The sequence below is a fragment of the Erythranthe guttata genome, chromosome 11 (genome assembly GCF_056151865.1).
Source record: "Erythranthe guttata isolate IM_541 chromosome 11, IM_541, whole genome shotgun sequence".
NCBI lineage: Eukaryota > Viridiplantae > Streptophyta > Magnoliopsida > Lamiales > Phrymaceae > Erythranthe > Erythranthe guttata.
Genome location: NC_142543.1, coordinates 9614472 through 9686560, shown reverse-complemented (window position 1 = coordinate 9686560; position 72089 = coordinate 9614472). Strand labels below are relative to the sequence as shown.

At 37.4% G+C, this 72089-nt stretch overlaps 4 protein-coding genes, 1 long non-coding RNA gene and 1 pseudogene across 7 annotated transcripts in view; 3 read left to right on the top strand and 3 right to left on the bottom strand.

The window, feature by feature from the left end:
* LOC148766970 (diacylglycerol O-acyltransferase 1-2-like) overlaps positions 1-2466 on the top strand; it is a 6714-nt gene extending 4248 nt beyond the window's left edge. The window contains exons 2-5 of the mRNA XM_088825884.1: positions 748-884; positions 1604-1685; positions 1813-1833; positions 2386-2466. Coding sequence (XP_088682010.1) covers positions 748-884; positions 1604-1685; positions 1813-1833; positions 2386-2466 — 321 coding nt within the window. The remainder of the gene's footprint in view (positions 1-747; positions 885-1603; positions 1686-1812; positions 1834-2385) is intronic.
* Positions 2467-16058: 13592 nt separating this feature from the next.
* Positions 16059-20200, top strand: LOC105973461 (uncharacterized). 2 transcript variants are annotated; one of them, XM_012998483.2, is made up of 3 exons: positions 16059-16324; positions 17211-17359; positions 17496-20200. In XM_012998483.2, the coding sequence occupies exon 3, from the start codon at positions 17558-17560 to the stop codon at positions 19910-19912; it is 2355 nt and encodes a 784-aa protein (XP_012853937.1). In that variant the 5' UTR covers positions 16059-16324; positions 17211-17359; positions 17496-17557; the 3' UTR covers positions 19913-20200. The 2 variants fall into 2 exon arrangements, with proteins under 2 accessions (XP_012853937.1, XP_012853939.1); XM_012998485.2 differs by having other exon boundaries at positions 16066-16324; positions 17507-20200.
* Positions 20201-20574: 374 nt separating this feature from the next.
* Positions 20575-21323, bottom strand: LOC105973462 (uncharacterized). Its single transcript, XR_001174243.2, has 3 exons — positions 21237-21323; positions 21029-21141; positions 20575-20851 (listed from the first exon to the last, which is right to left on the bottom strand). It is a non-coding gene; the product is annotated as an uncharacterized LOC105973462 (long non-coding RNA).
* A 23029-nt stretch (positions 21324-44352) lies between these two features.
* LOC148766969 (uncharacterized) lies at positions 44353-46899 on the top strand. Its single transcript, XM_088825152.1, has 2 exons — positions 44353-44497; positions 44801-46899. The coding sequence occupies exon 2, from the start codon at positions 44931-44933 to the stop codon at positions 46320-46322; it is 1392 nt and encodes a 463-aa protein (XP_088681278.1). The 5' UTR covers positions 44353-44497; positions 44801-44930; the 3' UTR covers positions 46323-46899.
* A 2587-nt stretch (positions 46900-49486) lies between these two features.
* On the bottom strand, positions 49487-52039 carry LOC148766968 (uncharacterized). Its single transcript, XM_088825883.1, has 2 exons — positions 51166-52039; positions 49487-49521 (listed from the first exon to the last, which is right to left on the bottom strand). Exons 1-2 carry the CDS (start codon positions 52037-52039, stop codon positions 49487-49489), a joined length of 909 nt encoding a protein of 302 aa, XP_088682009.1.
* A 923-nt stretch (positions 52040-52962) lies between these two features.
* Positions 52963-64226, bottom strand: LOC105973383 (cyclin-L1-1-like; annotated as a pseudogene). Its single transcript, XR_016034566.1, has 6 exons — positions 64019-64226; positions 63761-63844; positions 63502-63640; positions 63159-63321; positions 53505-53778; positions 52963-53382 (listed from the first exon to the last, which is right to left on the bottom strand). The product of XR_016034566.1 is annotated as a cyclin-L1-1-like (transcript).
* Positions 64227-72089: the final 7863 nt, after the last annotated feature.

Here is a 72089-nt window from a genome sequence, read left to right as displayed (position 1 = left end):
GGAAACACACTTGATCGTCGATCCACTACTGGGTATTATATGTTTGTTGGTGGTAATTTAGTCTCTTGGAAAAGCAAAAAACAACATGTAGTAGCTCGTTCGAGTGCGGAAGCTGAATATCGTGCAATGGCAACAGCAGCTTGTGAGCTTGTGTGGCTTAAAAGCCTTCTTACTGATCTTGGTTACTCGTTACCCATTCCTATGACGCTTTTTTGTGACAACCAGGCTGCTATGCATATAGCGGCTAACCCGGTCTTCCATGAAAGAACGAAGCATATTGAAGTGGATTGCCACTACATTCGTAAGCAAGTTCAGTCTAAGGTTATACAGACACATTATGTACGAACGGGTGACCAACTTGCATATATGTTCACCAAAGTTATGCCATCTTCTCAATTTCATCGACTCTTGGCCAAGCCTGGATCCATCAATCTTTTAGATCCCGCTTGAGGGGGAGTATTGAAGAATATTCTGTATATATACACCATAAATAGACTTGTATATCTTTCCTTGTTTAGTTATGATAGATTAGGTTGTTTATACGATCATGCTTGATTCTCTCCTTGATCTCTCCTTGATTAGTTTCTTCTCATCTATATAAACCTTGTATTATGTAATACATCGATATAATAAAACAGTTAAATATTCTTCATATGAAGCTGTCTTAAATTTCTTCATCTTCCTCATTGTCATGGTTTTCCTTGCTCTAATGTGAACTAGGCTTTTATAGTTTGCTCTATTATGCAGTATATTAACCCAATCGTGCAAAATTCGCAACATCCATTGAAAGGAGACTTTCTATATGCAATTGAGAGGGTCTTGAAGCTTTCAGTTCCAAATCTATATGTGTGGCTCTGCATGTTTTACTGTTTTTTCCACCTCTGGTATTTTCTCTATTTCTCAAGTTTATGGAATATTATTGGCATGTCTCTCGTTATTTTTGCTTTGTGTTCACGTCCAGAAGCATTATGGCATGTATATAGCTCTGTATGTCCTCTCCTCTGAAATTTGTTCATTTAGGCATCCGTCGCTTGTTGGTATGCAATAAATGCATATCTGAAGAGTTGCTAGGTAGTTTGGTGATCTAGGAAAGAGTTCTGACATATATTGGATTTATATTTTTACTGCAGCACGCGAAATGCCAAATACATTCGATTGTAAATATGGAAAATACAATTACAAATGATATTTAAAATTCAATTTATCTGCACATTTAGCTGAATCTGCACCACCAGGTAATTTATATGAATTATAGAAGTTTTCCAAGGATAACTGGGTGAATAAATTGATTTTCATCTCAGATTGAGTTTCATGCACACATTTTTTTGGTTATGTCCAACAATATCAAAAGAACTAATGCAGAAGCCTGAAACTCACATTCCTGATTGCCTATGGATTAAAGAAACAATCCTGATTGCCTTAGGGCAGAGCTTATTCTTGCCTTCTTAATATAGGTTTTTCTTGCATGATGCCAGTATAATTGACCAAAAAAAAACTTCAATTTTGGAGCATCTCTATGAAAAGGCAACTAGGTTTTCAACTTAATTTTTTCGTCCTTTTGATTGTCTCGCTGATTATACTTACATGCAGTTCTGTGATATAGGCTAAATATACTTGCTGAACTTCTATGCTTTGGCGATCGTGAGTTCTATAAGGACTGGTGGAATGCAAGAACAGTTGAGGAGGTAGAGTATTATCAACTGAGATTGTGACTGCGCTATTTTTTGTTATTAGAATGCGGTTTGTGGCTGACAAACTTTTTGTCTCCTTCGTATTGTATTTTGATGGGATAACTGTTGTTGCTGTCATCAGTATTGGAGAATGTGGAATATGGTAAGTTAAGCTATTCGGAGATTTATTCATTTGAATTTGTTCTAAAGAATTTGTCAAGGAACTAAATTCATCTCTAGAAGCTTTACACTTGATGTGTTAAAACAGATTCACTGTTGAAATTTGATACTATTGATTATTTTAATTTAGATCCCTACATGGACCTCAATGACTACCTTGAGAGTTGTGACGATAAAACAAGCCACGATATAAATGTTTGTATGTAAATTGGTTAGAGTATAAGGTACTTTAGAATGGAGAAAAGAATTCAATGATGAGGAAAAATTAAGCAGTAGGAGATAGTAGAAGTTGTAATTTATGTGCCAATTGCTGCAACTAGTTCTTAGAATGGCCGTGTACGTGTTTGCCGAGGAGAAAAGGAGTTGATAAAATTGCTTATAGTTCATATGTACAGGTTATGTGACGGTCAAGCTGTTCAAGGTTCCATGTAGAAAATAGATCAAACTTGGGTTTTGTTACCGTTTATAAGTTTTCTGTTTTTTCTGCGGTTGCTTTGTTTCACTATGCATTGATAGAAAACCTCGTTAATTGCAGCCCGTTCATAAATGGATGGTCCGGCATATATACTTTCCATGCTTGCGGAATGGGATATCAAAGGTATTTTTAAGCTGTTAATATACTTTGTGTCTCTGTATGAGTAGTTGCTGTTGGGGTTTTTAATATGCAGAAGTGTGGTGTTAAGAAAGAACACCAAGAATTGGTGTAGAGATTTTTATGATGTGAAGAACAATGGTATTACTTAAGAACAAGAGAGGTTTTTAGTGCTGGAAATTTTTAGTTTTTAGTTGTTGTTATTGCTTTCTTGCTTGCTTACAAATCTCATCTTGGGTACAATTTATAGGCTAGGAATGGATACAAAGAGACACTCCATTCCAAGTCCCAAGTTCTTAGGAAATGTAAAAGACTTAACAAATTACAAGAAACCTTCTTGACTTCTACAAGTCAAGTCTTCATCTTTGAATGATGTTCCAACTTCATTATTGAAAATATGAATTACGATTTTCAACACCCCCTCTTAATTCATAATTTTCAGCTTCTTCTTGAACTTTTCAAACTTCTCGATTGTCACAGCTTTGGTAAGAAAATCAGCAGCTTGATCATTGGTGTTAATGAATCTCATTGAGATTTCTTCTTCTTCAACAAGATCACGTATGAAGTGATGTCGAAGCTCGATATGCTTGGACCTTGCATGAAAGACTGGATTTTTAGTCATTGCAATTGTAGACATGTTATCACAAAAGATAGTCGTAGCATGCACTTGTTTTTCTTGCAAATCCGAAAGAATTCTCCTAAGCCACACGGCTTCACAAGCGGCATCCGCCGCGGCAATATACTCAGCTTCGCTTGAAGATAAAGCAACCGTCTTTTGCTTCTTTGAACTCCATGCAATCACCTTCGAACCAAGAGAGAAAACATAGCCCGAAGTGCTTTTTCGATCATCCAAACAACCTGCCCAATCACTATCCGTGAAACCGATCAAGGCATTATTTTCTTCCTTTTCGTACTTCAACCCTTGCTTCTTTGTTCCTTGAAGGTATCGAAGGATCCTCTTTGCCGCTGCAAAATGAAGCTTGCTTGGCTCACTCATGTACCGCGAAACATAGCTAACGGAGTGCACTATGTCGGGTCTTGTGTTTGTGAGATAGATAAGCGAACCAACAAGACTTCGATATATTTTTGAATCAATTTTTTCAGCGCCATCGTCTTGTCGCAACTTCTCATTCACCGCCAAAGGTGTTGCCACGGGTTTGCAATTTTCCATCTTGAACTTTTTTAACAAATCATCAACGTATTTTTCTTGAGAGATAAAAATCTCTCCCTCGGATTGTTTTACTTGAATTCCAAGAAAATATTTCATGAGTCCCAAATCGGACATCTCAAATTCTTGCATCATATTTTTCTTGAATTCCTTCACCATTTTCACGTTAGTACCAAGATAAATAAGATCATCAACGTAAAGACAAATGATCAAAAAATCTTGAGTACCTTCTTTTTTTACATAGAGAGAGGGCTCATTTGGACTTTTTTGAAATCCATTCTTGCAAAAAAAGCCATCGATTTTGCTATTCCAAGCTCGTGGTGCTTGTTTTAATCCGTAGAGAGCTTTCTTCAAACGATAGACTTTTTCCTCCTTTTCGGCAACTTCAAAGCCTTGAAGTTGATGAACATAGACTTCTTCTTTAAGCTCTCCATTAAGGAATGCGGATTTGACATCCAATTGATAGACATTCAGCACCAATTGAGCTCCGATTGCAAGAACACACCGGATTGTCTCCATTCGTGCTACCGGTGCAAAAGTCTCATTGAAGTCTATCCCGGGCTGCTGCGAATAGCCTTTTGCAACTAATCTCGCCTTGTGTTTTTGGATAGAACCGTCTTCATTGAGTTTGGTTTTGAACACCCACTTTAAGCCGATTACATCTTTGCCTTGTGGCAAATCCACAAGCTCCCAAGTTTTATTTTTTTTAATTGTTTCAATTTCGGCTTCCATGGCTTTTCTCCAAACTTCTTCTTTTGATGCCTCTTCAAAATTCTGAGGTTCACAACCAAAGAAAGCAATATCACATTGCTCATAAATATCTTTTAAAGATCGTACCTTTCTTGGAGGAGATTCGGAATCCGAACTCGAAGAACTTGAGGAACTTCTTTCAGGTGTTCTTTGAGGTGTTCCTTGAGGACTTGTTAATGGAGTTTCATTTCCATTTTGCTGCTGCCCTTCCGGTACAAAAGATGACTCCAAGGAATCATTTGACACCAAGTTTGGTGAAGAATTGTCCTCTTTATTCCATTTGGTCATTTCGTCAAAAATCACATCTCTTGACACGATGAGTTTTTTAGTTTCGGGGTTGTAAAGACGATAACCCTTTGACTCATCGCTGTAGCCAACAAGAATTAATTTTTCACCTTTTTCATCGTATTTGTCTCTATTTGGAGTTGAGATATGAGAGTAGGCAATGCAGCCAAAAACTCTCAAGTGATCCACCGTTGGCTTCTTTTCATGCCAAGCTTCGTACGGTGTTTTATCTAGAACCGCCTTTGTCGGGGACCGGTTGAGTATGTAGATAGCCGTGTGAACAGCTTCAGCCCAAAATTGTTTTTGCAAGTTTTTTTCTTGAAGCATACTCCTCGCCATCTCGACAATGGTTCTATTCTTCCTTTCGGCTACACCGTTTTGTTGTGGACTTCTACGAACGGTGAGTTGTCTTTGAATTCTGTTTTTCTTGCAATACTCCATGAATGGTGTGTAGAGAAACTCACCACCACGATCCGTCCGTAAAGACTTGATTTTTAATCCACTTTGATTTTCAACAAGAGCTTTGAATTGTAGAAAAATGGAAAAAGCTTCCGATTTTTCACTCAAAAAATATATCCACATCATTCTTGAAAAATCATCGACAAAAAGAATGAAGTACCTTTTGTTACCGAGAGATGGAGTCCTTGTAGGACCACAAATGTCCGAATGCACCAGCTCGAGTGGACATTTGGCTCTCCAAGAAGTTTTAGGAAAAGGTAGCCTATGCATTTTGCCAAAAATGCACCCTTCACAGAGCATTTCTTTCAATTGATGGAAGGCCAACAACCATAATCTTTTGCTTCAATAGTTGCAGCCCCTTGTTGTGCAAATGACCATATCTCAAATGCCACAAATGAGATTTATCAACACTTTCAGCTTTGAAGGCCATTTCCCTTTCCAACGACATAACTAAGGGAAATACCTTGTTTGATGTCATTTGGATTGTCATCACATGAGTTTTGGTTTTCTTATCAAATATGTTGCACTCGTTATCGTCAAAAAGTAACCGATAACCTTTTTGCATGAGTTGGCCGACGCTCAATAAATTTTGAGTGACGTTCGGAACGAAAAAAACATCTTTAATGAGCTTTTGGTTGCCTCCATTTTTGTTAACATCAATTGCGCCTTTTCCTCTTGCTTCAAGAATGCTTCCGTCTCCAAGTTTTATTTTTGAATAGTGATTAGTATCTATCTCCACAAAGATACTACGATCACCACACATGTGGTTGCTACATGCGCTATCGACATACCACACGTTCTCGAACTCTTTTTGCCCATTCATGCAAGAAAAGAGTTGGTCTTCTTCATGCTTGGAGAAGTTCGCTTCGTCTTTGTCGTCTTTATTTTTTCTTGGACATTTAGAATACGAGTGGTCCGTATCCTTGCAGCTCTTGCATCTGAAGAAACAATTTTTAGTTTCATGGTTCGATTTTTTACAGATACGACAACCCGAAAAATAATTTTCAGATTGTTGTTCTTTTCCTCCTTTAAAGAATTTTCCTTGTCGTTTTCCTTTGTTGTTGAAGCCGCCTATTCCACCTTGCCATCTTGAACTTTTCTTGTCCGAAATATGAAGTTTCGACTGAAAAGCTTGATCCACGGGCTGATTTGATGACCTATTCAGCCTTTCCTCATGAACTTGAAGAGAACTCATCAATTCATTAAAGGTATAGGTGGAAAGATTTTTAGATTCTTCTATGGCCGCAACAACATGATCGAACTTCGTCGGAAGACTTCTTAGAATTTTTTGAACAATTTTACGTTCTTCAATAACGTCACCAAGGCTTCGAATTTGGTTGACGATTTCAGCAACTTTGGAAAGAAAGGATTGCATTCCATCGCCTTCTTTCATTGCCATGTTATCGAAATCTCTCCAAAGAGATTGGAGTTTTAAAGAAGTGACTTTATCATCTCCTTTAAAACTTTGTTGTAGAATATCCCAAGCTTCTTTTGCCTTTTTTGCTCCAAATATTCTTGGAAAAATGGTTTTACTCACGCCTTGTTGAAGATATCTCAAGGCACTTGCGTCTCTCCGAGTATTCTCCTTGTAAAGTTTTTGTTGTGCTTCACTCCACGATTCACTCGTAGCTTCTTTTGGTGGCTCGGCGTACGTGTTCTCCACGATATCCCAAAGATCCAAAGAGATATACAAAGTTTGCATTTGACTACTCCAATAGTCGTAGTGTTCTCCGTCGAAGATGGGTACTTGGTTGGGGGTAAGTGCAAACATGGTGAAAATATATTTCGGTAATTGAAAGAGGTTTGGATCTTCGAATAAGAGTGGAGAGACCAGCCAAGAATGCTGGCTCTGATACCAAATTTGTTGGGGTTTTTAATATGCGGAAGTGTGGTGTTAAGAAAGAACACCAAGAATTGGTGTAGAGATTTTTATGATGTGAAGAACAATGGTATTACTTAAGAACAAGAGAGGTTTTTAGTGCTGGAAATTTTTAGTTTTTAGTTGTTATTATTGCTTTCTTGCTTGCTTACAAATCTCATCTTGGGTACAATTTATAGGCTAGGAATGGATACAAAGAGACACTCCATTCCAAGTCCCAAGTTCTTAGGAAATGTAAAAGACTTAACAAATTACAAGAAACCTTCTTGACTTCTACAAGTCAAGTCTTCATCTTTGAATGATGTTCCAACTTCATTATTGAAAATATGAATTACGATTTTCAACAGTTGCTTGCTGGATGGATTACTGGTCCTGGGCAGTCAATTTTTTGTATTAAATTAATTTTACACCATCCAAATTTAAAATACAAAACATTCAACAAAAGCAATGCACAAAATGTGATTCCTAGCAATAATTCGCTTCTAAGTCCCGTTGAATCGAAAGCTAAACAAACATCAAATCCTTATTGCATAAAACAAGCAATTTCATCATCAAACATTGATCATCTCTCATCATCATAAATCATAGATGCATTCGACTCAAGCAATTTTTTTTTTTTTTTTTTTTTTTTTTTTTTTTTTTTTTTATATTCCGGAAAAAACGAAAAAAGCAATAAAAACAAATAAAACCTAATGCATGCAAACTAAAACAAATAAGCACAAAAATAACATGTTTTTCACCCCCAAACTTAAAATTTTCGTTGCCCTCAACGAAATTAGCACAAAGTTTAAGGATAGAAAACACCTGATTTAGTCGGAGTCGATGTGATCGGGGTGCTCCTCCCTAGCTCTCTCATGCTCCTCATCATCCGAAAGCTCTCTCGCTCCATCTTCATTCGGAATCGTCGATCGGCACGGGAGCTTGAGGCTTCGGGGTCGTCTCGGGCTTGAGGAGCGGCTTTGGAAGATGAATCGTCGTTTTGGTGGCACTTTTCTTGCCTTTTCCTTTGCCTTTAGAAGATGAAACTTCACTCGTGCGGCTTCTTTTGTTGGGCAAGAAAGTTGGGAGAGAGGTTGGAATAGATTCGGCAAGAATTGGTTGACAATCGAACTCAAAATTTGGTTGGAGCAAATTATCGAACACCTTGTGGGCGTGCCTTGAAAGAGTAGATTTTGGAGAATTTGGTTTGATTCTCTAGCTTCCTTTTGTGTGTGAGACTTTGAGAGAAGGAAAAAGGAGGGTTTAGGAAATAATGGGGAAAAAAATCTAATTTTTTAAAGTTAAAACGCCCTAAAAATAGTCGGACGGCCGTCCCGGTTTTTGTGCTGATTTTCGGACGGCCGTCCGAAATTTTTTTTTTCTTGCTGGTTTTGGGACGGCCGTCCCACATTTTAGGCATATTTTGGGACGGCCGTCCCACAGGCAGTGGTGCAAAAAAAATTTTTTTTTTTTTTTTTTTTTTTTTTCGGACGGCCGACTCGACCCTCGATCACGTTTTCGACCCTGAAAAGTAAAATTCAAATAGTGAATTAGAATGCATGCTTATGAAAATAAAAAAAAACGAAACAAAAAAATTAACGAAAACTACGAAAAACAATAAAGCTCGGGTTGCCTCCCGAGAAGCGCTAAGTTTAAAGTCTTCAGCCAGACTTTGCTTCTTGAAATCGCTATGTCCAATCCAAAGCCTTGTAGATTGCGCACCCATCCATGAGCTTTGTCACTTCAATTGCAACCGATACAGGGATAGGATTGCAATATGTCAGGGTCCACTTTAGCTTGTAAATTTTCTTGGTTGTAATCAATCGGTACGAAGCCAAGATGGGGTCTTCATCACCCGCTCCCTCAAATCGGTACACAAAAACCTCAAGTCCGCGTATAGCCTCCACTTCAAACACATTTGTCTTCTCATCAACCTTTATTGATGCCTTCAAAGCCACGTCAGGAATAACAATAAGATCATCAATTTGAATATTTGCACTAACCACATCCATCTCCTTCTTCTCTTGTTCCGAGATATCTTTGGAGTTGAGCTCGATTGCATTCTCATATTCATCATCCTTAAGCGTCTTCGTAATTTCTTTTTCCCTCTCATCGACACTATTTTCTAGGTCTAAAGGATTTTTCTCACTACAAGTTTCAGACGGATTTTCATTGTTGCAACCATTCTCGATATTGTCTGAAATATTTTCAAGAGACCTTTGGCGCTTGAATTCTTCCAACTGTAACTCCAGTCTCCGGATAGATGCTTGAGTGGATTTCATAAATTCTTCAAGGACGGAATTCAAATAACATTCTTGAACAGTGGGCTCTCGTGGCGTGTTGGTGTATGTGTTCCAATAACCGCCGTTGGTATTATCAATGAAATTATTCGCTTTCGGTGCATACCAACATTGGTTAGTGTAATGATCTCCACCACATATTGAACAAAGTGACGGCATATCATAGGTATTTTGGAGGTATTCGCCAGACGGAAGCCATTCATATCCCGTTTGAGGTGCGCGAAAATTGTAACCTGACATGTAACCAAAGAAACAAAATATATTAAAAAAAATTAAAACGAAAAGATAAAATTAAAAAAAAAAAAAAAAAAAAGTAATTTGGGTGAATCGTGAAAATTGTTCAAATCTAGAGCTAGAATAAAATAAATAATTAAAATATTCCCCGGCAACGGCGCCAAAAACTTGTTGGTCGAAAACCTACACGCAAGTGCACGTATCGTACAAGTAATATAGTGGACTATTAAGTCCGGATATCGAACCCACAGGGAATATTTAATTACTTAATCCTAGACGCTAAATTCTACCAATTATTATCAAGCCCACCCTACACAGTCGAAAGATGATTAATAAGCTAAATTAAACTAAAGCAATTAAAAAGACAAAAACAAGAAAGCAAATTAAACACGAAGATTTATTCAAAGTAAACGAGCCTAGGATTTTATTCTTCCCCCTATGTGATTATTATTCCCCCAATTCCTTCAATTATGCAAGCAATTAACCCGGATTATTAACCTGAGATGCTAAAATAATCATAACCCGCTTCCGCGTGTATTACGATTCTAATACTCTAGATTCAATTACTATATTCCTATGCAATTAATTCTAGAACACAGCATGAAGCACAAATCTCAATAATGGCTACCTAAGAGATTAACTATATTCCTATGTTAATACCACAAAGGCTCTTCTACCACAGTTCTAATTATTAACCCGATCTTCCGATTCATGCGATTAACAATAACATAAAAGCACATAAGTTGATCAAGTTCATGCACTTAATAAAACAAGTAGAAGAAATAATCCGGAATTAAAACTTGCATAAAATCATAGAAAAGGGTTCATAAATCCCACATAGGGTTCCAAATAAAATCCTAGAAATAAGAAAATTAGCTACTCATGATTAAAGCAAAAACGCAAATAAAATAAATCATAGACGATAAATCTTTGCTTGGAGTCTTCGAATTCTTCGTCTTCGTTCTTGCTTTGTTGCTCTTGAAATTGCATAAAAAGGTACCTAATTGTGTGCTTGGCTTGGTCTTATATAGGGTGAAGAACTTGGGGAAGAAGGCAGTTTCCTTGTGCAATTAAAATCCCTTTACTGCGCAATTTCGGAATCTCGGACGGGGGTCCCATAATTTGCACTAAAACTGGGACGGGGTCCGAGCCTTGTTTCTTCAGAATTTTGATTTTTTCACTTTTGACCCATATTTTCACCAAAATTGCAGTTTTGACCCCATACTTTTCCAATTCTTCAATTTGTACCTAAAATACAATAAATTAACTTTTTAAGCACCAATTATCGTTAAAACACACCAAAAACTCAAATAAAAAGATACGATAAAGTGTAAAAATATACACTTAACACATGCAAAGGGTCGATTTGAAGTTCTTAGTTCTTTCTGCCTCCATTTACTTTCTCCCCCGTGCTCTTCTATGTTTAAATGGTTAATTTACTAAACTTAGTTGGAAAGATGATCCATTAGCATTATTAGAAGGTAAAATTAGAAGCGAATTGACCCAGTAGAGTTCTAGTTCCTTTAAACGCATATAAATGTTAAAAAGAGCTATCTGCTGCTCCCGATTTACTTGTTCCGTTTCTCTTAAAATGCTTTCTGAAAGTTCAAATGATCAATTTGTAGTCCCTTTTAAGCAAAAAGAATAACCTGGTGTTTCTTTAATTTTCTGCCAGGTGGGCAATATGATGTTCTGGTGTTTTTTCTGCATCGTCGGTCAACCTATGTGTTTGCTGCTATACTACCATGACTTGATGAATCGAAAAGCTAATGCAAGGTAAGAAGCTCTTCATCCCCGGAGAATAAATCCTCAGAATACCAATACCCCTCCCCACCACCCTCTCCCCCCAAAAAAAAAGGGGGAAAGAAAACAAAAAACCCGGGGGTGCCGAAGAAAATGCACTGCTTATGATTTCATGTAAAGGGGGTTAGGGGCATGCAATTTTGGGTCGAGTTTTATCGCACATTTGACATTTGAATTTGTACATTTACTAGCTGCTATATGACACTTGTAAATCTGCATTTTTTTTCGTAGAAGTCGTAATATCATTCATTCCCTTGGTCGACCGCCGTACTTTGAGTAAACTGGACTTGCCATTTTTTAATGAAAATTGCATGTTTTAAAAAAGAAAAATACTCTAATCACTCTTCAATATAAAACTCGTATAATATTCCTTGAATCTGCTATTAAAAATACTTGAATTATTGAACAGCGATTTGACTTAGTATATCATCTTATATATAAAAGGAAGATATTTTGACCTGTAACCCTAAACCTAAACCTAGGGGTACTTTCGACAATTAATATCATGGCAGTTTTTTCTTTTTTTTCTTTTTTTTTTTCTAAGTCAGTTTATATTTTTTCCTGCTTTTTCGATACACCCTCAGTTTTTTTTCTCTCTCTCCATATATATAATAATAGTAGAAAAACTGTCCAACATAAAAAAACTGCAAACACAAATCTATTTCACACGATATTAAAACTACTGGTAGTTTTTCCTTTTTCCTTTTTTTCAATTTTTATAGGCCGTTTTTTTTTTGTTACAATACTTATCTCCTTCAATTAAACTCCCCACGATCTCATGCTCTCCACTTCTATTTCTCAAATCAGTTTTTCAATTTTTCTTACGGTACCTCAAACATTTTTTAAAATTCACTATTTACTCTCATCTCCAATGAGAACAAAAGAAAATCAAATATAATCCAACAAAGGTGAGAAGAAGTTAAAGGAGAAGTTGTAAAATTAATAATGTGAACGATTATGTCATAACTTCAATCTCTTCTTTAATACTCTTGATTATCTTTTTTCTTTTATTATCTTAAACTTATCATGGTTATTGTATATTATAAGTTATGAGATGTGCATGATTTCTTTAACCCCGAACATTTGTCGCAGTCAACCTAGAAAAGGAACAACATTGCTTCATTTCCTACATCTAATTCTATATCAAACTATGCATCGATGGCTGTCGCTCAAACCCAAGTTCATTTTGCTTCCTCCTTTATTTCGTTCAAAACTCCAAAAGAAGTCGTTCTTCGAGTAGTTTTTTTGCAAGTCATTTAAAAGATGTGTTGATGTGCTAAGTACTTCATAAATTGATGGACCGTCTAACTCCAAATAAGTAAGAACGTTCTTACCAGAGTTAAAAATGTCTACCGTTTTATTATTTGGTTTTTTCCTTTTTTTTTTTATAAATCTTCATTTGCATAATCCGAGTTTTGTTCTTTTACAGAGGGTGTGATAATTCTAAGGCTTATTTTTTTGGGTTTCTTTAGATATATGTAACACATTATATACTGTAAGTTGATCACGTTTCCATGTTTCCATATATGTAACATATTTTTTTCGGGTTTCTTTAGATTATTTCAATAATTTTTATATTCAGTTTCCATGTTGGATAAAATATGTTCACTTCCAAAAAATAAGTCTCTGAATTCTACAAGTACCTGCGCCAAAATTATCAAAATTTTCTGCGATAACAAAAACAAAATTAAACAAAATAAAAAGAGCATCAAAGTGTCATAATCTCTCCGTTCTAAGTTGTACGTTTATTTAAATTTATAAATAACTAGCATTTTTCCCCCCTGCGATGCACGGGATATTATTTAAAAAATAATCAATTTAATACATAATAAGAAAATATCGTACACTAACATAGTAAAATTTAATAATGTAGTATTATTCATATTTTATAGAACATTTGTTTATTTAAAACATACATCTTAAGATTTATAATCCAAATATATATATTAAAAAATCGTATTTCTATCTTTATCCTTTAAGATTTGAGATATATTGATGAAAAATCGGAGATTGATAATTGTTAAAAATTATAGTTAGAAATTAGTAGAGAGAAAAATATTAAAATAAAAAATTACAAAGATATCTTTAGGATCTTTTAGGGTTGCCCCACGTTTCTTTCTTTTATATATAAGATGACATAAGAATAGGCTATTTGATATATAGAGTAGTATACCGAATTATTTACGGATCGAAATTTGGAAATTCCGAAGATTACATATCAAATTCCAATTCTGATATGTTTTTTTTTTTTGAAAACTCGGAAATCGGAATTTTGACTTTGGATTACAAAAAGTTGTTCTGAAATCGAAAATCTTCGGATAGGATTCGGTGGAAATTGGAATTCCGCTCCAATTTCCACCCCTATATGTGATTCATTAAATGAATATATTAACTTTGAGGTCAAATTGTTTTTCAATATCAAAGGTTATTACTTTCCATGAATTTGTTTCGTATTTTCATTTCAACAACGTTTTTGTGCTATTTTAACCTATATCTGATGCTATTGGTAATTGCTAACTTGCATTTATTGTCTTTGGCATCAGCGAAGTGTAGTCATTTTTTGAGCAGTTCAAGATTTTGAAGTGTTAGAAGTAGCAAATATGCATTATATGATGACAATTTGTATTTTATTCCTTATTATCTTACTCATGTATTTTTGTTTTTGTATGATTCCGTTGGAATACGTAACCCCGTGCAATGCACGGGTACTGGTACTAGTAAAAAATAAAAAATAAAATTTGAAGTACATTGTAGTAACTAAAATATTAAAAATTTAATATCTGAGCAGTGTATGACAATTATGCCCTTAAAAAAAGGTCCACATATGCACCAGGAATTGCTTTTTGCAGTTTGAAAATTGCTATTTGCGGTTTCTAACAAAATCCCCCATAAAAACACTTTATTTAACTAAAACCCCAAAACTTTTCAAAAAAATCAAACCCCCCAAAACGCGTAAAATCCCAACTTGAGCGCCCATTCATGCAGTGCACGCACAAGTTGGGCGTGCAATCTGCATTTGGGCGCCCGAGTTGGGCGTCCAGTGAATATTTTTTTTTTTTTAAGGGCTAAATACACTTTGCACCCTTAAACTATAGGGGTGGTAACACTTACCCCCTTAAAGTTACAAATGTAACACTTACCACCCTCATTAATGAATTTAATGATAAAACTTTGAATGATGTGGCATTTTTTCTTCCCAAATTGTCCTCCTAGCTATTATATTGATGCATATATAATAAAATATTTTCAATAATATTTCAAAAACTAAAATTTATAAAATATAATAACTACTAAAAAAATATTTTGATTTATGTTTAACTCCACATTTTAATTACTATAGATCCTAATATAAATAAAAATCTCAATATTTTAAAAAATATATAAAATACGTTAAACATTCACAAGAAAAAAATATTCAAGACTTAAATGGTCAATTTTTTTATAATAATTATTGATTTGAAAATTTATTTAAGTTACTTAAATATAAATTTTAATAAAATAATATTTAAATATTTAGACGTTTAAAATATAATTTCCTATTAACTTTTGAATACATTTTGTGATTCTCAAAGTAAAAAGTGAGATGATTATATTAGAGTCATATACGCATTAAAATAACTATATAAACTATAAAATTATAATTAAAATTCGATAACTTTTTATTAGGTACAAATGAACACAAGGTAAAACAAAAATAAACTAAAATTCAATTTTTTTCATTCATAAATTTACAATATTGAAATAATAAAATTAAGTTTTGACAAAGTTGCCAAATTTTTTCTTATTACATATTCATTATTTATTTAATGGCTAGAAGGACAATTTGGGAAGAAAAAATGCCACATCATTCAAAGTCAAAGTTATACCTTTAAATTCATTAATGAGGGGAGTAAGTGTTACATTTGTAACTTTAAGGGTGTAAGTGTTACCACCCTTGTAGTTTAAGGGTGCAAACTGTATTTAGCCCTTTTTTTAAATGTTCGAACGCCCAAGATGGACGCCCATCTTGGGCGTTCGAACATTTTTTTGCGAAAAAAAAAAGTCCTACAAATCGATTTATAGGGCTTTTTTAACATGAAATTGGTTCCGTAATCGACCTACCCATGCATATTACACATAAAAGAGTCGAAATTACATCAAAAAATCGAAGCCTAACCCTTCTTCAAGCTTGATTTCGAATTTTCGATTTTTTTTTTTTTTTTGCTATTTGCAGTTTTGGGGGATTTTTTGATATTTTTAAAAGTTTTGAAGGATTTTGTTATAAACTGCGAATAAAATCTTTCATGATCTATACAACCTAAATTTAGATAATGTTAACTTATTTTACAATATTTCATATCTGGACCAAATATAAGAAAATAAATAAAATCATATACAATAAAATCTATGGTCTAAATGGTTTTCTAACTAAAAAAATATGGAATAAAATCAATGTCAATCTTTATTAAAAAAACTCGATTTTCTTCAAATCTATGTACTCGAAATCTGGCGTCAACAAAATGTAATGAAACCGACAAGCTTTTACGTATCCTATTGAAGATTAGGGCATTCAAAATCGAATAACTCAGACGTGCAACCATTTCTCATAGCCGTCAATCTAAGTGACTTGAATTTGATTCCCGCGTCAGTTATCACGATTAATTACCATAATTCATAACTAGAACAATTCAAGGCCCATTGGGCCTACCCAATTTTAATCAAATTGTCCCAAAATCAAACTTGGCCCACTATGTAAATCACTAAAAACCCTTTTTTTTTTGTTCACCATTGCAAGTTGAAAAACTTGAGAGGGGCAAATGGAATTACAGAGGAATTGAGGGTCTGAAATCTGCCCACCCTTTCTTCTCCACTGCTCCCCCAAAAAAAAATTCACTCTTTCCTTTCCCTCCCTTTTATCTTCCCCCATCTTTTTGTACCAAATCTCCATTGATAACTCTTTCAGCAAAAAAAAAAAAAAAAGCTTTTCACTCTCAATTTTGGTGAACATTTTCTCGCCGCTGATTCCCTTCTCTCGACTGACGCAAGGTGCGTATCCATCCCTGCATGTGTATTTTTTTTTGTTTGATCTAAGTCTGCATTTCACATTTGTGCGCGTAGTTTTTAAGTTCGAAAATTCTCGATTTTGCCTTTTTTTTTGTTTGTACGGATTTTTCGGGTTTGTGCTTGTGGGTTTTGCAGTGTTGGTTGTTTCTAGGGTTTTTTCTCCTTTGATTTGCAATTTTATATTTTGGTAATTCCACTCCACTTTTGGTGATTTGTATGGTGTTTACCCCCATATTTTAGGTTTATAAAGTTTTGCCCTTAGTCTTTGGGTATTTAGAGGAAAATGTAACGGAAACTTGATTATTATTCATTTATTACTATTATTTTTAGAATAGTCTTTAAGTTTAATAATGTCATGATTTATATGCTTTATATGCTGATTATTGATATTTTTGTGCCTGTGTTTTATGGAATTTCAGTAATGTTGTTACCTTCTTGGTCAGAATATATATATATATATATATATATATATATATATATATATATATATATATATATACATCTTTCTCTATTTTACTTCCATTTGCATTTTTCTGATTGAAAAATCTTTATTTTCCTGTTTGATTCATGTCACGTATCCGCTGTGCGGCATATCATTGTGTTTGCGTTCCCGTATCATCTTGCATAGAATATATATACTTGTGTTGGGAGATATAATATGAACGGGATAAACTTTAATTGGACAAGTGTTTGATGGAGAACCGGAAGTCTTACATTTGAACAGAGGACTAAAACTACTTTACTCATTTAAGGTTTCTTTTTATTATCCATTTTGGCCGACACACACGTGTCTGGTCTTTGAGATTTTTTGAATGCGCTGATTTATAATGTTTTTAACTTTTGATGAATTTTACATTTTCTTTGTCAGGTTTATGGAGCGCGGTTGAATCTTTGGTTATCGATGGTTCTACTATCATACTTCCGTTTTTGAGGTGCAAAAAAGTTTTTCTTTGAAGGCCATGAGCTCTGTGCTGCTTGGCCAATCCAGTCAAGAATCATATTCTTAGCGATAACGTGGTATTTTAAATCATCCTTTTAAGCTTGCAATGTTTGTTTCTCTTTATTATAGCATAGGAATGCAGCCTGTACCTTTTTTTTTTGGCTTGCTTGTAATTAACTATACGTAGACTTGTGGATAACTTTTGTGGGATAGTGTGACTGCAGAAGAGAAGGATTCACAAATTTTTTGTCAACTTCCATACTGGTATATTAGCAATGGAATGCAACAAAAACGAAGCTATCCGGGCCAAAGAACTCGCGGAGAAGAAAATGGTAAATAATGATTTTAAAGGTGCTCAGAAGATTGCTATGAAAGCGCAGGCTCTCTACCCAGAACTGGACAATATTGCTCAGCTGTTAAGCATCTGCACAGTTCACTGTTCAGCAGAAAATGGGCTTTTGGGATCTGAAAAGGACTGGTATGGGATCCTTCAAGTTGAAAAGCTTGCTGACGAGTCAATGATCAAGAAACAATATCGTCGGCTAGCACTAACTCTCCATCCTGATAAGAACCGATTTCCTGGTGCAGAGAGTGCTTTCAAGTTGATTTGCGAAGCGAACGCAGTTTTGTCGGACCCCGCAAAAAAATCTTTATACGACGCTAAGGTCAGGGTTTTGAGTAGATCTGGTCCAGCAAATTCAACAGTTCACCACATTAACAGAAGTTCTAACGTTAGCAATCAAAACGGTGCCCAAACCAAAGTTCCTAATGGCTTTACCAATCCGAATCAACGTCAATCAACTCAGTCAACCCCCTCTACCAGTCAAGAAGTGTTCTGGACATGCTGCCCATTTTGTCATGTCGAATACCCGTACTTCAGACAATTTATTAACAGATCTTTGCGCTGCCCGTCATGCGAAAAGGCATTTGTGGGGTATGAAGTAAGACCTCGAGGTGTTCCATTGGGGTCCAAATCAAGCCAACCAGGTGCTCAACGCGTGCCTCCTAAACCTGGCCCGAGTCGCAAAGAAAAGGTTGTCCCAAATCAGGGGAACTGCAAAACGGGTGTTCGAAATGATGAAGGACCTTCAGCACAACATGCTGGATCACAAGGACTTGCCAGCGCAAAAACTGTTCGACCAGAACCAAGTGCCCGGACAGGAAGTGATGCTGAAGGTATTGCTAAGGCACCTGCTGCCAGCATAGCTAGGAATTTGAAAAGCAAAGGCAAAGATACTCATAATGCCAGTTCAATGAATGGTGGAAAGGGAGTTGAAACATCGAATGGTGATGCAATTTCTAGAGAAGCAGAACAGGTGGGAAACAAAGGCAGGAAGAGGGATAGGAAGGTATTGAATGAATCTAGGGAGACAAATCACTTTGATGAGGAAGATCCGAGCGTGAAAGGGAATTTTGCACGGAGATCACCACGGAAAAAGCAGCATGTCACAGATAAGGAATCAGGTGTGAAGGAGCCAAAGGCTGCTGTGGTTAGTGAAGATTCAAAGCATGACAATCAAAGTAGTTTCGCTATTAATGCATTTGGTTCGAAGTCGAAACCTCAAGAAATGGGAACTTTTCAGTCCAAAGAAAGCTTTCGTGACAAGAATGCTGACTGTAATAAAGAAGGTAAGGCGAGAGGAGAAACTGGTGACAAGCCGAGCACTGGTGTTGATACAGTTCACATTGATAGTGATTCCGACGAAGATATCTCCTGTATCAATAAATCAGATATTGAGATAGAATGCCCCCAACCAGAATTTAGCAACTTTGAGAAGGCGCAAGATGAAAACCGTTTTCAGGTTAATCAATTCTGGGCTTGTTACGACACATCAGATGGCATGCCTAGATTCTATGCAAAGGTGAAGAAGGTCCGTTCTTCTCCATTTCAATTGACCATCACCTGGTTAGAAGCTGTTCCTATTGATAAAGCTTTTCAAAAACGGGTAGACGAGGAGTTACCGGTTGGCTGTGGCGGTTTTAAGCTCGGCGATACTGATAAAACATCGGTACGTCTATCGTTCTCTCATCAAGTACATATCGAGAAAGGAAAGAAAAGAGGTTCTTTAGTCATATACCCAAAGCAAGGCGAAGTTTGGGCTCTTTTCAAGAACTGGAATACGAGCTGGAGTTTGAACCCTGAGAATCACAGCGACGAGTATAAATATGAAATTGTCGAGGTTCTCTCAGATTTTGTTGAAGGTGCTGGAATAAAAGTTGGTTATTTGGATAGAATTGCTGGATTTGTGAGCCTTTTTCAGAGAGCAAGTGAAAGAGAGGCTGATTTTTTTTGGGTAGGGGCGAATGAACTGTACAAGTTCTCGCATTGTGTGCCGTCTTCCAAAATGAGTGGCGATGAGAGAGAAGGTGTTCCGGTGGGTTCGTTTGAACTGGATCCTGCTTCTCTACCTTTGAACCCCGATTACTTGTATTACCCTAGCAAAGGAAAGATGGCAAACATAAATGGGAAAATTGGAGTCTGTTCTTCTCCGCTTAAATCGGCTAAGGAAAAGGGTAAATCTATGGCATCTGAGGAAACTAGTACTCCAAAGAAGTTTGCGGGCTTCAAACGAGTTCAAGGTGAGATGTCTAGACCCCGTAGATCTCCTAGAGGACTTAACGCTATTTAAAAAAAAATGCGAATTGATTCTATCTTTTGTAGTCCAGAAAAAAAAGAACACTTTAATCCTATGTTGCTGTTAGAGATTTGTAGTTAGCCATGATGATATTTGGCTGAAGTGTCTTGTCTGATTAGCTGGTGACGTTTTTTTGCTTTGCTTACGCAACTTATTGGGTTAAAAGCATGGACGCACATCCGAGAGTGTTTTGGGGAGCTTTTTCCACCATATGTTTTTTGGTAATCTGTATATTTATTGGAAAAATCAAGAAGTTGATGCCATACAAATAAGCTTTAGAAATATTCGTAGTAACGGTGTTTTACTAGGAATGACGTTTGATTGACGGTCGAGTATTAACCACCTTGTAGGGGCAAGTTGTCGTAATTAGCAGATGAACCTTTTTCAAGCTTGTCTAGGCATGTGTTTTTATTGGATCATTGACTGTCCAATAAAATAATTAGATTTCATTACATTATTTAATTTTATCTTGCCAACCAAACGAGGCCTTATTGCTTACTAGTTCATATTCTTATCTATAATCACAAAACCAACAATACATATAAATCGTAGTAACTGATGCCATTTTAATCATTTAGTATGTACTGTTAAAAAAAACATTTAGAAAATGAAATCGAACATCAATTAATAAATAAATAAAAAAAAAAAAAGGTTCTAGATTGCATAGATCTCTTGATGGCCCTCAGTTTTAGTACACTGCTGATTCACATTCAACAAAAACAATACCTGCAATATCCTGATTACTACTACTAAAAAGAACATTTAGTATGTGTAATAATAATAATAATACAGTCACTGAACTTTTTATGTATTTTCAGTCATACATACAGCCAACAAAAATGAATCTCCCTCTCGCATATCCACATTCGCTCAATGGATGCGCATCACATTTCAACTGCTTGTATATGTATGTGCCCACAAGTATTATGATACCTGCAATATAGCAACGTCGAGAAACGAGAATTAAAATGAGACAGTGAATCATAGGCAACCAAAATCAAGTCCCAGGCATGAAACTGATTTTAAAAGATGGAAAATTATCAGGTTTTATATCAGCTTCAAGATTTAAAAGTCTATTTTTTTAATGGAAGCAAGTAATACACAACTCACCATCATGGAGCAGAACAGCCGAAAACAAACGAAGGCCTCAGTTCAAGCATATGAATGATGTTTCCTGCGGTCTTTATCTCTCGATGAATAAGAAGAGCTGCGGTAGTCACGATCTGCTTCATAAAATAATTTCATAAGCTAAAGATGACAAATTAGACATTTGACCTACATTATTCCTACGGTTTACAGTGATTGATAAGAGGTATACCTCGAGATGAATGATGTCTAGGCTTCTCCATGTGTCCTACATAATAAGGTGTCGGTTTAGGAAATTAAGCTAAGATTAGAAGAGCATAATAATGCAAGAATCAAATGAATATATCTTGAAGAAATTTAAGACAACTTCATATGAAGAATATTTAACTGTTTTATTATATCGATGTATTACATAATACAAGGTTTATATAGATGAGAAGAAACTAATCAAGGAGAGATCAAGGAGAGAATCAAGCATGATCGTATAAACAACCTAATCTATCATAACTAAACGAGGAAAGATATACAAGTCTATTTATGGTGTATATATACAAAATATTCTTCAATACTCCCCCTCAAGCGGGATCTAAAAGATTGATGGATCCAAGCTTGGCCAAGAGTCGATGAAATTGAGAAGATGGCATAACTTTGGTGAACATATCTGCAAGTTGGTCACCCGTTCGTACATAATGTGTCTGTATAACCTTAGACTGAACTTGCTTACGAATGTAGTGGCAATCCACTTCAATATGCTTCGTTCTTTCATGGAAGACCGGGTTAGCCGCTATATGCATAGCAGCCTGGTTGTCACAAAAAAGCGTCATAGGAATGGGTAACGAGTAACCAAGATCAGTAAGAAGGCTTTTAAGCCACACAAGCTCACAAGCTGCTGTTGCCATTGCACGATATTCAGCTTCCGCACTCGAACGAGCTACTACATGTTGTTTTTTGCTTTTCCAAGAGACTAAATTACCACCAACAAACATATAATACCCAGTAGTGGATCGACGATCAAGTGTGTTTCCAGCCCAATCTGAGTCTGTATAACCCATAATGCGAGTATGATCGTTCTTAGTCATTATTATTCCACGGCCAATCGTTCCCTTCAAATATCGCAAAATCCGTTTCACCATACTTAAGTGATAAACGGTCGGGGCATGCATATGTTGACTAACCAGGCTTACGGCGAAAGAAATATCGGGCCGAGTGATAGTTAAATAGATAAGCTTGCCTACGAGCTGTTGATAATATCTAGGAGAATCAAGAGTTTTTTCCATAGAACCAAGTTTCAATTTACTATCTAAAGTTGTTGATGCAGGTTTTGTAGATAACATACCCGCATCTTGAAGCAAGTCCATAGTGTACTTACGTTGATTAAGGAAGAGACCTTTGCTAGAAGTCGCCATTTCAATACCAAGAAAATATTTCAAGGGACCAAGATCTTTAATAGGAAATTTATGCTGAAGGTTCTTCTTTAATCGCGAAATTGAATCGGCACTAGTTCCGGTGATAATGAGATCATCCACATAAATCAGCACCATGAGTTTTTCACCGTTCCCAATACGGACATAGAGAGATGAGTCGGCTGAACTACATGAAAAACCGAATTCTTCAAGGGCAGAGCTTAATTTCGCGTGCCACGCACGAGGACTTTGTTTCAAGCCGTAGATGGATTTGTGAAGTTTGCACACTAACCCCGGATTACAACTCTGAGGATGGCCTGGGAGTAACTTCATAAATACTTCTTCTTCAAGATCACCATGTAAGAAGGCATTTTTTACGTCCATTTGAGATAAAAGCCACCCATTGTTAACAGCAACCGATAAGAGAACTCTAACTGTTGTCATCTTGGCAACCGGTGCAAAAGTCTCTTTATAGTCGACGCCAAATTTTTGAGTATAGCCTTGAGCCACTAACCGTGCCTTGTGTCGATCAATAGTACCATCAGAGTTGAACTTTGTTTTGAAAACCCATCGACTACCAACTGCATGCTTGCCTTTAGGAAGAGGTACTATACTCCATGTATTGTTTTCAGCAAGAGATGTTAATTCCTCTTCCATAGCCCGATTCCACACATCTTGAGAATGTGCTTCTTGAAAGTTGCTTGGTTCTCGAACATTCGAGATTGCTGTAAGAAACGCTCTGTGCGAAGACGATATTCTGTGATAAGTTAGAAAATCAGTAACGGGATACCTGACCGAGTGTGCCACATAATCTTGCAACTTTCTTGGAGGTTGACGTTCTCGAGGTGGATTACGTCGATGAGCTGGAGCCTGGTCAGAAGTATCTTGCAATTCTTGTTCGTTTGAATTATCCGGAGCTGCTTGAGAAATACCAGATGAAGGCTGCTCAACAGAGACTTGGCAAGGAGCATCTTGTTCGATATGTATACTGGTAGGCTGCTCAAAACGTGGCTCAATACTTGGTAACGGAAATAATTCTATTAATCGTTCTCCCTCATTAGAAGTTGTAAAGAATGGTTTGGTTTCGATAAATCGAACATCTCTATTTATATACAACCTTTTTGTGATTGTATCGTAACATTTGTATCCCTTCTTTGTTTGTGAATAGCCCAAGAATAAGCATTTAACTGCCGGAGGATCAAGCTTGTCACGATGAGTTGCTGGTAGATGCACAAAACAGGTGCACCCAAAAATTCTTAAATGAGACAAATCCGGCTTTTTTCCCTGCAATACTTCATGAGGAGATTGAAAATCCAACACTCGACTCGGAAGTCGATTGATAAGATAAGTGGCAGTAAGAATTGCATAAAACCAAAAATACTTTGGAACATTCATTTGAAACATTATAGCCCGAGTCTTTTCTAGCAAATCTCGATTTTTACGCTCGGCAACCCCGTTTTGTTGAGGTGTGTTAACACAACTCGTCTGGTGAATAATTTCATTTGAAATTAGATAATTTTTCATGTTATGAGATATATATTCTGCGCCATTGTCAGATCGAAGAATTTTTAAATGAGCTGAAAATTGAGAAATAACCAACATGTGAAAATCTTTGAAACAGCCAAAAACTTCACCCTTTGATTTCAAATTTATATCCATGTAACCCTAGAAAAATCATCAATAAAGGTTACAAAATATTTGAAACCATCTATCGAAAAAGAAGAAGGCCCCCATACATCTGAGTGAACAAGTTCAAAAGCTTTACTCGTCTTTGAAACAGATAAATTGAAAGGAAGCCTAGCAGACTTGGAGTAAAAACAAGTTTCACATTCTGTAGTATCTTTAGGCAGATTTGGATTTATTTTGGAAAAAGTTGACTCTAACGGATGACCTAGACGACGATGCCAAAGCATGTATTTATTGATTGGAGATACAATAGCTTGACAACTCTTTGGAGGTGGAGGACCAGGAAAATAATAAAGTCCTTGCAGTTGGAACCCTTCACCAATCGTCTTCTTGGTGGTAAGGTCCTGAAATATTACCTTGTAAGGAGTAAATAAGACCGAACAATTAAGAGACGATGTCAATTGCTTAACAGATAGCAGTTGAAATGGAAACGAAGGGACATATAGAACATCAGATTGCCCTTACCCTTAACACGTGCACCTATACCATTTGCTACATAAACAAAAGATGGCGTAGATTAAGGAATAAAATTACGAATATTGGTTAATTTGTTTGACATGTGATCTGTGGCACCAGAATCGATAACCCATAAATCATGTGAATTACTAATTTCTAATGCAGTTATAAGGGCAATCGGAATACCTTGACTGTTTTCTGCAAATTTACTAAGAAGTGCACTCGGATCATTGTGAGTTTGTATGTCTGCCCCGTTTTGGTTGCCTCCCTGACCATGCATTTCTTGCAAAAAACTAGCAAAATTATTTAACAAGGAAAGATGAGAAGAAACTGATTCACCAGTATGTGCAGCTACGTGTGCCTTATGATGGTTGGCCGAAAACCTACACGCAAGTGCACGTATCGTACAAGTAATATAGTGGACTAAAAGTCCGGATATCGAACCCACAGGGAATATTTAATTATCTAATCCTAGACGCTAAATTCTACCAATTATTATCAAGCCCACCCTACACAGTCGAAAAAAGGATTAATAAACTAAATTAAACTAAAGCAATTAAAAAGACAAAAACAAGAAAGCAATTAAAACGAAGATTTAATCAAAGTAAACAAGCCTAGGATTTTATTCTTCCCCCTATGTGATTATTATTCCCCCAATTCCTTCAATTATGCAAGCAATTAACCCGGATTATTAACCTGAGATGCTAAAATAATCATAACCCGCTTCCGCGTGTATTACGTTTCTAATCCTCTAGATTCAATTACTATATTCCTATGCAATTAATTCTAGAACACAACATTAAGCACAAATCTCAATAATGGCTACCTAAGAGATTAACTATATTCCTATGTTAATACCACAAAGGCTCTTCTACCACAGTTCTAATTATTAACCCGATCTTCCGATTCATGCGATTAACAATAACATAAAAGCACATAAGTTGATCAAGTTCATGCACTTAATAAAACAAGTAGAAGAAATAATCCGGAATTAAAACTTGCATAAAATCATAGAAAAGGGTTCATAAATCCCACATAGGGTTCCAAATAAAATCCTAGAAACAAGTAATTTAGCTACTCATGATTAAATAAAAAACGCAAATAAAATAAATCATAGACGATAAATCTTTGCTTGAAGTCTTCGAATTCTTCCTCTTCGTTATTGCTTTGTGGCTCTTGAAATTGCGTAAAAAGAAATCCCTAATTGTGTGCTTGGATTGGTCTTATATAGGGTGAAGAACTTGGGGAAGAAGGCAGTTTCCTTGTGCAATTAAAATCCCTTTACTGCGCAACTTCGGGGTATGGGACGGGGGTCCCATAATTTGCACTAAAACTGGGACGGGGTCCGAGCCTTGTTTCTTCAGAATTTTGATATTTTCACTTTTGACCCATATTTTCGCCAAAATTGCAGTTTTGACCCCATACTTTTCCAATTCTTCAATTTGTACCTAAAATACAATAAATCAACTTTTTAAGCACCAATTATCATTAAAACACACCAAAAACTCAAATAAAAAGATACGATAAAGTGTAAAAATATACACTTAACACACCCCCAAACTTGAACTTTTGCTTGTCCTCAAGCAAAATTTACCAATAAGCAAATAACTCAACGATAACATCTCATCACATAGATCAATGACCAACTTCACGTTTTCAGAACTTGTAATTATAATGACAATTCTTAGGCATTCGCAAGCTCAAAATTCAACAACACTTAGTCACTCACCATTACCAAAAACCACAATTCATACAATTGCTTCAAGCATCCAATATTTGCAAATTAAAGATAGAAAAAATTTATACTTTCATGCATATGCTTGACTCCAAATACTCACCAAATTATTCTACTCTACTAATATCGAACATTAAGCTATTGGGATCATTGGGGCTTTGTGGCTTTTAATTGTTAGGCTCTTTGGTTCGAGGTAGGAAATATGGGTATGTGTGGCTATTCTTCTTGAATTTAGGTGATTACGCCAAAATTTGAAAGATAGGCGTTTGAAACAATAAATTCACCTCTACGGACTTTAATAAACTCGATTTTCAAAAGTCTCCACTTTTGCTTTTGAGGCAATGGATCGAGTTTTCAAAAAAAATTCAACAACTAGTCCTTATCTCTCCCTTCTAGTCTCTTCTTCTTCTTCTTCTTTTTTTTTTTTTTTTGTTTTTTTTTTGTTTTTTTTTTATATATAGAAGCATAGATATTTGTCTTCTTTTTTTTTTTTTTTTTTTTTTTTTTTTTTTTTTTTTTTTTTTTCGAAGAAGAAGAAGGACCTTAAAAATTTTTCGACCGAACTCCAAGGGGTAATTTTTCAAGAATCTCCACCTACTCTACCTTACACATTGGCTAAAAGAAAGAACACCTTTTCTCCGAGGCTCAAATCAAGGTTCTAAGGAATATTTCGATAAAAAGGTCGGCTTGAAAGGCTCAAAAGGTTCAAAGAAGGCCCAAATCATGTCCCAAAGCACTCACTACTCAATACTTCGTATCATAAATTTCATAAGGTGAGTCTTAAAACCGAACATAGCATGATCTAGCACAAATTAATTCCAAATTTAAAATACAAAACATTCAACAAAAGCAATGCACAAAATGTGATTCCTAGCAATAATTCGCTTCTAAGTCCCGTTGAATCGAAAGCTAAACAAACATCAAATCCTTATCACATAAAACAAGCAATCTCATCATCAAACATTGATCATCTCTCATCATCATAAATCATCGATGCATTCGACTCAAGCAATTTTTTTTTTTTTTTTTAATATTCCGGAAAAACGAGAAAAACAATAAAAACGAATAAAACCTAATGCATGCAAACTAAAACAAATAAGCACAAAAATAACATGTTTTTCACCCCCAAACTTAAAATTTTCGTTGCCCTCAACGAAATTAGCACAAAGTTTAAGGATAGAAAACACCTGATTTATTCGGAGTCGGTGTGATCGGGGTGCTCCTCCCTAGCTCACTCATGCTCCTCATCATCGGAAAGCTCTCTCGCTCCATCTTCATTCGGAATCGTCGATCGGCACGGGAGCTAGAGGCTTCGGGGTCGTCTCGGGCTTGAGGAGCGGCTTTGGAAGAGGAATCGTCGTTTTGGTGGCACTTTTCTTGCCTTTTCCTTTGCATTTAGAAGATGAAGCTTCTCTCGTGTGGCTTCTTTTGTTGGACAAGAAAGTTGGGAGAGAGGTTGGAATAGATTCGTTAAGAATTGGTTGACAATCGAACTCAAAATTTGGTTGGAGCAAATTATCGAACACCTTGTGGGCGTGTCTTGAAAGAGTAGATTTTGAAGATTTTGGTTCGATTCTCTTGCCTCCATTTGTGTGTGGGAGTTTGAGAGAAGGAATGAGGAGGGTTTAGGAAATAATGGGGGAGAAAATCTGATTTTTAAACATTTAAAACGCCCCAAATAGGTTCGGACGGCCGTCCCGGTTTGTGTGCTAAATTTCGGACGGCCGTCCGAAATTTTTTCTCCTTACTGGTTGTGGGACGGGGGTCCCACATTTACACCTATTTGTGGGACGGCCGTCCCACAGGCAGTGGTGCAAAATTTATTTTATTTTATTTTATTTTTTTTTTTTTTTTTTCGGACGGCCGACTCGACCCTCGATCACGTTTTCGACCCTGAAAAGTAAAATTCAAATAGTGAATTAGAATGCATGCTTATGAAAAAAAAAAAAAAAACGAAACGAAAATATTAACGAAAACTACGAAAAATAATAAAGCTCGGGTTGCCTCCCGAGAAGCGCTAAGTTTAAAGTCTTCAGCCGGACTTTGCTTCTTTATTTTCAAGCAAAAGTGACAGAGGTCACTTGGCATTCTTTACTCGTTTCCCAATACGGTTTGAGCCGGCTCCGCTTCACGTTGAACGTACGATTTGAATCACGCTCCTTTATTTTGACCACCTCGTGAGGAAGAATTTCTTGGACAATACACGACCGCGACCACTTCGATTTGCGCTTCCTTGGGAATAACCAAAGACGGGATTTGCACAATAACACCAATTGTCCTTTGTGCAATTCCTTTTTGATTTTCTCCTTACGACCACAATAGCTTGACTCATCCTTCTCTCGTGAGTTGCTCGAATCTTTGGGTGACAACATCTTCTTTGCACTCTCATCGCCGTTAAGACTCAAACTCGTATGATTTTCTCTCGGAGGAGTTGAAAGTGAGTCTATGAAGTAAACTTGCTCCGTCCGATTCCCGTTTCTACCATCATCCCCTGCACTCAAAGATACTTTCCCATTGTCCAAGTTCAAAACATCAAATTTTTCATGAGTTGTAAAATCCATAAGCTCAATAGCAAAACAATCATTATTATCACATGGATTTTTATTAGCACTAAAAACATTGAATTTGATTGTTTGATCATGCACAGTCATTGTAAGATCACCACTAGCACAATCAATTAGCGTTTTCGACGTGGCTAAAAACGGTCTCCCTACGATAAGAGGTATCTCCCTATCCTCATCTATATCAAGTATAACGAAATCGACATGGAAGATAAATTTATTGACTTTTACTAGCACATTCTCTAAAATACCTTTTTGGTAAACTAAAGATCTATCGGCTAATTGAAGAGTTATAGCCGTTGGTTCAATTTCTCCTAACCCAAGATTTTTAAAAGTAGAATACGGCATAAGATTAATGCTAGCACCTAAATCAATGAGCGATCTAAAATTTTTATCTCCTATAGTACAAGGAATAGTAAACTTACCTGGATCGCCGAGTTTTTGTGGAAGAGGCCGAGTAAGAATTGCACTAATTTGCTCCGTGAGTTGGATCATCTCGTTCCCTTGCAATTTCTTACTTTTCTTCACGAGGTCCTTGAGGAACTTCACCCACTTTGGCATCTTTTGAAGTGCTTCAATGAAAGGAATATTTATGCGAATTTCCTTCAACTTGTCCAAAAATCTTTGATATTCGGCATCGAGCTTCTTCATTATAAACTTTTGAGGATAAGGAATTGGAGGGACTTGTGAAGACACCGTTGGTGGTGGCTCTTCATGAGTTAATTCTTTTTCCTCATTTACTTTCGGCTTCTCGATTACCGTGTTTCTCTTCTCTTTTCGTGGGGCTTTCTCCAATTGCTTCCCGTTCTTCAAGGTGACTGCTTGGCACGTCTCGACCTCGATCTTTTTCGTTAGCAATCGTTGTGGATATGGGATTGGTTCCACCCATTCGGCTACAGTGACTTGCGGCTTGACTTGACTTTCTTCATTTTTCTCGATCTTGAAATCGATAGCTTGGCACGTCTCGAACTTTTGATTTCGAGGATCTTCCGTATTCGATGGCAATGCTCCCGGCGGACGTTTCTCTTGATTCACAACGAATTGAGCGAATTGATTCTCCAAATTTCGCAGCGAGGCTTGGGTAGCGGTCATGAATTGGGCCAAAATCTCCTCCGTGCTTGATTTTTGGGCCGGTGGATTGTTGCCTTGATAGCTTTGTTGAGGAGGGGCTTGATTTTGGAATTGACCTTGAGGTCTTTGATATCCTTGGCCTTGTTGATTTCCTCCGTATTGCCCTTGTGATCTCCACCCTTGATTTTGGAATTGGCGAGGCGCGTTATTGACGTAGTTGAGCGATTCTACATCTTGTTTGCATTGGAGCGTGTAGTGATTTCCACCGCAAATTTCACAACATGGAGAATCAATTGCTTGGACTTGTTGTGGTGGACTTGCTTTGATGTGCTGCAGAAGGAGTTGATTTTGTTGAGCAATTTGGGTCACTTGAGCTTGAAGGGCCGTAATTGCATCTAACTCCAACACTCCGGGAACTTTCTTGGCTCCACTAATCGTCCTCTCGCTTGACTTGGCAAACCGATTTTGAGCAATTTGATCCAACATGATAAACGCATCGGGTATTGATTGACTCATAAAATTACCTCCGGTTGATGCATCTAGGACGGTTCGTGCATTCTCGTTAATCCCTTGGTAAAAGATATGGATTTGCCGCCATTGTTCGACTCCATGTGTTGGACATTGCCGCAAAAGAGTTTTAAATCTCTCCCATGCCTCGTATAATTGCTCGCCTTGCTCTTGGACAAAATTGTGAATTTCTCGCCGGATTCTCTCGTCCTTCTCGGGTGAGCTATAGACTTTCATGAAAAGGTTGAGAAGTTGAGGCCACGACGAGATAGAGTGGGGTGCTTGGGACATCAACCACTGGCGAGCTCTTCCTTGTAGGGAGTGCTTGAATAGAATTAATTGAAGCGCCTCTTGGGAAACGCCGTTTTGACGGTGGGAATTACAGGTATCTAGAAAATTGACAATGTGAAGATGGGGATCTTCACCTGCCAACCCACTAAATAGCCCGTTATTTTGGAGCATCGTCAAAAGGCCTTGCTTGATCTCAAAATTATGCGCCTCAATGGGTGGATATTGGATGCTCGGGCGGAATCCGTCTAGAGTTGGGATTATGTAGTCTTGAAGTGCTCGTGGACGAACTGCTGGTTGTGCTGGAAGTTGAGGGGGAGGGTCTTGCACTTGGTTTCCGTTGGCCTCGAGTAGATTACCCGGGGCCCTGCGTTCTTCGTCCTCCATTATATTATTTGCGCGTTGAAGTCTCCTAGCGGCTCGAAAAGTGCGTTCGATTTCGGGATCAAACGGTTCTCTAGCAAGATCGAGTCTCCTGCGCATACAACGTACCTAAAACAAAAATAAAATAAAACAAAAATTAAATGGGTGAATCGTGAAAATTGTTCAAATCTAGAGCTAGAATAAAATAAATAATTAAAATAAGTCCCCGGCAACGGCGCCAAAAACTTGTTGGCCGAAAACCTACACGCAAGTGCACGTATCGTACAAGTAATATAGTGGACTAAAAGTCCGGATATCGAACCCACAGGGAATATTTAATTATCTAATCCTAGACGCTAAATTCTACCAATTATTATCAAGCCCACCCTACACAGTCGAAAAAAGGATTAATAAACTAAATTAAACTAAAGCAATTAAAAAGACAAAAACAAGAAAGCAATTAAAACGAAGATTTAATCAAAGTAAACAAGCCTAGGATTTTATTCTTCCCCCTATGTGATTATTATTCCCCCAATTCCTTCAATTATGCAAGCAATTAACCCGGATTATTAACCTGAGATGCTAAAATAATCATAACCCGCTTCCGCGTGTATTACGTTTCTAATCCTCTAGATTCAATTACTATATTCCTATGCAATTAATTCTAGAACACAGCATTAAGCACAAATCTCAATAATGGCTACCTAAGAGATTAACTATATTCCTATGTTAATACCACAAAGGCTCTTCTACCACAGTTCTAATTATTAACCCGATCTTCCGATTCATGCGATTAACAATAACATAAAAGCACATAAGTTGATCAAGTTCATGCACTTAATAAAACAAGTAGAAGAAATAATCCGGAATTAAAACTTGCATAAAATCATAGAAAAGGGTTCATAAATCCCACATAGGGTTCCAAATAAAATCCTAGAAACAAGTAATTTAGCTACTCATGATTAAATAAAAAACGCAAATAAAATAAATCATAGACGATAAATCTTTGCTTGAAGTCTTCGAATTCTTCCTCTTCGTTATTGCTTTGTGGCTCTTGAAATTGCGTAAAAAGAAATCCCTAATTGTGTGCTTGGATTGGTCTTATATAGGGTGAAGAACTTGGGGAAGAAGGCAGTTTCCTTGTGCAATTAAAATCCCTTTACTGCGCAACTTCGGGGTATGGGACGGGGGTCCCATAATTTGCACTAAAACTGGGACGGGGTCCGAGCCTTGTTTCTTCAGAATTTTGATATTTTCACTTTTGACCCATATTTTCGCCAAAATTGCAGTTTTGACCCCATACTTTTCCAATTCTTCAATTTGTACCTAAAATACAATAAATCAACTTTTTAAGCACCAATTATCATTAAAACACACCAAAAACTCAAATAAAAAGATACGATAAAGTGTAAAAATATACACTTAACACACCCCCAAACTTGAACTTTTGCTTGTCCTCAAGCAAAATTTACCAATAAGCAAATAACTCAACGATAACATCTCATCACATAGATCAATGACCAACTTCACGTTTTCAGAACTTGTAATTATAATGACAATTCTTAGGCATTCGCAAGCTCAAAATTCAACAACACTTAGTCACTCACCATTACCAAAAACCACAATTCATACAATTGCTTCAAGCATCCAATATTTGCAAATTAAAGATAGAAAAAATTTATACTTACATGCATATGCTTGACTCCAAATACTCACCAAATTATTCTACTCTACTAATATCGAACATTAAGCTATTGGGATCATTGGGGCTTTGTGGCTTTTAATTGTTAGGCTCTTTGGTTCGAGGTAGGAAATATGGGTATGTGTGGCTATTCTTCTTGAATTTAGGTGATTACGCCAAAATTTAAAAGATAGGCGTTTGAAACAATAAATTCACCTCTACGGACTTTAATAAACTCGATTTTCAAAAGTCTCCACTTTTGCTTTTGAGGCAATGGATCGAGTTTTCAAAAAAAATTCAACAACTAGTCCTTATCTCTCCCTTCTAGTCTCTTCTTCTTCTTCTTCTTTTTTTTTTTTTTGTTTTTTTTTTGTTTTTTTTTATATATAGAAGCATAGATATTTGTCTTCTTTTTTTTTTTTTTTTTTTTTTTTTTTTTTTTTTTTTTTTTTTTCGAAGAAGAAGAAGGACCTTAAAAATTTTTCGACCGAACTCCAAGGGGTAATTTTTCAAGAATCTCCACCTACTCTACCTTACACATTGGCTAAAAGAAAGAACACCTTTTCTCCGAGGCTCAACTCAAGGTTCTAAGGAATATTTCGATAAAAAGGTCGGCTTGAAAGGCTCAAAAGGTTCAAAGAAGGCCCAAATCATGTCCCAAAGCACTCACTACTCAATACTTCGTATCATAAATTTCCTAAGGTGAGTCTTAAAACCGAACATAGCATGATCTAGCACAAATTAATTCCAAATTTAAAATACAAAACATTCAACAAAAGCAATGCACAAAATGTGATTCCTAGCAATAATTCGCTTCTAAGTCCCGTTGAATCGAAAGCTAAACAAACATCAAATCCTTATCACATAAAACAAGCAATCTCATCATCAAACATTGATCATCTCTCATCATCATAAATCATCGATGCATTCGACTCGAGCAATTTTTTTTTTTTTTTTTAATATTCCGGAAAAACGAGAAAAACAATAAAAACGAATAAAACCTAATGCATGCAAACTAAAACAAATAAGCACAAAAATAACATGTTTTTCACCCCCAAACTTAAAATTTTCGTTGCCCTCAACGAAATTAGCACAAAGTTTAAGGATAGAAAACACCTGATTTATTCGGAGTCGGTGTGATCGGGGTGCTCCTCCCTAGCTCACTCATGCTCCTCATCATCGGAAAGCTCTCTCGCTCCATCTTCATTCGGAATCGTCGATCGGCACGGGAGCTAGAGGCTTCGGGGTCGTCTCGGGCTTGAGGAGCGGCTTTGGAAGAGGAATCGTCGTTTTGGTGGCACTTTTCTTGCCTTTTCCTTTGCATTTAGAAGATGAAGCTTCTCTCGTGTGGCTTCTTTTGTTGGACAAGAAAGTTGGGAGAGAGGTTGGAATAGATTCGTTAAGAATTGGTTGACAATCGAACTCAAAATTTGGTTGGAGCAAATTATCGAACACCTTGTGGGCGTGTCTTGAAAGAGTAGATTTTGAAGATTTTGGTTCGATTCTCTTGCCTCCATTTGTGTGTGGGAGTTTGAGAGAAGGAATGAGGAGGGTTTAGGAAATAATGGGGGAGAAAATCTGATTTTTAAACATTTAAAACGCCCCAAATAGGTTCGGACGGCCGTCCCGGTTTGTGTGCTAAATTTCGGACGGCCGTCCGAAATTTTTTCTCCTTACTGGTTGTGGGACGGGGGTCCCACATTTACACCTATTTGTGGGACGGCCGTCCCACAGGCAGTGGTGCAAAATTTTTTTTTTTGTTTTTTTTTTTTTTTTTTTTTTTTTTTTTTTTCGGACGGCCGACTCGACCCTCGATCACGTTTTCGACCCTGAAAAGTAAAATTCAAATAGTGAATTAGAATGCATGCTTATGAAAAAAAAAAAAAAACGAAACGAAAATATTAACGAAAACTACGAAAAACAATAAAGCTCGGGTTGCCTCCCGAGAAGCGCTAAGTTTAAAGTCTTCAGCCGGACTTTGCTTCTTTATTTTCAAGCAAAAGTGACAGAGGTCACTTGGCATTCTTTACTCGTTTCCCAATACGGTTTGAGCCGGCTCCGCTTCACGTTGAACATACGATTTGAATCACGCTCCTTTATTTTGACCACCTCGTGAGGAAGAATTTCTTGGACAATACACGACCGCGACCACTTCGATTTGCGCTTCCTTGGGAATAACCAAAGACGGGATTTGCACAATAACACCAATTGTCCTTTGTGCAATTCCTTTTTGATTTTCTCCTTACGACCACAATAGCTTGACTCATCCTTCTCTCGTGAGTTGCTCGAATCTTTGGGTGGCAACATCTTCTTTGCACTCTCATCGCCGTTAAGACTCAAACTCGTATGATTTTCTCTCGGAGGAGTTGAAAGTGAGTCTATGAAGTAAACTTGCTCCGTCCGATTCCCGTTTCTACCATCATCCCCTGCACTCAAAGATACTTTCCCATTGTCCAAGTTCAAAACATCAAATTTTTCATGAGTTGTAAAATCCATAAGCTCAATAGCAAAACAATCATTATTATCACATGGATTTTTATTAGCACTAAAAACATTGAATTTGATTGTTTGATCATGCACAGTCATTGTAAGATCACCACTAGCACAATCAATTAGCGTTTTCGACGTGACTAAAAACGGTCTCCCTACGATAAGAGGTATCTCCCTATCCTCATCTATATCAAGTATAACGCAATCGACATGGAAGATAAATTTATTGACTTTTACTAGCACATTCTCTAAAATACCTTTTGGGTAAACTAAAGATCTATCGGCTAATTGAAGAGTTATAGCCGTTGGTTCAATTTCTCCTAACCCAAGATTTTTAAAAGTAGAATACGGCATAAGATTAATGCTAGCACCTAAATCAATGAGCGATCTAAAATTTTTATCTCCTATAGTACAAGGAATAGTAAACTTACCTGGATCGCCGAGTTTTTGTGGAAGAGGCCGAGTAAGAATTGCACTAATTTGCTCCGTGAGTTGGATCATCTCGTTCCCTTGCAATTTCTTACTTTTCTTCACGAGGTCCTTGAGGAACTTCACCCACTTTGGCATCTTTTGAAGTGCTTCAATGAAAGGAATATTTATGCGAATTTCCTTCAACTTGTCCAAAAATCTTTGATATTCGGCATCGAGCTTCTTCATTATAAACTTTTGAGGATAAGGAATTGGAGGGACTTGTGAAGACACCGTTGGTGGTGGCTCTTCATGAGTTAATTCTTTTTCCTCATTTACTTTCGGCTTCTCGATTACCGTGTTTCTCTTCTCTTTTCGTGGGGCTTTCTCCAATTGCTTCCCGTTCTTCAAGGTGACTGCTTGGCACGTCTCGACCTCGATCTTTTTCGTTAGCAATCGTTGTGGATATGGGATTGGTTCCACCCATTCGGCTACAGTGACTTGCGGCTTGACTTGACTTTCTTCATTTTTCTCGATCTTGAAATCGATAGCTTGGCACGTCTCGAACTTTTGATTTCGAGGATCTTCCGTATTCGATGGCAATGCTCCCGGCGGACGTTTCTCTTGATTCACAACGAATTGAGCGAATTGATTCTCCAAATTTCGCAGCGAGGCTTGGGTAGCGGTCATGAATTGGGCCAAAATCTCCTCCGTGCTTGATTTTTGGGCCGGTGGATTGTTGCCTTGATAGCTTTGTTGAGGAGGGGCTTGATTTTGGAATTGACCTTGAGGTCTTTGATATCCTTGGCCTTGTTGATTTCCTCCGTATTGCCCTTGTGATCTCCACCCTTGATTTTGGAATTGGCGAGGCGCGTTATTGACGTAGTTGAGCGATTCTACATCTTGTTTGCATTGGAGCGTGTAGTGATTTCCACCGCAAATTTCACAACATGGAGAATCAATTGCTTGGACTTGTTGTGGTGGACTTGCTTTGATGTGCTGCAGAAGGAGTTGATTTTGTTGAGCAATTTGGGTCACTTGAGCTTGAAGGGCCGTAATTGCATCTAACTCCAACACTCCGGGAACTTTCTTGGCTCCACTAATCGTCCTCTCGCTTGACTTGGCAAACCGATTTTGAGCAATTTGATCCAACATGATAAACGCATCGGGTATTGATTGACTCATAAAATTACCTCCGGTTGATGCATCTAGGACGGTTCGTGCATTCTCGTTAATCCCTTGGTAAAAGATATGGATTTGCCGCCATTGTTCGACTCCATGTGTTGGACATTGCCGCAAAAGAGTTTTAAATCTCTCCCATGCCTCGTATAATTGCTCGCTGATAAGTGTTCGTTTTGCACGATTTATGCTTATCAAATCTTCGAGTTTTGGTCTTCGTTCGTCCGAGTTTCGGCTTTATTTGTTTATATTATTGCATTTCTTGTTTTATTTCCCTTTTTAGGTTTTGTTAGCTTTTGTTGCCAAGTCGAAGCCATTTGGAAGCGAAACCGATTTTTCAAGCCGAGAAAGTGGTCATTAAGACCCAGATCGCGATCCAGGAAAGCCGGATCGCGATCTGGGGGCAAATTCCAGTAGTGTGCAAAGTTCAGACCCAGATCGCGATCCAGGAAAGTCGGATCGCGATCTGGTGACAAATTCCAGTGGCAGACAAGATTCAGACCCAGATCGCGATCCGCACTTCCTGGATCGCGATCTGGGAGGCGGTTCACGTTTTTTTTAAAGAAGCCAGATCGCGATCTGGCTTTATTGGATCGCGATCTGGCGCGTTTTTCAAGGGTAGATATTTTAAATTGCAAAGCTTCTTGAGGAAGCTTTGCAATTTACTATAAATAGAAGCAAGCCCTCATTCTTCGTTCTACTTCGACTTTTTACGGTTTTCGACGGTTCTTCGCGGGAATCATCAACGGGGGTTCCGACTTGGGTTTTTCTTACGCAATTTCTTTACGTTTTGTTCTTCATTTCCTTTGTACATTCTTTTGATACTATGTTTGTTATGAACTAAGAACATTTTCTTCTAGGGTAATGAAGCCTTGTATATATTGATTTCGATCGTCATTTCTGTTATCTATTTGTCGTGTTTTGATTCCGTTTATGTTTTCCTGTATTAAATGCTTCTGATTGTGTTGATCAGCTCTCAGACTGATATTAAATAGGAATGAACTCGAGAGAGGATTTCTTGTTTGAAGTTAGGAAAACATAGCTCGGGGTGTGGAAACGGAGACGTGATGCACTTCGGGTAGCCCTTAAGGACTTGACCTAAATGCTCTCTTAATAGCAGGTTCTGAACGGAGACGTCGGACCTGTGGGTAGACTCTAGCTACACTGGAGACGGGGGTTAGAGTATATTAGCGTCTGGGTTAACGAATAGGAACGTGATTTTAGATAGCGGATTTGTCGATCGTTGTTGATTATATCTAGGTGGATTTGGCCCTAGAAGTCCCTTTTAAATCGAAGTCCCCCCCGCGTTGAGTTGTCGTTACTTTATTTTACGTACATTCTATATTTGCATGTTTACGTTCTTGCATGCTTTTAAATTAGGGTTTCTCACCAATCCACTTATTTACGATCGGCTAGATAATATAACGATAATATAATTACACTACTCAGCATTTGAATCTACAAGGTCCCTGTGGATCGATATCCGGAACCACTGTTCTGCAAAATGCGATACCGTATACTTGCGGTAATTTATACGTGAGGAAAACGCGTATCAAGTTTTTGGCGCCGTTGCCGGGGACCAATTTGATTTTATCTTTGTTGATAGTGTTACCAATTATCTGAGTATTACTTTAGCCATTTACTTGTTTTATTTTCGATTTTTACCTTGATCTTAACCACTCACTTTGTTTATGCCCAGGCGTCGAAATTTGGAAATCATACCTTACGATCCCGAGATTGAAAGGACATTACGTAGACTAAGGGCCACGCGCAACCAACAAAGTGAACCAATGGCCGAAGATCAAGGAAATCCAGAGCACCTGGCCTTTGAGTACGATCAAGAGCCAGGACGAGATCACGAGCAGCCAAGACCGAACCTGCCACCCGAGCGAACAATGCGAGAATACCGAACTCCAGCTATGAATGAGAACTATTCGGGAATCAGGAAACCGACGATAGCCGCAAACAACTTCGAGCTGAAAACGGGGCTAATCAACATGGTCATGGCGAACCAATTCTCCGGAGCAGCTACTGCGGATCCGAATCTCCATCTTGCCAATTTCTTGGAGATTTGTGACACGATCAAAGTTAACGGCGTTTCTGATGATGCCATTCGGTTGAAGCTATTCTCATTTTCTGTCAGAGACAAAGCGAAGAGTTGGCTTCTGAGTCTCAATCCAGGATCACTCACCTGTTGGGAAGAATTATCACAAGCCTTTCTGGCACGATTCTTTCCACCTTCGAAGACCGCACAACTACGAAGAGATGTAGGCAACTTCAGACAGATGAGCCAGGAGCCGATGCACGAGTCTTGGGAGAGGTTCAAGGACTTATTACGACAATGCCCTCAACACGGATTCAACCCGTGGGATCAAATGGAGTTATTCTACAATGGGCTCGATCAACCAGCCCGATCTTTAGTCGATGCTGCCTCAGGTGGATCATTGCAAAACAAGACTCCCACAGACGCTCGAGACATTGTCGAGCGAATGTGTGAGAATGCTTACCATTGGCCGTCCGAACGGAGTGGTGTACAAAAGGTGGCCGGAGTCCACCAACTCGATCCTTTAGCCGCAGTTTCAGCACAATTAGCGATCCTATCAAATCAGGTCGCCCAAATTTCAGTTCGAGGGCCACAGACCGAACGAGTAGCAACAGCAAGTACTTCACAAGCCACAAACGACGATTGGGAGCAGGCACACTTTATGAACCACAGATTCAACAATTTCCGGGGAACCCACAATCAGAACCAGAACCCTACTCATTATCACCCGGGAATTCGGAATCACGAGAACTTCTCCTATGCCAATCCGAAGAATGCTCTACAACCACCTCCCGATCTCAACCATCAAAGAGAGCAACGAGGGCCAACGTATGACGAGCGTCTGCACCGACAAGAACAGGAAATGGAGGGCCTGAGATCAACAATGAAGAACATGGAGAAGCAAATAGGGCAAATCGCCCAATCCATGTCCACAATGGCAAAGGGTGGATTTCCGAGCAATACCGAAGTCAATCCAAAGGAAAGCTGTCAAGCCATAACCACCCGAAGTGGTTTGCAAATGACCGATCCTCCTTATCCGACAGACGAATCACCAAAGCCAGCTGTACAACCGACCCCGGTCGAGCCGGAAATCACCATTTCAGGGAGTAGTACAAAAGAGGCTAGTAAGCCCAATAACATTTCTTTTCCTGATAATCCCCCTCTTTTGGTAACTCCTATTCCTTTTCCAGAAAGACAGAAGAAGAAGAAGTTCAAGGATCAATTGAAGAAGTTCATTGAAAAGATCAAGCAGATTCGAATCAACATCCCTTTTGCAGAAGCCTTGGAGGTAATGCCAAACTACACCAAGTTCATGAGGGAAGTCCTATCCAAGAAAATTCGAATCGAAGAAGACACACCAGTGACACTCACGGCAACTTGCAGTGCCATTCTTCAGTCGAATCTACCACCAAAAATGAAAGATCCAGGGAGTTACACTATTCCTTGTATTATTGGCAATTCTACTTTCGATAAAGCTTTATGTGATTTGGGGGCAAGTATTAATTTGATGCCTATGTCTGTGTTTCTAAAACTGGGCTTAGGAAATTTGAACCGCACTCGCATGACTTTACAGCTAGCTGATCGTTCATTGAAATATCCCGATGGGATTGTAGAAGATGTGTTAGTTAAAGTAGATAAATTCATTTTGCCTGTTGATTTTGTGGTACTTGAAATGCCTGAAGATGATGAAGCACCAATCATTTTAGGTCGTCCATTCTTAGCCACTGGTAAGGCGATGATTGATATGGAATTAGGATCTTTAATGCTTAGGGTAAATGGGGAAGAAGTTGTTTTTAATTTGACAGATGCATTTAAACACTCTGAGCATGTTGAGCATTGCAGTAGAATAGACGTGATCGAGGACTGTGTTTCCTCCTTTTTTGATTTGTGTGAATTATGTGATTCTGTTGAGCACTGCATTGTTAATTCTATTGATTTGCATTCTGCCTCCCCCGAAACCCCTATTGAAAATGATGTGCTTGATTGCGTGTTGTTTCTTGAGTGTGCCGAGATTTTAGGCATAGACGAGGTAGGGATCGTCCCCGAGATACCAGTTAGTGTGAAAACGGCCCCCGTACTGGAATTGAAGCAATTACCGGATTATCTTTGTTATGCTTTTCTTGGAGCAGACAAGACTTATCCGGTGATTATTTCTTCTAGTTTGAGCGAGTCCGAAACAAACACACTGCTGGAGGTCCTTAGAGAATATAGGTCAGCTATAGGTTGGTCTATTGAGGATATTAAGGGAATTAGCCCGTCTATTGTTCAACACAAAATTCTAATGGAAGACGTCTATAAACCGAGAGTCCAACCTCAGAGGCGGTTAAACCCGTCAATGAAAGAGGTAGTCAAAAAAGAAGTCTTGAAATTGTTAGGCGCTGGTATGATTTATGCAATTTCTGACAGTCCGTGGGTCAGTCCGGTGCAGGTTGTGCCAAAAAGGGGTGGGATGACGGTTATTTTGAATGACAAAAATGAACTTATTCCGTCTAGAACAGTCACTGGGTGGCGTGTATGCTTCGATTACCGATTATTGAATGCAGCCACTAGAAAAGACCATTTCCCCCTTCCCTTTATCGATCAAATGCTAGACAGGCTAGGAGGTTTCGAGTATTACTGTTTTCTTGATGGTTATTCGGGGTACAATCAAATTTCAATCGCCCCGGAAGACCAAGAGAAAACTACTTTTACTTGCCCCTACGGTACTTTTGCATTTCGTAGGATGCCTTTCGGTTTGTGTAATGCGCCTGCTACCTTTCAACGATGTATGATGTCTATATTTCACGATATGGTAGAAGAGTTTCTTGAGGTGTTTATGGATGATTTTTCTGTGTTTGGATCGTCTTTCGATCATTGTGTGCACAATCTAGAACTTGTTTTAAAACGATGTACAGAAACGAACCTTGTTTTAAATTGGGAAAAATGTCATTTTATGGTTCGTGAAGGTATTGTTCTAGGTCACAAGGTCTCGAAAAAGGGTCTTGAGGTGGATAGGGCAAAAATCGAAACGATTGAAAAATTGCCTCCACCAAAGGATGTCAAGGGAGTTAGAAGTTTTTTAGGGCATGCTGGGTTTTACCGTAGATTCATTAAAGATTTTTCGAAAATAGTAAAACCATTATGTCATTTGCTTGAGAAGGAAGCTGTCTTTGATTTTGATTCTGCTTGTCTGCAGGCTTTCACGTTTCTCAAGGAGAAGCTAACCCAATCACCGATTATGATTACTCCCAATTGGGAGGAACCATTCGAGATCATGTGCGATGCGAGCGACTATGCTGTAGGTGCAGTATTGGGACAAAGGAGGGACAAAATCTTCAAAGCCATCTACTATTCGAGTCGTACACTTGACCAGGCACAGAAGAACTATTCAACGACCGAAAAGGAAATGCTTGCTGTCGTTTATGCTGTTGACAAGTTCAGACCGTATATTTTGGGGTCTCAGGTGATCATTTACACCGACCACGCAGCTATTCGATACTTGTTCGCAAAGAAGGACGCCAAGCCCAGACTCATCAGATGGGTACTCCTACTCCAGGAGTTCGACTTGGAAATCAGAGACAAGAAGGGGAGCGAGAATGTGGTAGCAGATCATCTTTCCAGACTCATACTAGAAGAAGTTCCAGCTGAAGGAAATATTCAGGAATCCTTCCCAGACGAGCAACTGCTCGCCATTAGTACTCACACTCCGTGGTATGCTGATGTGGCCAACTTCTTGGCCAGTGGAATCATTCCTGACGATCTATCGTATCACCAAAAGAAAAAATTCCTTCACGACAGTCGTTTCTATCTTTGGGACGAGCCATTGCTTTTCAGAACCGGCCCCGATCGAGTCATCCGAAGATGTGTTCCGGAAACAGAAGTACGTGAGATTCTCACACATTGCCACTCTTCACCCTGTGGCGGGCATCACGGGGAATCTCGCACAGCCGCCAAGGTTCTGCAGTCAGGCTTCTTTTGGCCAACCCTTTTCCGAGATAGTTACGAGTTCGTGAAACGGTGTGATCGATGCCAACGAACAGGGAACCTATCCAACAAAAGCCAAATGCCTTTGAACAACATGCAAGAGGTGGAGCTTTTCGATGTTTGGGGCATAGACTTCATGGGACCATTCCCTTCTTCGAACGGAAAGTTATACATTCTGCTTGCCGTGGACTACGTGTCCAAATGGGTCGAAGCGATTGCCACCACGGCCAACGATGCTCGTACGGTCCTCAAATTCTTCCACAAGAACATATTCTCAAGGTTTGGGACACCCAGGGCGATCATTAGCGATGAAGGATCTCACTTCTGCAACAAACTGCTCACTAATCTCACGAACAAGTTGGGAATCCGACACAAAATTGCGCTTGCCTATCATCCACAGACAAATGGCCTTGCTGAGTTGTCAAACCGAGAAATCAAACAGATTCTGGAGAAGACCGTGAGCACGAACCGAAAAGATTGGGCATTGAAGCTCGATGATGCACTTTGGGCCTATCGAACCGCATTCAAAACACCGATTGGGATGTCTCCGTACAAACTCGTGTATGGGAAAGCGTGCCACCTGCCAGTGGAATTGGAGCACCGAGCTTATTGGGCAGTCAAAAAGCTCAATTTCGATCAAACAGCTACCGGCGATCGTCGATTGCTTCAACTCAACGAAATGGAGGAGTTCAGAAATGATGCTTACGAAAATGCCAAGATTTACAAAGAAAAGACGAAAAAGTGGCATGACAAAAGAATTACGAAGCGAGAGTTCCGGGCAGGTGACCAAGTCCTGCTATTCAATTCTCGGCTACGACTATTTCCGGGAAAGCTCAAGTCCCGTTGGTCGGGACCATTCGTAGTCCTGAGCGCCACCCCACAAGGAGTTATCGAAATACGAGGACGAGACGGTCCGTCGTTCAAAGTGAATGGGCAACGAGTTAAGCATTATTACCCGAATGGTGCTCCCGAGGAAGTGGAGCGTGTCGCACTAATTTTCTCCCAATAAATCCAAAAGAAGTCGAGCCGTCGACTGTAAAACAGGCGCTAAATGGGAGGCAACCCATTGTTGCTCATATTCTGTCATTTTCCTTTTTTTCTTGTTTTCGTTTTTATCTTTTTTTAGCTTTTTCGTGCATTTTTATATTTTAGGGTTCAACATCTCTATCTCACCCCCTTTTGAATTTTCATTTTGGCAGATTTTAGGTGTCCCAGATCGCGATCCAGGTAAGTCGGATCGCGATCTGGGGTGTTTTTCCAGTGGCAGCCAGTTTTGGGCCCAGATCGCGATCCAGGAAAGCCAGATCGCGATCTGGGACGTTTTTCCAGAAGCAGCGGATTTTGGGCCCAGATCGCGATCCAGGTATGTCGGATCGCGATCTGGGACGTTTTTCCAGAAGCTGCAAGGTGAGACCCAGATCGCGATCCGGGTATTGTGGATCGCGATCTGGGGCCGAAAAACAGTTCAAAAGCAAACCCCCCCCCCCCCTTTTCATTTTCTTATTTCCCCTTTCTCTAAATTCCAAACCCTAACCCCTCCCCAATTTCAAAATCTTCAAATTTCTTTCATAAAAGCACATCAATCACACACTTGATCATCACAAATTCACGATTTGCACATTTATTCCAAGAATTTGTGGGTGAATCTTCAAGAAAAGGTAAATTTTCAATCTAATCCTCATTTCTTTTATTTTCTTCAATTCTTTCGAATTTCCCCAAAATTTCATGATTTTTCCCCTTGTTTGTTAATTGTATATGCTTGTATGTGAATTTGTACTTGGTGTTGGGATTCAAAACATGAATTTGCGGGTGAACCAATGTTTAGATATAGGAATTGCCCTATTGTTCTTAATTTCGAACTAAAGGATAAAATAAAGATTTGAATGGCTTGGGTTGATTGTTTAGCTACCTATTGTTGATTGTGGTGGTGGATTCTCACTAGGGTGTTGTGATTGATGTAGGAGGGATAGGTACCAAACAACCGGTGGAAATCAAAAGGATTACCAAGTTGGGCACGCCAAGTGTTCGACAAAATTCCCGAACCAACTTCCAAAGGCTTTCGACCCTCCATCTCGCACAAATTCGAACGAAATGACGTCGCCGGCCAAGAAAGTCTTAAAAACGGGCGAAACCACCAAAAAAGCCCAACCCAAGGAGAAGGCTCCGGCAAAGGGAAAAGCCGCACCGAAAAAGAAGACGGCTTCTCGAGGCACGGGAAGCCAAGAGGGCACTTCGAGCGCACCACCACCATCTCAGGTGCCGGAAGAGCAACAAACCCCACGCACGGGAAACGTGCAACTTGAGATGGGATCCCGTGCTAATCAACACACCATCCTTGACCGTGTAGTCCTCGAACCGGGAGATGAGCTTTTGTACGTGAACGTCGAGGCAAAAAGGGAATTCATACGTCGCCACAGCCGACCGTTTGTTCCAGAAAGGGAATTAGATCTCGATGGCATGGAAAAAGATTCGATCTTCGAAAACTTTGATCGTCGACAATGGAAGTACTTGGCCAAACGACCGGAGGACTACAACGAGAATCTAGTGAGGCTCTTCTATGCCAATGCCGGTTTTCACCCGGGGTCCGTGGTCGTTCTTCGAGACAAAGAGGTGCGCTATGACGCTGCTACAATCAACAAGTTTTTCCACCTACCCGAAGTCCCGACCGAGCCGTTTCAACAACTGAAGATGGCAACGACCTATGAGGAGCTGATTCAGACTCTTTGCCCTAGGGGTTCGAAGTGGGAAAAAGGAGAGCACTGGTTCCGTCGGGGGGAACTTTCAAGAGAAGCGAAGGTGTGGATGTACTTCGTCAGTAGCAGGCTCATGCCCACAAAGTCGACGGCCAAGACCTATGCCCCACGTCTTACACTGATGTATGCCATAATGAAGAGGACACCTGTGAACGTGGGCGCGATCATACACTCTGAGATCCGACGATGCTTAGGTGATACCTCTCTAGGTCTGATGTTCCCTTCCCTCATCACTACACTGTGTGATCGTGCAGGGGTCCCCACATACGCTGATGACCGGCTCATCAGGTCACCACAGCCGATCTTCCCTTACCACAAGCTCCAGCCAGCGAGTGGACCCCTAGGCGAGGGCGACTCGGACTTACCAGATGCGGGTCCCTCAGGTGTTCATGCGGCTCGACCACAACCAAGGGCCAGAAGAGGCAGACAAGAAGCAGAACCACAGCTCCCAGAGTATGTCGGCCAATGGATGGATGTTATGGAGGAAAATGTGGGATGGTTCAAGAAAATGATGAAGGCCATGGCTGCAGCGCTTCAGTGCAGGACCGATGACATTGTCGAGCCACGGCCGTTCCCACCACGGCCTCGATATGATGGAGCATCAACCTCCGCCGCCGACGAACAAGCACAAGCGGCAGCCACTACACTGGTGGCACAGGCCTGGGAGGAGTACGAGCGGGGACGACCGGAAGAGGAGGGAGGAGCCCACGAGGACGATCACGACAACTAGGGGACGTTGTGTTTTCTTTCCCTTTTATTTTTTATTCTGCTTTTGAGCATAGGGACTATGCTAGAATTTAAGTTTGAGGGTGGTGTGTGTTGAACTTGCTTGTTTTTGTTTGTTGTTTGTGGGATAAGTCGTTGGATTGATATTTCGTTTACGATGTATCTTTGCTAGACTTTGTTTTTTTTTTTTTATTTTATTTATCTTATTTTGATTTGGTCTTTTGCATGCATATCATATAATTTAGTTTCGTTTATGTATTTTGATTTCCGTTATTGTGTTTGTCACATGCATTTCATTTAGGATCGAGTGTAATTTGCATTTCCGGGTTCTATTGAAGCAAAGCAATTAATGAATTAGTAGATGGGCTAGTTGATTTTAAAATTGAAATTATGGATCACCGGCTAATTATAGATGAACCTTCCGACTGCGTTTTTGCAACTTGTGTGGATAGCCTTTCGAATCCTTTCCGATTAAGCTTAAGCGCAATTTTCCTGAGGGGTATAATAGCCTGAGGTTTGGGGGGCGAGTAGAATTGAATTATGTGTTCACGATTTCGAGTTGCTGGCTAAAAGTCTATCTATGGTCTTTACGTTTACGATTGTTAAAAAAAAAAAAAAAAAAAAAAAAAAAAAAAAAAAAAAAAAAAAAAAGAGAGAGAGAAAGAAAGTTGTGATGAAAATCACAATGTATCGTTGTTGTCATTTCTTATCGAATAAAAAGACCTACTTATGCCCAACTCGAGTTCTCGAATTTCAGAATCAAAACTTACTTTTCACCCACATTTCTACTCAAAACCCTCGATGATTGTGTTTATTGTTTAATTACGGATTCTTGAGTCTATCTTTCATTTTGGTGTAGAAACAACTAATTGCGTCGGCAGGAAAGTCGAATACCTTAAAGTCGTTGGCCATTCTGAGATTTTAGGTTATCTAGCTCATTTTATCTTAGGAATTAATTGCAATGCTTTGACCAATCCGGCAACTTTGTGGGTGTGTTGTCTGAAAACCCTCACGAGACACAACTCGTCCTTTGGGGGTACCCAGGGGTTCAACGGCTTGTTGCATACGCTAAATGCAATCGTGTTTCCCTACGTTAGTGGCCTAGTTTAGTTTGTTGTTTTTATTTCATTTTCGTTGTAGTTTCGTTTTGATTTACTCGGGACGAGTAAAGATCTAAGTTTGAGGGTGTGATAAGTGTTCGTTTTGCACGATTTATGCTTATCAAATCTTCGAGTTTTGGTCTTCGTTCGTCCGAGTTTCGGCTTTATTTGTTTATATTATTGCATTTCTTGTTTTATTTCCCTTTTTAGGTTTTGTTAGCTTTTGTTGCCAAGTCGAAGCCATTTGGAAGCGAAACCGATTTTTCAAGCCGAGAAAGTGGTCATTAAGACCCAGATCGCGATCCAGGAAAGCCGGATCGCGATCTGGGGGCAAATTCCAGTAGTGTGCAAAGTTCAGACCCAGATCGCGATCCAGGAAAGTCGGATCGCGATCTGGTGACAAATTCCAGTGGCAGACAAGATTCAGACCCAGATCGCGATCCGCACTTCCTGGATCGCGATCTGGGAGGCGGTTCACGTTTTTTTTAAAGAAGCCAGATCGCGATCTGGCTTTATTGGATCGCGATCTGGCGCGTTTTTCAAGGGTAGATATTTTAAATTGCAAAGCTTCTTGAGGAAGCTTTGCAATTTACTATAAATAGAAGCAAGCCCTCATTCTTCGTTCTACTTCGACTTTTTACGGTTTTCGACGGTTCTTCGCGGGAATCATCAACGGGGGTTCCGACTTGGGTTTTTCTTACGCAATTTCTTTACGTTTTGTTCTTCATTTCCTTTGTACATTCTTTTGATACTATGTTTGTTATGAACTAAGAACATTTTCTTCTAGGGTAATGAAGCCTTGTATATATTGATTTCGATCGTCATTTCTGTTATCTATTTGTCGTGTTTTGATTCCGTTTATGTTTTCCTGTATTAAATGCTTCTGATTGTGTTGATCAGCTCTCAGACTGATATTAAATAGGAATGAACTCGAGAGAGGATTTCTTGTTTGAAGTTAGGAAAACATAGCTCGGGGTGTGGAAACGGAGACGTGATGCACTTCGGGTAGCCCTTAAGGACTTGACCTAAATGCTCTCTTAATAGCAGGTTCTGAACGGAGACGTCGGACCTGTGGGTAGACTCTAGCTACACTGGAGACGGGGGTTAGAGTATATTAGCGTCTGGGTTAACGAATAGGAACGTGATTTTAGATAGCGGATTTGTCGATCGTTGTTGATTATATCTAGGTGGATTTGGCCCTAGAAGTCCCTTTTAAATCGAAGTCCCCCCCGCGTTGAGTTGTCGTTACTTTATTTTACGTACATTCTATATTTGCATGTTTACGTTCTTGCATGCTTTTAAATTAGGGTTTCTCACCAATCCACTTATTTACGATCGGCTAGATAATATAACGATAATATAATTACACTACTCAGCATTTGAATCTACAAGGTCCCTGTGGATCGATATCCGGAACCACTGTTCTGCAAAATGCGATACCGTATACTTGCGGTAATTTATACGTGAGGAAAACGCGTATCACTCGCCTTGCTCTTGGACAAAATTGTGAATTTCTCGCCGGATTCTCTCGTCCTTCTCGGGTGAGCTATAGACTTTCATGAAAAGGTTGAGAAGTTGAGGCCACGACGAGATAGAGTGGGGTGCTTGGGACATCAACCACTGGCGAGCTCTTCCTTGTAGGGAGTGCTTGAATAGAATTAATTGAAGCGCCTCTTGGGAAACGCCGTTTTGACGGTGGGAATTACAGGTATCTAGAAAATTGACAATGTGAAGATGGGGATCTTCACCTGCCAACCCACTAAATAGCCCGTTATTTTGGAGCATCGTCAAAAGGCCTTGCTTGATCTCAAAATTATGCGCCTCAATGGGTGGATATTGGATGCTCGGGCGGAATCCGTCTAGAGTTGGGATTATGTAGTCTTGAAGTGCTCGTGGACGAACTGCTGGTTGTGCTGGAAGTTGAGGGGGAGGGTCTTGCACTTGGTTTCCGTTGGCCTCGAGTAGATTACCCGGGGCCCTGCGTTCTTCGTCCTCCATTATATTATTTGCGCGTTGAAGTCTCCTAGCGGCTCGAAAAGTGCGTTCGATTTCGGGATCAAACGGTTCTCTAGCAAGATCGAGTCTCCTGCGCATACAACGTACCTAAAACAAAAATAAAATAAAACAAAAATTAAATGGGTGAATCGTGAAAATTGTTCAAATCTAGAGCTAGAATAAAATAAATAATTAAAATAAGTCCCCGGCAACGGCGCCAAAAACTTGTTGGCCGAAAACCTACACGCAAGTGCACGTATCGTACAAGTAATATAGTGGACTAAAAGTCCGGATATCGAACCCACAGGGAATATTTAATTATCTAATCCTAGACGCTAAATTCTACCAATTATTATCAAGCCCACCCTACACAGTCGAAAAAAGGATTAATAAACTAAATTAAACTAAAGCAATTAAAAAGACAAAAACAAGAAAGCAATTAAAACGAAGATTTAATCAAAGTAAACAAGCCTAGGATTTTATTCTTCCCCCTATGTGATTATTATTCCCCCAATTCCTTCAATTATGCAAGCAATTAACCCGGATTATTAACCTGAGATGCTAAAATAATCATAACCCGCTTCCGCGTGTATTACGTTTCTAATCCTCTAGATTCAATTACTATATTCCTATGCAATTAATTCTAGAACACAGCATTAAGCACAAATCTCAATAATGGCTACCTAAGAGATTAACTATATTCCTATGTTAATACCACAAAGGCTCTTCTACCACAGTTCTAATTATTAACCCGATCTTCCGATTCATGCGATTAACAATAACATAAAAGCACATAAGTTGATCAAGTTCATGCACTTAATAAAACAAGTAGAAGAAATAATCCGGAATTAAAACTTGCATAAAATCATAGAAAAGGGTTCATAAATCCCACATAGGGTTCCAAATAAAATCCTAGAAACAAGTAATTTAGCTACTCATGATTAAATAAAAAACGCAAATAAAATAAATCATAGACGATAAATCTTTGCTTGAAGTCTTCGAATTCTTCCTCTTCGTTATTGCTTTGTGGCTCTTGAAATTGCGTAAAAAGAAATCCCTAATTGTGTGCTTGGATTGGTCTTATATAGGGTGTTATGAATCGAATTAGATTCATAATAACAGTAATCCATTGCTCAGAAATTGTGTTCGATTACAAGATTAAAGATAGGAAAAATGAGAAAATTAGGCTAAAAGTCGAGCTACACTAACCTAACTACGAACTAGCTTCTGAAATTGCTTGCCTTTCCCAATCCCGGAATCTGCTATTTATACTGAAATGACCAAGGCAATACGACGTCGTTCCGTTGACCAGAGAATTGATAAAAGCGTCAATTAAAAACCACGCTTCTTTAAGTTGGAAAGCAACTCTTCTTCAAACGGCGTCGCTTCTTCTCTTTCCAAAAGGGGGCTATTCTTCTCTAATTCGGCATCGTTACATAGGGTGAAGAACTTGGGGAAGAAGGCAGTTTCCTTGTGCAATTAAAATCCCTTTACTGCGCAACTTCGGGGTATGGGACGGGGGTCCCATAATTTGCACTAAAACTGGGACGGGGGTCCGAGCCTTGTTTCTCCAGAATTTTGATATTTTCACTTTTGACCCATATTTTCGCCAAAATTGCAGTTTTGACCCCATACTTTTCCAATTCTTCAATTTGTACCTAAAATACAATAAATCAACTTTTTAAGCACCAATTATCATTAAAACACACCAAAAGCTCAAATAAAAAGATACGATAAAGTGTAAAAATATACACTTAACATTGACCCTCTTCTTTTCTCCTCCCATTTTATCTTTTGGAAATTTTGGATTCATGTCTGGATGAAGACTCCAACAACGATCCATAGAATGTCCAATAGCATTGCAATATTCACATTTCAAATCTGGACGTTTGCCTTTGTACGGCCTCTTTTCAGATGATGGATGAGCAACATATGCACGAACATTGGGCGTATTGGGAGTAGTATCGTGGGTCATAACTTTTCGACGAATTTCTTCACGTTGAATTGTTGCACAAACACCTTTTAGGGATGGAAGTTCTGCATTCATTAAAACATGGCACCTTAGATCCTCATATTCCGGGCCAAGGCTGGCTAATAGTTGGAAAACCTGATCTTCTTCTATCCGTTTCCTCAAGACGACCGGATCAGTTGTGAAGGGTCGGTAAAGATCTAACTCGTTCCACAAGCCTTTTAGGGTGCCGTATAAACTGATGAACGGCTTTCCATCTTGATGAGTATTAGCAATATCTTGTTGAATCTGAAAAATCCGGGCAGAGTTGTTTTGATTTCCATACATCTCACGAACAGCTTCCCATAGGTCGAAGGAGGACTCCGAATAACTAAAATTTTCAGCAAGATGACGCTCCATTGAGTTAAGAATTAAGGACATAACCATTTGATCCTTTTGCAGCCAAATGTCATATTCTGGTGACTTTGGATCTGGTGCTTTTTCTTTGCCATTGATAAATCCCAATCGTGATCTACCACCAAGAGCAATAGTTATAGCTCTCGACCATGGTAGAAAATTGAATTCGTTTAGCAGCGTAGCGGTCAATTTTTGAGAAGTGCTGATGACATCATTATCAACACCGGGATTGAATGAGGTGGTAGCAACCACTTTTGACATTTTTTTTGTATCAATTATTTCTTCTCCAGACATGAGAGAAAGAAACAAGAAATTAAAAAAAAAATCGCAGGATTTTACTGCTCTGGTACCATGAAGAAATTTAAGACAGCTTCATATGAAGAATATTTAACTGTTTTATTATATCGATGTATTACATAATACAAGGTTTATATAGATGAGAAGAAACTAATCAAGGAGAGATCAAGGAGAGAATCAAGCATGATCGTATAAACAACCTAATCTATCATAACTAAACGAGGAAAGATATACAAGTCTATTTATGGTGTATATATACAAAATATTCTTCAATACTCCCCCTCAAGCGGGATCTAAAAGATTGATGGATCCAAGCTTGGCCAAGAGTCGATGAAATTGAGAAGATGGCATAACTTTGGTGAACATATCTGCAAGTTGGTCACCCGTTCGTACATAATGTGTCTGTATAACCTTAGACTGAACTTGCTTACGAATGTAGTGGCAATCCACTTCAATATGCTTCGTTCTTTCATGGAAGACCGGGTTAGCCGCTATATGCATAGCAGCCTGGTTGTCACAAAAAAGCGTCATAGGAATGGGTAACGAGTAACCAAGATCAGTAAGAAGGCTTTTAAGCCACACAAGCTCACAAGCTGCTGTTGCCATTGCACGATATTCAGCTTCCGCACTCGAACGAGCTACTACATGTTGTTTTTTGCTTTTCCAAGAGACTAAATTACCACCAACAAACATACAATACCCAGTAGTGGATCGACGATCAAGTGTGTTTCCAGCCCAATCTGAGTCTGTATAACCCATAATGCGAGTATGATCGTTCTTAGTCATTATTATTCCACGGCCAATCGTTCCCTTCAAATATCGCAAAATCCGTTTCACCATACTTAAGTGATAAACGGTCGGGGCATGCATATGTTGACTAACCAGGCTTACGGCGAAAGAAATATCGGGCCGATGATGACCCTCGAACGATGACCCCTCTCCTTGACATTGTCTCTGTCCCTTTCAGTGTCTTCCCTTCCTCTTTCCCGATCAGATTCCCGCTCTCTTTCGTAGTCTCTGCTCTTAGTTTTCTCTCTTTCCCTTTCTCTGCCCCTCTCTCTCTCCTTGACCCTTTCTCCACTAGTGTCTGTTCGATTATCCGACATTAATTTTGAGTCAGGTTCTTCTCTCGACTCCCCACCATTAACAGTGCTTAATGATCCATCATCGGTTTTCTTCGACTCCTTCAATTTTTCAGGAGCATCTTTAATAAGTTCATCCTTTCCAACTTCCTGGTTTATAGCAGCGGAAGACACCTTTCCAGCACTAGCATCTTCATTTGCGATTGGTCCTGTCAATAAACCATCCTGAACAAGAAACAACAAAATTAACAAGGATATCATTGCAATTTCCTTTCTGGATCCTAATAAAGAAAACTAATAGCTTTATGAAACCAAAAACCAATTTACTCAAAGAATGCGGCATTCACCTTTGAAACTGACTGATGTGGTGAATCCCAGGTTCGATTAGGCGTAGCAAAAGAACCCCCTTCCTTGCATACAGGTACATACTGGGCCTTTGGAAGGCTGTATAAATGAGCCAAAACTCTACAAACTTCATCAATTCCAGATTTGTCTGCATCAAATGCTTTCCACCAAGGAGGGTTTTCAGGTAGTGGTACTTGAAATCGACGTGCTGCAGCATACACGACGCCACAGGCCACAACCTCACTTCTAAATCTCACACACAAGGTTGTGCGTAAACTGCTCGTAAGCAACAAAAGAAAAAAAGAACATCACTGGATGGGGATAGAAGGACTAGAAAACTTGGGGATAAGAAATACAAGGATCATGTGCGTCCAGACTAGAATCAATTAAATGGAAAATATTAATTTGTCAAGGAACAAAAATGGTAACAAGAATTCTCATCAGTATGTACTCGTGGATATATCCTAATGTACAGATATGAATTGCAGTTTCAGACTATTGATAAAGATTATAATCACCTACTAAGTTGCTTATGGATCCTCTATTCTTCGAACACATACATGCACAAATGTAGGAAAATGTTACTCTCATATACTATTTGTTGGGGTTCGTGCATGTATACGCAGCGGAATTTAAAATTTTATATCGAACTAGTTTCGATTACATGCAATACTAATCACATAGTCAACGTACCTTAACGCTTCCGCCATACATATGGTAATTTTCGATTTAATTGAAAAATACATAAAACCGAAAAATCACGAAACATGCTTATTCATCATTTAATGAAATCGAAACACGTAATCACATATTACTCATGCTCGTAAATTAATAATCATACAAACATGTTCGAATCGAATTACGAAAGTTCCGATTTAATTACCTCTTGTAGCGTGCGATTTCGACGAATCGAAATCCTAGAACGAGTCACGTACAAGCTGCTAATTACCAATCCACGGGGCTGCAATTCACGGCTGGAACAAGCTGATCCAGCAAGCAACGAGCGGCGACGAACGGCAGCAGCAGCGGCGGCGCGTGGCAGCGGCAGCGGCGGCGCGTGAGCGGCGGTGCGGCGCGTGCGGCGGTGCGTGGATTCGTCGGGGCAGCAGCTCCTCTCCAATTAGGTTTCACCTCGTATTTTCGACCCACTCGAACTACAGCACTAGATGTAAACGAGTTAGATAACAACACGAATAAAACGAAGGAGAAAGAGGAGAAAAACCGGCGGTTTCCCGGCGGTGGTCGGCGGTGGCGCGGCGGAGATGCAACGGCCGAATGGGGCTGAGCGGCTAGGGTTTTGGTGCTGAAAATCTGATCTCAAAACTCCTTTTGAGGTCTATTTATACCTAGGGTTTTCAACACTAGCGGGCTTAAGTCATTGGGCTTGACCCACTGATGCATTAAACCCATTCCCTCGTCGGCCTCGTTTCTAATAAACGATCGTCCACAAAATTATAACAAAATTATATTTGTGACGAGCTCAAAGTCCTCGTCGATACGAGTGCCTCTTCGAAATTTCCAATTTCCAAAATTGGAAACTTCCACTTCAGTGGACTTGCTAAATCGGGAAACTTCCCAATTTAGAAAGTTCACTAAATTCCACATTTCTCTCTTTCTCTACGTTTATTCCGATTCGCAATCCACAATTACGAATCTTGGATTCAATCATATCGACATCCAATCGTTCAAAGATTAACACATTAATCTACGCTTGTTGTTATCAAGGATCTATATTACACGAGAAGTGTGACCCTCAATGGTTCAGGTGTATGCTAGCCGTGGGCTCACAACTCTTTGTGATTCGAACAACACATTGTTCTTATATGAACTCCTCCCAAGAGTCCCGATTAGAGTAAAACTCATTTTACCTAATCCCGATCAAATCGGTGCCCAACGAATCAAGATTGGCGTCTAGCAACTACGCATCATGATTCCCTAGATACAAATGAAGTGCCTGCAAGAACCTTATGATATAGTTAGCGTACAGTACGATCCTTTCGTAGCACATGTCCCGATTGAACTAGAGGCATTGGTTCACCGAGACCTCTTATAAAGTTCAATAACCGTGCGAACGTTCTAGGTATTATAAATCCGTTCGTGTGCGACTTAGGGAAACACATTTCCCTAATCACCCCACTATCAACTCTGGCCAGAGATTCCATGGATTATAAACCGTCAGAACACACAGGACATCCATGACTACTCAAGCGCTCGAATCCCCTACTACAATGCACAGACTTCACACTAGATTTCGGATTGCACGAACGTTGGCCCTTGGAGCGGTCCGCGGTGGGACTCAGGGACAGGTCACGATACAATCGGTCCTCTAGTGAAGTCACGGTGATGTCTGGGTCTTAAGGACTAATGGTGTACAACTATATCTTAGAAACCTATTACTCGATGAATGAGAACCACTTATAGATTTCTAGGGCGAGGGAGTTCAGTGAACTCATCCAGTATGAGCACCCACTCAAGTATGCCGATGTCACAACACCGAGGACTGATGAGACGCAGTACACATACACTAAGTGCTAGTCTCAAAAGGGAAAGGCCGGTATCCTCATTATTGGCGTAACCCATCGACTAGGAACAAGGTTTAACAGTTACATTACATTGCTGAGTTATCTCACGATTCTACTAGATCAACTCACAGTAATAGAGTAACTCGTTAGGACTATATCTATGCTGCTTGCATGGGATAACAGATATAGAATGCCAAATAAGATATTTTATTATTACGAACGAAAAACGATTGTTTTATTACAAGGATAAAGAGAAGACCACAACCACAAGTTGGCTTGCCGGTCACCTACTCTAACAATCTCCCACTTGACCTAAAGCCAACTACTCATAAATCTAAGTCCCATCGACTCTCGATGTTTCTCGTGGACTGATCCTGACAATGGCTTGGTGAAGGGATCTGCAATATTGTCCTCCGAGGTGACTCTGTCCAGCTTGACTTCACCTCTCTCTATGATCTCTCGGATCACATGGTATTTTCTCAACACGTGCTTCGACTTCTGATGAGCTCTTGGTTCCTTAGCTTGCGCTACGGCTCCGTTGTTATCGCAGTACAGCCGTACTGGATCGCTAGCGTTCGGAAATACACCCAACTCTTGGATGAATTTCCTAATCCATGACCCTTCCTTTGAAGCATCTGATGATGCAATATATTCAGCCTCGGTGGTGGAATCAGCCGTCGTGCCTTGTTTGGAACTCTTCCAACACACGGCACCCCCGTTGACTTTGAATATATACCCCGAGTTTGACTTCGAGTCATCCACGTCCGATTGAAAACTAGAATCCGTGAAGCCTTCTAATTTCAACTCGGTATCCCCATAGACCAAAAACAAATCTCGAGTTCTTCGCAAGTACTTGAGAATGTCCTTCACAGCCTTCCAATGGGCTGGGCCGGGGTCGGACTGATATCTGCTTGTGACGCTCACAGCATACGCAATATCAGGTCGTGTACATAGCATGCCATACATTATGCTTCCTATAGCGGATGCATCAGGTGTCCTTTTCATCTCCTCGATTTCCATTTGCGTTTGTGGACGCATGGATTTCGAGAGACGAACCCCATGGGACATTGGCAAGAATCCCTTCTTGGATTCTTCCATGCTAAACCGTTTGAGAACGGTGTCTATGTACATGGATTGGGACAAGCCAAGCAATCTCCTCGATCTATCTCTATAGATCCGTATTCCCAATACGTAGGATGCTTCTCCCAAATCCTTCATCGAGAAACGTGTGGATAACCATACTTTAGTTTACTGCAACATCCCTACATCATTCCCAATGAGTAGTATGTCATCAACATAAAGTACAAGGAAAGTCACTGCACTCCCACTAACCTTCTTGTAGACACAAGGTTCCTCCGGGTTCTTCACAAATTCAAACTCTTTGATAGTTGTGTCGAACCTTTTGTTCCAACTACGGGATGCTTGTTTCAATCCATAAATGGATCGCTGGAGTTTGCAAACCTTTTGCTCATCTCCAGAAGATATGAAGCCTTCCGGCTGCGCCATGTAAATTTCTTCCTCAATGTCCCCATTAAGGAAAGCGGTCTTCACATCCATTTGCCATATCTCATAGTCATACCACGCAGAAATGGCCAGCAAAATCCTAATGGACTTAAGCATAGCAACTGGAGAGAAGGTTTCCTCATAGTCAACTCCTTGCTTTTGAGTATAACCCTTCGCTACCAATCTAGCCTTGTAGGTCGATACCTTTCCATCTACTCCAATTTTTCTTCTTATAGATCCACTTGCAGCCTATGGGAACGATTCCCTCGGGTGGATCTACCAAGGTCCATACCTTGTTGGAGTACATAGAGTCCATTTCGGATTTCATGGCATTAAGCCAATGTCCCTTGTCTGTATCCGATACAGCTTCGTTGAAAGTTCTAGGATCACATCCTTGGTCAACTTCATCAACGAGGAATAACCTATCGGGCGCTCTCCGAACTCTTTCGGATCTACGCAGCGACGGTTCAGGAGGTATATTAGTGGTTTGTTGAATTGGTTCATTATCTGATTGTTGTGCTTGAACTTCAGATTGTGGTTCTCGAACTTCTTCGAGATCAACTACACTGCCCTTTCTATCCGATAGAAATTCCTTCTCAAGGAACACGGCATTTCTCGAGACGAACACCTTTGCCTCGGAAACATAGTAGAATTCGTATCCCATGGAATCCTCGGGATACCCCACAAAATAGCATAGGTCGGATTTTCCATCCAACTTATCTCCCACTAGCCGCTTCACGTAAGCGGGACAACCCCATATCCTAATATGTTTAAACGTGGGTTTCTTGGAGTGCCAAAGTTCATAAGGTGTGGAGTTAACTGCTTTGGTATTAACCCTATTCAGCAAATACACGGCAGTTAGGAGTGCATGACCCCACAGGTATGCCGGTAACTCGGTGAACCCCATCATAGATCGAACCATGTCTAACAGTGTTCGATTCCGACGTTCGGAAACTCCATTAAGTTGAGGAGTTCCAGGAGGAGTCCATTGAGACAGAATCCCATTCTCTTTAAGATAGTCTATAAACTCAGTACTTAAGTATTCGCCACCACGATCGGATCGTAGTTTCTTAATACGTCTACCGAGTTGGTTTTCTACTTGGTGTCTAAAATCTTTGAACCTTTCAAAAGTTTCAGACTTATACTTCATTAAGTACACGAAACCATACCTAGAATAATCATCGGTAAAGGTAACGAAGTAGTTAAAACCACCCCTAGCACTAACGCTTAGTGGACCACACACGTCTGAATGGATCAAATCCAAAAGACCCTCGGCCCGTTCCATCTTCCCTTTGAAGGGAGTCTTGGTCATTTTTCCTTTAAGGCAGGATACACAAGTTTGAAGTGATTTAACGTCCTCCAAGGAGAACATTCCTTCACTAACAAACTTGTTCATCCTTCTCAAGGAAATGTGACCTAGTCGAGCGTGCCAAAGTTGTGCGGGGTTAAGACTTATATCTTTTCGTTTTGCTGATATAACGTTAATAGGTATTTCACTTGGATTCAGTTCATATAAGTTGTTTATAAGTTGTCCCTTACAAATCATATTTTGTTCCTTTTGTATAATGCAAATCGAATTTCCAAAAACAAAAGTAAAACCTTCATTATCCAAAACAGGAATAGAAATAAGGTTTCGAATAAGTGACGGAACAAATAAACAATTGTTCAAAACAATGGAAAAACTAGAATCCAAAACAGAAAGATAAATTGTCCCAATGGCTTCAGCAGCAACCCTTGCTCCGTTGCCCATTCTTAGGTAGGTCTCACCCACATTAAGCTTCCTACTTCTTGTCATGAGCTGCAAATCTTTACAAAGATGTGAGCCACAACCAGTATCCAATACCCAAGCAGAAGATTTAACGGACGAATTAACTTCAACTAAATACGTACCCTTTTCAGAACGTTTCTGATCGAGGTAAGCCTTGCAGTTGCGCCTCCTCTACTTGGAGCACAAGTTTCAGATTGCGAAGCCAATCCAAATAGTTTGGACCGGTGAGTTTGTTTTGGTCGAGGATTGAGGAAAGGGGATGTTTGGACATTGTTGTTGAGAAAATTTTAAGAAGACAATAATTAGAGTTTTAGTTCGTAATAATCGTTACAATTAAAATTTTGGACTTTTATGTTTTAATTGTTCTCCCACTAATTTTATCGAATTCCACCACCCTCTAGCAGACAATCGAGAAAACTTATTTTTCTTTAATGGGCTTTAGGTCCAATAGCGCTAATGTAACCCGTAGTTAATCTATCCCGATTACATAAGCCTAAAGGTAGAGTACTGTCAATCACATCACTATGTGACCCTAAAGATCGATTTACCTCACACTTGATAATGACCTAAGTTAATCTAGCGAATACCAAAATCTTCGTGTGTCAAGTCCAGCCTACCAATATGAGATGTCATAGATCCAACTATATCAAACTAATGCAATCCCTAGTTAATCTAGCCGACCACATTAATCCAACATAATTTTATCTATGACCGTATCTCCATCTAATGTCAATTAAATTACAGCTTATCCCACAATAGCACTCCCCGCTAACACGACTTACTGCACTATTATGAGAGGCTACACATAATTTAATTGTTGGTAGAAGGAAAGAAAAATTCAACAATTTGGTTTTTCTTTATAGCTTGATAATTATTCTTAATTAAGAATGAGGGATTTTATTTATTAAATCTTATTAGCTCATCGGAAGTTTTAGGTTATGATCGTTTGTGATTCCTACAACTATGTTCTCTAGGTATGTGGAAACGCATATTGATCCTAAGAGAGACATACGATCATCATCGTACTTAATCACAATTATTCATCTCATGAATTAATTAATTAATACGATAAATTGCAAATATAATTAACGGACCTCCTTCATTCATAAATCAATCAAATAAGAATGAAGTCCATTAGTTATTTGCTATCTAATTTGTGTTCCATTAATTAAACTAATTTAACGATTAAATTAAATAATTAATCCAACACTATTCTTTGAATTCAAATTAAATTAATGGATCAATTATCTAATTTGGGTTTAATTGATAAATAATTTCAAAAATTAAAAATCAATTAATTTTTAATATTAATTTCAGAAAATCAAATTTTTTTTTTTTTTTTTTTTTTTTTTTTTTGTTGTGCTGACCGGACCGGTCGGACCGGTCTGACCGGACCGGTTCGGTCAGCTGAAAAACAGCAGCAAAAATCGAATTTTTTCAAAATTAAAAATTTTATATTTTCTGAAATATTCAAAATATTTAATGAATATTAAAACACCCAATTAGATAACACCAATAATTCAACAATTCAACAAATCGAAGCATGCTTTCGAAAACGATAAACACGTTGACAAATAAACGATTAACCCGTGGCTCTGATACCACTGTTGGGGTTCGTGCATGTATACGCAGCGGAATTTAAAATTTTATATCGAACTAGTTTCGATTACATGCAATACTAATCACATAGTCAACGTACCTTAACGCTTCCGCCATACATATGGTAATTTTCGATTTAATTGAAAAATACATAAAACCGAAAAATCACGAAACATGCTTATTCATCATTTAATGAAATCGAAACACGTAATCACATATTACTCATGCTCGTAAATTAATAATCATACAAACATGTTCGAATCGAATTACGAAAGTTCCGATTTAATTACCTCTTGTAGCGTGCGATTTCGACGAATCGAAATCCTAGAACGAGTCACGTACAAGCTGCTAATTACCAATCCACGGGGCTGCAATTCACGGCTGGAACAAGCTGATCCAGCAAGCAACGAGCAGCGACGAACGGCAGCAGCAGCGGCGGCGCGTGGCAGCGGCAGCGGCGGCGCGTGAGCGGCGGTGCGGCGCGTGCGGCGGTGCGTGGATTCGTCGGGGCAGCAGCTCCTCTCCAATTAGGTTTCACCTCGTATTTTCGACCCACTCGAACTACAGCACTAGATGTAAACGAGTTAGATAACAACACGAATAAAACGAAGGAGAAAGAGGAGAAAAACCGGCGGTTTCCCGGCGGTGGTCGGCGGTGGCGCGGCGGAGATGCAACGGCCGAATGGGGCTGAGCGGCTAGGGTTTTGGTGCTGAAAATCTGATCTCAAAACTCCTTTTGAGGTCTATTTATACCTAGGGTTTTCAACACTAGCGGGCTTAAGTCATTGGGCTTGACCCACTGATGCATTAAACCCATTCCCTCGTCGGCCTCGTTTCTAATAAACGATCGTCCACAAAATTATAACAAAATTATATTTGTGACGAGCTCAAAGTCCTCGTCGATACGAGTGCCTCTTCGAAATTTCCAATTTCCAAAATTGGAAACTTCCACTTCAGTGGACTTGCTAAATCGGGAAACTTCCCAATTTAGAAAGTTCACTAAATTCCACATTTCTCTCTTTCTCTACGTTTATTCCGATTCGCAATCCACAATTACGAATCTTGGATTCAATCATATCGACATCCAATCGTTCAAAGATTAACACATTAATCTACGCTTGTTGTTATCAAGGATCTATATTACACGAGAAGTGTGACCCTCAATGGTTCAGGTGTATGCTAGCCGTGGGCTCACAACTCTTTGTGATTCGAACAACACATTGTTCTTATATGAACTCCTCCCAAGAGTCCCGATTAGAGTAAAACTCATTTTACCTAATCCCGATCAAATCGGTGCCCAACGAATCAAGATTGGCGTCTAGCAACTACGCATCATGATTCCCTAGATACAAATGAAGTGCCTGCAAGAACCTTATGATATAGTTAGCGTACAGTACGATCCTTTCGTAGCACATGTCCCGATTGAACTAGAGGCATTGGTTCACCGAGACCTCTTATAAAGTTCAATAACCGTGCGAACGTTCTAGGTATTATAAATCCGTTCGTGTGCGACTTAGGGAAACACATTTCCCTAATCACCCCACTATCAACTCTGGCCAGAGATTCCATGGATTATAAACCGTCAGAACACACAGGACATCCATGACTACTCAAGCGCTCGAATCCCCTACTACAATGCACAGACTTCACACTAGATTTCGGATTGCACGAACGTTGGCCCTTGGAGCGGTCCGCGGTGGGACTCAGGGACAGGTCACGATACAATCGGTCCTCTAGTGAAGTCACGGTGATGTCTGGGTCTTAAGGACTAATGGTGTACAACTATATCTTAGAAACCTATTACTCGATGAATGAGAACCACTTATAGATTTCTAGGGCGAGGGAGTTCAGTGAACTCATCCAGTATGAGCACCCACTCAAGTATGCCGATGTCACAACACCGAGGACTGATGAGACGCAGTACACATACACTAAGTGCTAGTCTCAAAAGGGAAAGGCCGGTATCCTCATTATTGGCGTAACCCATCGACTAGGAACAAGGTTTAACAGTTACATTACATTGCTGAGTTATCTCACGATTCTACTAGATCAACTCACAGTAATAGAGTAACTCGTTAGGACTATATCTATGCTGCTTGCATGGGATAACAGATATAGAATGCCAAATAAGATATTTTATTATTACGAACGAAAAACGATTGTTTTATTACAAGGATAAAGAGAAGACCACAACCACAAGTTGGCTTGCCGGTCACCTACTCTAACACTATTATCAGACAAAAAACTAGGCCCGTAAATTGTACCTGTCATTTGCAAGATTCCATGCTTCTTGTCTAAGTTCTGGGGGAGTTTCCAGTGTTGCAAGGTAATTTGATATAAATTTATGAGGATGTGGCAGATGAAACCCATCTCTTTTAATAGATGCCTTTCTGTTCTAATCAAATCTCCCTTTAGATCCACATATTTCTGTTAAAGAAGTAAATACAAGAAATCAATTCACACCCCAAACTTGTTCATGCTTAGAGTTTAAAAGGACAAAAAACCAACAAGAACAATATAACTAGTAAGTTGAGCGTTATGGATTCACAGATGATTGAAAAATAGTTCGAGCTCACCAAAAATATTATGGGTAGATTCGTAGCTAACCTTGGAAAATGTATCCAAATGTTCAATGGGTAGATTCTCTCTCCTACATTCCATCCTGTGAAAAACAATCAGAACCTGCCTTGCTTTCCTAGGACTTTCTTCAAGTTTTGAAGCAAGCCAAACACAACTGGCGGCAACCCTCTGCAAGCAAACGAAAAAATGGTAAATGAATCCCCAGATCGTAGAATACAAACGAAATTATGAAATGCAGCTGTAATCATGCAATAAGGGGTAAAATTGAAATTAACAAGCAAAACACACCTTCACATTAAACCGGACAAACGATTTTTTGCAGTAGAAACGATGAAGTAAGACCTGACCAGTTGCCATAACAGCTTGAGGTCTGAGCATAGTGTAGATAAGGAAAAAATAAATCAAATGCAGAGTAAAAGTGAATTGCACATTAGAAAGTAGCAAATAATTGTTTACCACATATAATAGAAGTAATAAAGTAAATATTCGAGGCAACAAACTACCGATGAGTAAGTAAACATAAGACCAGTTGGTAAAAGGATACAGTTTAAGCAGTATGCCACATTCTTGTATGAGGTCACACCCATAGATTCTAAGTGTAGTTTCAGTGGCTTCATCAATCCCATCTTTACTTGACGGTGAGTTCTTCAGCTGTTCATCTGTCAGGTAAAACGTGTCGATTGCTGTATAAATCATGTTTTCCTTCTTTCACCAATTGCAAGAGTCCTGGTATAACTGCCACAAAATGTAAGAGAGTAACGAGTTAAACCTCAAAATTCGAACTGACCGTACAGAATCAATATCTATTTTTTTTAAACCATATTTTTTTTCCCACAACAATATGGTTAAGTAGCCCAGGTTACTAATTGACGGATGCCTAAATTAAATTTTGTCACTACCAATACAGTAAATTCCATACTTCTTCCTCAAATATTGAAACCTGCTAACATGATAATCCCAAACGCGTAAAAAGTAAAAACTGAAGTAACAAGAAATATTTATGGTTCCGTATCGCAATGTGCGATATTGGTTAGGAGACTATCGTCGTAGACGTGCTTTGACTAAAGAAGAAAAATTTAATCATGCCCATGCTCAACTAAGGAATGTCATTGAACGAACTTATGGAGTTTTGAAAAATAGATTTCCGATTTTAGAAAAGATGGCCCCTTTTTCATTAGATGTGCAAAGAAATATAGTGATTGCTTGTTTTGCGGTGCATAATTTTATAAGAAAAGAGCGTATTAGTGATAAATTTTTTGAGGAGTTTGATCAACCCAATATGCCTTTTGATGGTGCGAATGAGGATGGACAAGACCATGAGAATGATGGTACAACTACCGGACCATGGTGGGGGGTCGAAGACATGCAGTATATGGCTAATGTGCGCGATGAGATAGCAACTCGGTTGATGCATTGAGTGACCAATTAGAATTTATAAAATATTTGACGTTGATTTTAGCGACTTTAATCTTTTAGGTCAATTTTAGCGACTTTAAAGTATTTTCATATTTTTAGTTGTTTTTATTTGCGAATGTTATATTTATTAGTTGTTCGAATTTTATATTTTTCCTATGTTAAATATTTTAAATTTATATTTTATTGATTATGTAGATCATGCTTAATTTTTTTATCTATATATAATATAAAAAGAGAATCTATGCTCTATATGATTGACATGTGGCAAATGATGATGTCATTTTTCAAAATTGCTTAGTTGGAGTTCAATTGATTAGGTGGATTCTTCAATTGATCAGGTGGCATTTTTATTTATGGATGTTTTTTAGTTCTTTCCTATTTTACATTTACACAATCATTTAATAATTACCACATGTATATATATTATTTCCAAAGTTAATATTTTATAAATTCGAATTAAAAAAAAATCTTATTTATATTTTAAGTATTTCAAAATATTTTTACTGAAAAAAATTCATGAAACTCAATTTTTTTACGAATATTCAAATAATTTTCATAAAAAAATTGTTTTTTTAAATACTAAAATATTAAAATAAAGGAATATGTTGTTGTTGTTGTTGTTTCATGCATTTAATATTTCATGCATTTAATATTCTATAAATTCGAAAAATACTTTTTTTTAATAGTTTAAGTTTTCGAAATATATTTTCCACCTATATTTTTTTAAAATTCAGAAAACTCAATCTTTAATGTATAAATATTCAATTTTTTTATATCATGTATATATTTTCGAATTTTTTAATATTATGTATATATTTTTGATTTTTTATTATATTATGTTTATATTTCCGTAATTTTTGTATTTTTTTTTTTTTGTATTTTTTTAGTATTAGATCTTTGAAATATATTATATTTATAGGATTTCACAAACTAATTCGAAATATCATGTTTTTAGGTAATTGTTTGATTCTTTTTAAATCCGATAGTATATATATTATGCTTTAAATATATTGAATTGTAACTAATTTCTAAGAAAAGATAAATCTTCAAATATTAATTTTTTTATTATTTGATTTGATAAATGTGAAGGATTTAATATGGGAAAATAATATATTGATTTTATTTCCCATTTTGAGAATAAAATATTTACATGACACAATATTGTACCATAATTATTTAAATTTGCTTATTGATTTCCCGAAAAGAATGATTTCTTAACAATTAATTGATTTGTGCCTTAATTATGTATTATTTACCTTTTTAGCAAACTAAAGACAAGTATAAAATCATTTTTACCCTACACTCATCACTTTCATCCAATTTCGTTCCAGAAAACTAAATGTTCCATAAAGTTTCATTTTTTCTGTTAATTTTCGCATGCTTTATATTTATGCGTTTTTATTATTAATTATGTCGTATTCATACAATAATTATTTATAATTTTATTTACATATAAGATTGTATATCTAACATTTTATTTTTTTTGTTTATTATTGCAGATATAGTCGGCAAAGGTTTGTTTTTCGTATTGATTGATTATTTTATGTTAAGATTTAACTCCATAATAGTATATCATTACATTAAATAATTGTCTTATTTGAAATTGCAAGGAAAAACTCAAGACTCAATGACAATATAGAGATTATAGGTAAGACTCAAGACTCGGTGACATCAAATAATTGTATTTTTTTGGATTGTGCCAAGAGAGCCGGTGAGTGGAGTTTGATTGGTCTACCAATTGTTCATACGAATTTATATTAAAAAAAAATATATATATATATATATATATATATATATATATATATATATATATATATATATATATATATATATATATATATATATATATATATATATATATATATATATATATATATATATATATATATATATATATATATATATATATATATATATATATATATATATATATATATATATATAATATATATATATATATATATATATATATATATATATATATATATATATATATATATATATATATATATATATATATATATATATATATATATATAACGAGTATTGCCGCAATACAAGATTCGTTGTGTATCATTTTCTTCTATGGTGCAAAATGGACATTTTTTCCACTATGTTTAAGATTATTGATACTATATGATTTGATTGCATTTAGTTGCTTATTTTAATTTCTTTAATGTTGATTTTCATTTTTTTTCAAATATCTATGTTGTTTTCTTAATCATTATGATTCATGTTGAGTAAAATTTTGTTCTGGTTATTCATCTGGACTTTTTACAATAATTCAGTACTTAGTGTAACGAAGAAATAATTTTTTTTTTATTTCTTACGTGAAATATTTATTTTATTTTTCTAATCCACTTAGAAAATTTCGAAACAAATAAATATTTTGTATTATCTATAAATGAAACTGTTTGTTTTGGTTATTATAATTTTGTAAAATCTTTAATTATTAATTTAAATGTAAAAGTGAGCTTTTAGAACTATTAGTGTGCTGAAATATTTGAACAGTTCACATAACCTTAAATGTCTTAAATTATCAAACATATTGGTAGAAATATATTTTTATGTATATATATATAATAAAAAAATATCTTTAAAGAACTTTTAAAATAGTATATCATACTTTACCTTATTAAAATATATTTTATATCATATTATTAATATACAATATTGGTATTATTGATAATATAACAAAATATTTACTAATGGGCAATTCGAGCTACTATGTAAAATATCGTATTTAGTTTGGTTACCTACATGAATATTACTTACTAAAAAAATCAGAACCCCAACTACAAATAGGTGGTATATATATATATATATATTTTTTTTTTGCTAGATTTAGTTTCATATATTAATTGTCAATTTTGATATAATTTATCTTACATGTGTAACTAATTCTTACAATAGATATAATCAAAATAAATATAAAACATAATTTGACATGACGTCGATTTATTAGAACTTAAATACTATAATAACATTTAAATGAGTTTCTAAAAAAAAAACTTTTAAATGAGTTATTACGACTCTGATTTTTAAGTTACATAATATTTGGTAAACATATAAATATTTCTATGGGTTATTATTATACATGCATGTGGTGATATATTACAAAATATTTTAGAATTATGGACCTCACATATCTGAAAGTTATTAAATATATATTCGTACTTACTCTTTCCACAATTCCTATAGATGAAAAATAATTACTTTTTTACATTATAGTTACTAAAATATTTAATTGTACTAAGATATTTAAATATGCTATAAATTTAAGTAATGAAATTTTTAAGTTTTTTTTGCTTAATCTTAGAGTTCTAAACATTACTGAAATAACATTTAAATGGCTATGTATACAATATCATAAATTGAATTCCTTTTTTTGACAATTTGCTTTTGATAAATTAGTAAACAAAATTGTAAGGGTTTAAATATGTAAATATACAAAATTTTATTTTTATTATTATATATATTCATAAATAGTTATATAGTGAAAATATTTATAAAATATAATGTAACATGTAAGAGTATATATATATATATATATATATATATATATATATATATATATATATATATATATATATATATATATATATATATATATATATATATATATATATATATATATATATATATATAATATATTGATATTGATATTTTCTCGGATATTGAAAATACTGTCAAATTCATTTAATCAAATAATGAACTACGGTCTATCATAAGAAATAAATATTATTAAGGATTGTTGTGATGATTTTAATATAAGGGCGAATGACAAAAAAACCCATCATATGGGACTTAAATGCATTTTAGTACAAAAAAAACAGTCTCTCTATTAAACTCATCCCCATGTCTTTAGTCTAAAATACCCTACATAAAATAATTCTTATCAATTCCACCCATTATTCTCTAACTTCATTAATATTACACATTGACCCCGAATTTAAACAAATATATCACATTAACCCCCCAAAATATTTTTTTTCAGAAAATAATTTTTTTTCTGAAATGTTTTTTTTTCCGGCCAAATTCCGGCGTTGACTTTTTCTTTTTTTTTTCTTTGAAATTTTTTTTTTTCCTAAAATTTTTTTCCGGCCGGTCAACCACCGTTGACCGTCGGTCTCCGGCGTTGATTAATATTACTATCTTGACTACTAAATTACTGTCTCAGACAGTAATATTACTGTCTCAGACAGTAATATTACTGTCTCAGACAGTAATATTACTGTCTGGGACAGTAATATTATGAATATTATTTTCCCGAACAGTTATATTATTAATATTATTGTCTAAGACAGTTAAATTACTGTTGGAGACAGTAATTTAGCAGCCAAGGCAGTAATATTAATTAAAATAATTTTTTTTAAGAAAAAAAAAAAGTCTATTAACAGTTAAATTACTGTCTCTGACAGTTAAATAACTGCTGGAGACAGTAATTTAGCAACGAATACAGTAGTATTAATTAAAAATATTTTTTTTTAAGAATAGAAAAAGTCAATTAACAGTTAAATTACTGTCTCCGACAGTTAAATAACTGCTGGAGATAGTAATTTAGCAACGAATACAGTAATATTAATTATAATATTTTAAAAAAAATCAATTAACAGTTAAATTACTCTCTCCGACAGTCAAATAACTGTTGGAGACAGTAATTTAGTAGCAAAGACAATAATATTAATTAAAATATTTTTGAAGGAAAAAAAAAGTCAATTTACAGTTAAATTACTGTCTCCGACAGTTAAATAACTGCCGGAGATAGTAATTTAGCAGCCATAACAGTAATATTAATTAAAATATTTTTTTTAACAAAAAACAAAATTATAAAAAAAAAAAAAAAAAGTCAACGCCGGAGACCGCGGTCAACGGCTGTTCACCGGCCGGAAAAAAATTATGTGGAAAAAAAGTTTTTCAAAACAAAAAAAAAAAGTCAACGCCGGAGACCGGCGGTCTCGGTGGTGGCGGGTCAAAATTGAAATTATGGTTAAAATTGGTTAATTAATGAAATTTGGCTAAATTGGGGGTGTAAATCATGAAATTGTAGTTGAATTGGGTTTTAATGAATTAGAAGTAATTTTGGTATATATAAAGGGATTTTCCTTATTTGCAAATAAATTTGAATGAGCTGGATTTTTTTGAAAGACAAAAAAGTTGGATGTCCCTCTTTTAATTAAGTGTCCTTGTCATGGGTCTATTTGCCATTTACCCTTAATATAATTAATAATTTCATAAGAAGTCAAATTATTTAAAACATTAGATAGATATAATATTAATAATATTTTAATTATACTATTTAGGTTATCCTTGCTTGAGTACTCATTGCTTATCTTTTCAGTAAGGTGCAATTTTTTTCTGAATTTTAGAAGTCGGTCAATATGTATTTGCAATCTCTTTAGGTAGGAGATTGCTTCATGTGCATATGATGTTGTAAATAGGTCAATAGGTTGGTGAAGATTTCATTTCTATTTGTCATAATACTTCAATCGTTTTTATTCAGATGGTTATTATGTCGGCATACGATCGATAACAAGTTTATCTAAGTTGAGGAAGTACATTTTTACTTTTTGGGGGAAAATACTAAATTTCTAATGTATTGTGACTCAATTTCATAAAACATTTAAACTTTGAGTATTAGAATGGGTTTATTATTATTAGTATTAGTATGAGTATTAGTATTAGCATTAGTATATATTAATATTAGTATTAATAATAGTTGAGTATTTGCATTAGTATTAGTATTAATATTAGTATTAGTATTAGTATTAGTATTAGTATTAGTATTAGTATCAGTATTAGTATGAGTATCTGTATTAGTATTAGTATTAGTATTAGTATTAGTATTAGTATTAGTATTAGTATTAGTATTAGTATTAGTATTAGTATTAGTATTAGTATTAGTATTAGTATTAGTATTAGTAATAATATTAGTATTAGTATTAGTGTTAGTAATGTGTTAGAATTAGTGTTAATATTAGTATCAATATCAGTATTAGGTGGCGGCTGCTAAAACATCGGATAAAGCAGAACACTCAAAAAGTCAAGAAGACTCGGCTTAGTATTAATATTAGTATTAATATTAGTATTGGGGTATTAACATTGGTATATGTATTGGTATTAGTATTGGTATTAATTTGATATTAGTATGAGTATTCGTACGTGTATGTGTATGAATATGAATATTATTATTAGTATTAGTATGAGTATGAGTATGAGTATGAGTATGAGTATGAGTATGAGTATGAGTATGAGTATGAGTATGAGTATGAGTATGAGTATGAGTACGAGTATGAGTTTTGGTATTAGTATTGGTATCGGTATCGGTGTCGGTATTGATATTGGTATTGGTATTGGTATTGGTATTGGTATTGGTATTGGTATTGGTATTGGTATTGGTATTGGTATTGGTATTGGTATTGGTATTGGTATTGGTATTGGTATTGGTATTGGTATTGGTATTGGTATTGGTATTGGTATTGGTATTGATATTGGACATTTGTATTAGTATTGGTATTGGTATTGGTATTGGTATAAATATTAGTGTTGGTTTTAGTATTGGTATTGATATTGGTATTAATATTGATATTAGTCTTAGAGCAACTCCAATGGGAGATATCAAAATGGAGCATTAAATATTCATTTGATAATTGATATAATACTTTGATACTTTTAGAAAAAAAATGATGGTTTTTTAGTTTGATACTTCATTTAATTCTTGCATTGGAGTTGCTCTTAGTAATGATTTTAGTATTAATATTGATTTTTGTATTAATATTAGTATTACTATTAGATGAATATTAATATAGTATTAGAGGTGACATGGACTATTATATGTCGCAATATGGAGAGCTAAGAGTAGAGGTGTCATGGACTATTATACGTAGTAATATGGAGAGTTAAGAGTATAGGTGGCATAAAAATATTCATCAAACAGGAATAGACGACTAATATTACTTACAATAATGTCTACTAGGAAGTTTTTCAGGGAATATGAATGTACATCAGAAAATTGTATATTGTGATTCAAATATACATTTGTTGTTTGTATTTTTTATTTGTATAATTATTTTTCCGTGTTAGTTTACTTGCACTTTATGCTAATTTTATTGCATACTCCACTGAATTTGTTTTTTTTTAATAAAGGTGATTTAGTACAAATTGTATTTATTTTTTAATCTTTTGGGTGATTATGTTTC

Bases quoted from the DNA above. Each gene is read 5' to 3' on its own strand.
- LOC105973461 (XM_012998483.2), top strand. From the start codon at position 17,558: ATGGAATGCAACAAAAACGAAGCTATCCGGGCCAAAGAACTCGCGGAG.
- LOC148766969 (XM_088825152.1), top strand. From the start codon at position 44,931: ATGACGTCGCCGGCCAAGAAAGTCTTAAAAACGGGCGAAACCACCAAA.
- LOC148766968 (XM_088825883.1), bottom strand. From the start codon at position 52,039: ATGTCAAAAGTGGTTGCTACCACCTCATTCAATCCCGGTGTTGATAAT. The intron at 49,522-51,165 runs GTATATTTTTAC...TTTTTGTTTTAG, and splicing joins GAAGAGGGTCAATGTTAAGT to GTACGTTGTATGCGCAGGAG.